At 38.8% G+C, this 72,089-nt stretch overlaps 2 protein-coding genes and 1 long non-coding RNA gene across 8 annotated transcripts; 1 reads left to right on the top strand and 2 right to left on the bottom strand.

The window, feature by feature from the left end:
- Positions 1-3,203: 3,203 nt before the first annotated feature.
- cetn3 (centrin 3) lies at positions 3,204-10,095 on the bottom strand. 2 transcript variants are annotated; one of them, XM_026943629.3, is made up of 5 exons: positions 9,440-10,095; positions 9,000-9,132; positions 6,601-6,715; positions 4,344-4,535; positions 3,204-3,576 (listed from the first exon to the last, which is right to left on the bottom strand). In XM_026943629.3, exons 1-5 carry the CDS (start codon positions 9,463-9,465, stop codon positions 3,533-3,535), a joined length of 510 nt encoding a protein of 169 aa, XP_026799430.1. In that variant the 5' UTR covers positions 9,466-10,095; the 3' UTR covers positions 3,204-3,532. The 2 variants fall into 2 exon arrangements, with proteins under 2 accessions (XP_026799430.1, XP_026799429.1); XM_026943628.3 differs by lacking the exon at positions 9,440-10,095 and having other exon boundaries at positions 9,000-9,432.
- A 26,434-nt stretch (positions 10,096-36,529) lies between these two features.
- Positions 36,530-55,257, bottom strand: scarb1 (scavenger receptor class B, member 1). 4 transcript variants are annotated; one of them, XM_026943772.3, is made up of 14 exons: positions 54,844-55,256; positions 54,300-54,460; positions 53,242-53,383; positions 51,397-51,600; positions 50,843-50,938; positions 50,585-50,700; positions 50,190-50,356; positions 49,790-49,908; positions 43,537-43,610; positions 43,374-43,425; positions 43,031-43,177; positions 42,660-42,704; positions 40,014-40,077; positions 36,530-38,817 (listed from the first exon to the last, which is right to left on the bottom strand). In XM_026943772.3, the coding sequence occupies exons 1-14, from the start codon at positions 54,961-54,963 to the stop codon at positions 38,807-38,809; spliced, it is 1,518 nt and encodes a 505-aa protein (XP_026799573.1). In that variant the 5' UTR covers positions 54,964-55,256; the 3' UTR covers positions 36,530-38,806. The 4 variants fall into 4 exon arrangements, 2 of the variants coding, with proteins under 2 accessions (XP_026799573.1, XP_053097174.1); XM_053241199.1 differs by lacking the exon at positions 36,530-38,817 and having other exon boundaries at positions 40,014-42,410; positions 54,844-55,257; XR_008304446.1 differs by lacking the exons at positions 36,530-38,817; positions 43,374-43,425 and having other exon boundaries at positions 40,014-42,410; positions 43,031-43,107; positions 54,844-55,257.
- Positions 55,258-56,764: 1,507 nt separating this feature from the next.
- LOC117599347 (uncharacterized) lies at positions 56,765-64,056 on the top strand. Of its 2 annotated transcripts, none has more exons than XR_004579811.2 (5): positions 56,765-56,977; positions 62,616-62,790; positions 63,063-63,121; positions 63,193-63,261; positions 63,344-64,056. It is a non-coding gene; the product is annotated as an uncharacterized LOC117599347 (long non-coding RNA). The 2 variants fall into 2 exon arrangements; XR_008304448.1 differs by lacking the exon at positions 56,765-56,977 and adding an exon at positions 57,235-58,875.
- Positions 64,057-72,089: the final 8,033 nt, after the last annotated feature.

Genomic DNA, 72,089 nt, shown 5'->3' with positions numbered 1-72,089 from the left:
ATGCGTTTTAATTTGGAGTGGGAGAGGCTACATGGTGTAAAAGGCAAATTTATGTGCTTTTAGCCACAGAATCGGCATAATGAAGATTTACGGTACTAATAGCACCTCCAGTGGCCAATTTGCTTCCTTAACAAGTGGGTCCTAACAGAAACCCACCTTCATGTTTCATGACAAGAGCTCAATGCTGACCCTGTCAAATTCCTGCAGAAATTTGGCTGAGTGGGTAGTGGGATGTTGGACATAATGACCAAATTTGGTGGCAATATCTGTCTTATAACAGTTTACAAAGTAAATTGGGCTTCGCCTCATTAGAACTGAATGACATGGTGGCCATATTGTTTAGAAATGTCCATATGTTTTTGATAATTATAATGGTTCACACTCTGCTGAGTAGTTTGACACCAAAATTGTGACGCTAGGACAAAAATCCTAGAAGTTCTCAAAAGTAGGTTTTGCATATTAAGCCAATTATCACAAATGTGAGTGGCACTAACAAGAAATTTCACTGTGGCTCTTATTTTACAAGAAATATGCTCATTTTTTTTTAACCAAATTAAGCGGTCAATTTGAGCAAGATTACACCAGATAGTAGTGGGTCTATACTCAAACCTACCATTCAAGTTTCCTAATGACAGCTCAATGTTAACCCTGTTAAATGCCTGGCAAAAACTGATTGGCTGATGGTGACCATGTTTTTTAAGCAATTAGGTCATCAAAATTCCAAACCTAGGACAAATTCGCAAAAGTAGGTTGGTTGATGTGAACATTACCTGAAGCTGCTAGCACATATCTACATGATTTTTTGCATTGCACTGCTGCCACACAATTGGCTGATTAGATAATTACATAAATGTGTACGTGTACAGGTGCTCCTAATAAAGTGCTCAATGAGTACATATGCATATACCTATGCATGCACACAGTCACATATGTACATACATTCACATTATTACACAGTTATTGCACTGGATCAGCATATTGCACATGTTAATTACTGCAATTGTAAACTATCAGTGAATGTTCATAAAATTGAACTAGTCCAGCCTGTAGCAGCTTATTAGACGGGGAGTTGTGTGGAGGTGGAAGAGACAGACTCTGGGGAATGAGATAGAGTCGGAGTTCAGGGTGCATTATGCAGTTGACTGTTGAGTTGACTGTGTTGATGGTTTTGGGGTAGAAACTGTTCAGTAATCTGGAAGTGTAGGTTCTGATGGCCTATAGTGCTTCCCAGATGGCAGCATAATAAAACAGATGGTGGCAGGGGTGTGAGGAATCCTTGATTATGCTAGAGGCTTTCCACAGCCAATGGGAACTGAAAATACCCTGCAGCTAATGCAGTTGGGTTTTGGTGATTCTCTGGGCTGTGCTGACTCTTTGCAAAGCCTTCTAGTCGCAGAGCAGTTGCCACACTACACTGAGATCCCATAGGTCAATACAGGGAGTTGGTGTTTATAGACCATGTGAGATCTTCAGAAATGTGAGTGCTGAGGAACTTGAAACTACTCGCCCTTTCCACTCTGTCTCCATTAATTTAGAGTGGAGTGATTTCTGTGTTACTGAAGTCTACGACCAGTTCCACTGTTTTTTGTTTTTTTTTTGGTTTTGAGTCCCAGATTGTTATCTGAGCATCGGTCCATTAGCTTGTGCACCTCGTCTCTGTAGGCTGAGTCATCATCCCCTGAGATTAGTCCCACCATGGTTGTGTTGTCCATGAATTTAATGACTGTGTTTGAGCTATGGACTGGGACACAATTGTATGTGTTACAGAGCGTAGAAAAGACGGCTCAACACACAGCCTTGTGGAGCCCCAGTGCCAGCTGACAGAGTTGGGGAAAGTCCTTAATCCACAGACAAGTGGTGGTTAATGCCCACATTGTGTTATCTGGCAACCATCCTGCTAGGCTCAGTTCAAGTTTATTTGTATAGCGCTTTTAACAATGGACATTGTCACAAAGCAGCTTTACAGGAATAAATACATTTAGGATATAAATTGTAAATATATGAATTTATCCCTAATGAGTAAGCCAGAGGAGACGGTGGCAAGGAAAAACTTCCTGAGACGATGTGAGGAAGAAACCTTGAGAGGAAGCAGACACAAAAGGGAACCCTTCAATAATATTACTATGAAAAAATTTAAGACAACCTTGATCAGATGCCCAATTCATATTTTATATATGCACACGCACACACACACCCCGATCAGCTCATTAAAACCATAACATTAAAACCACCTGTTATTGTGTAGGTCCCCCTTGTGGCACCAAAACAGTTCTGACTTGTATTAAATACAGAGCTACAGTCAATGAACAGCATCCTTGCATATGTCCCTCGTTGTTCAAGGTGGAGCAGTGTAATTTGGAGAGCAGAGACAATGGCATCTCTAGTAGACCTGTTGCCTCTGTAGGCATACCGGTGTTGGTCTAGTGTGGGTAGAGTAGACTTAATGTGCCTTAGGACCAGTCTCTCCAAGCACTTCTTAATTATAGATGTCAGTATGACTGGTCTGTAATCGCTGAAGCAGCTTACGGCTGCCTTCTTTGGGATTGGCACTATGGTGGAGGATTTCAGGACAACTCACTCGCACTGGGAGGTTGAAGACTGTCAAATACCTTTGACACAGTCTTCAACCTCCCAGTGCGAGTGTGTCAAATACCTTTGCAAACTTTCCTTGCACTGACACCATGGAGTGCACGTGTAACATCATCAGACTGCAGAGTGAGTTAGTGACTCTTGGAAGCTGTATAGTGAGTCACTGCACTTCAGACAATGTAGCACAGTGAAGCACATCACTACAAAATGTGCAAAAAAACAACTGAGCTCCTCAGCTGATGAGGTACTGCTGTTGGTGAGACGGATGTTACTGCCTTTGTAATTTGTGATGGTTTGGATGCCTTGCCATATATAAAGGGGGTCTGCATTGTTGAATTGATTTTCTATCCTATGTTTGTAGACTGCCTTAGCATCTTTGATATCTCTCTCCAGGTTTGACGTGACAGCAATGTGCATTTCTTTGTTGCCAGTCCTGAAGGCTGTATTGCAGTCCTTCAGCAGGATTTTGATATCCTTGGTCATCCTGTTTCATGCAATGATCTAATCAGCCAATCAAGTGGCAGCAGCGCAATGAATAAAATTATACAGATACAGGACAGGAGCTTCAGTTTCACATCAAATGTGCAAAAAACATAAAAACATCCAGACTGGACTCAACACCAAAACTGAGTTATTTAACTTCACTAGCAACATAACAAACTACAGAAATGATACCAGATTTAATCGCTCAGTTACTGTTCATCGGTGGTAGTCACATTATCCAATGCTTAAGAATATTCAGCATTTAGAACATTTACTGTTACATTACTAACATCTTGTGAAACAGAAATCTAGTACCTCTCTGTAGTAGTCAAATGAAGCTTTACAGGGTGTACACACTAGTGATTACATTTTTAAGCGTCTTTTCTGAACATGAAGCCATATCATGACTGAGGTCCACATGCTACAGTCTGTTTGGTAAGAGCTGATCACGCTGTAAAGCTCAGGAGTCTTCGGTCATAATAGAAAGGAACTCCTCTTGACTAACTGAAAGAAAAAACATTAGGAAGAAGAATCAATGTTAAAGTCCAATGTTAAAGATACCAAGTTCCAAAACCATGAAACAATAATTTTGTCATCCTTACTCCTTTACTGAGGGAAAAAAAAAACAAAAAAAAAAAAAACGGTGGCTTGGAATAATAATGCTATTTCTTGCATTACATCACCAGAAAATATTTAAGAGTAAAATAATTGATATTGTTTTAAACCTAGATCATTGTCTTAGGACTGCACAAGGGTTTGATTTATTTATTTATTTATTTTTAGTTTAGTTAGTTTACATCACAACTATTTTTAAACACATTAAATTGCTAGGTCAGGAATTTGGTGGTCTGTGCATTGATAGTTACTTCATATTGTTTCTCATAGAGGTAAGTTACTCACACAAGAGCTATATGTTAAAGAAAATATAGAACATAGCTGTAAACTACAGGTGAGGTATGGGTGAGGTATTCACATGTTAAAACAAATCTAACTAAAGGAAATGTTCAGTAGGTTCAAAAGGTAGGGGTGAAAGTGCCATAGGAAAGACACTGATACATACTGAACTGGTGCTACATTATTATTTTTTTATTAATCAAATAATTTTAGACCACGTATGATAGGCAACACATATTATAAATCTAGCCTGCCATGATACAGCTTGAAGAGAAACTAGAGCTCAAAATTCTTCACTAAAATGTAAGGGAAGCCTCAAAAGGGATCCCCCCCTAAAAAAGATAAAACAGTATCCTTCATCCATCTCATATACTTACTCTCACCATCTCCATCAGTGTCAAACTCATCAATCATAGCCCTCAGCTCTTCATCACTCATGTCTTCTCCTAGCTCTCTAGCCACACGCCGCAGGTTCTTCAGGCTGATCTTCCCAGAGTCATCATCATCAAACAGCTTAAATGCCTTCAGAACTTCTTCTTTTGGGTCCCGATCCAATATCCTGTCTGTCACTAAAAGAGAAAATAAACACATTCAAATTATCTCTGACAGTTCTTGGTTTGGTAAGTATGCCTAGTTCAGATGTTCTTGTCTAGACCACTTGTCTAATGTCCCTCATAGAAACCATGGCTGACATTTTTCATTGTTGAGCTGCTGCTCAAATTGCCTGTACATGTCTATGCTGACTGCTGCAGGAGGGCAAAGAAAAAAACAGCATTTTAATCAGTTTCTAATCAGCATTGCAACAAGATAGGATTTGCAAAGAAAAGAGATTTACTGTACTGTCCCTGTATATGTGACATTAAATGCTGTCTTCTTTTCAGGCTGTTGCTGCACAAAATCTACAACTAGGGCTTGAACAACTGGGAAAAAAAACCTATAAATTTCAATAATAAAAACAGTTAGCAACTAATTTCATTTCTGATTGGTTTATGAAGTGTGTCGTGGAATTTTCATTTAGACTTTGGCATTTAGAGAAAGAAAATGGTAAAATTTGTACAAACACTTTATGTTATATTTAACACTCTGCTGTTGGCCTTAATGAGCCTGTGTTGTAATATGAGGAATTATTTGACTTGTAAAGAATTATTTGTCTTTCTTAAAGTTAATAAGACAAACAAAAAAAAAAATTCAGCTTGTCATGTGTTACCAAGAAAGTGCAAAGTCCTCTGTCCTGAAGGCCAAAAAAATATTTTGCACCTTCAAAGTGGTAGGCATGTTGTGTAAATCAAATAGTACAAACCCCCCAAAAATCCATTTTAATTCCAGGTTGTAATGCAACAAAACAGGAAAAACACCAAAGGGAGTGAATACTTTTGCAAGGCACTGTACATATATTACACATAGACACACACACACACCCCATCCACTTTATTAGGAACACCTGTACATAATTTCAGAAACTGCTGATTTCCTGGGATTTTCCACACACAACAGTCTGTGAAGTTTACACAGAATGGTGTAAATAAACAAAAAAACATCCTGTGTGCGGAGGGTCTGCAGGTTGAAACACCTTGTTGATGAGAGAGCTCTGAGAAGAATGACCAGACTCATTTGAGCTGACAGGAAGTCTATGGTAACTCAAATAAGCATTCTTTACAACCGTGATGAACAGAAAAGCATCGCAGAAGGCATAACACATCTAACCTTGAGGTGGATGGGCTACAACAGTAGAAGGCCACATCAGGTTCCACTTCTGTCAGCCAAGAACACAGCCAGTAAATGTCAGTTGAAGACTGGAAAAAGACCAGGTGATTTTTTTTTCTAATCTTCACTGTCCAGTTTGGGTGAGCCTGTGCCTATGATAGCCTCAGATTCCTGTTCTTGGCTGACAGAAGTGGAACCCAGTGTGGTGGTCTGCTGTTGTAGCCCAACCACTTCATGGTTTGATGTTTTGTGCATGCTGAGATGCTTTTCTGCTCACCATGGTTGTCAAGAGTGATTATTAGAGTTATTATAGAGCACTGAGCTTGGAGTCAATTCTGCATGCCAAAAATGATTTGCATCTGCACACACACAGCATGCAAAATTAATTTAGCATTGGAGTGTTTCAGTCAGTTTCAGAGTGTTTGCACAAGATGAAATTTCATGAAATTAATGACTTCATACACCTTTCAATAGTGAATTGTGAAAGAGTTACAATAAATGCTTTGCAATTTTGGTCAGTAATGCAGAACACTTTGGAAATTAATATAAAAAAATATAACAAAAATTGGAAATAATATAATAATATAGAAATTAATATAAAAAATGATTTCAACAAGTTTTCAGAATTGCACTAATGGTCGAACAGCCACACCACATGATATACTGAGTCTATCACAGAAAAATCTGTGATATTACCCAGTAATATTGTTTGACTGAAACACTGGAAATAAATATTTTAAATGTTTCAGTGTTTAGTATATTTTTTTTACTTATCCATTTTAACTGGATTAATCAATACATTAATCAATGATCAAAATAATCATTAGTTGCAGCCCTATCTACAAAAAAAACACAAACATATGTTAAAAAAAAAAAAAAAGTGAAACAGGAAATATATTAAGTCCAGATTAATTTTTAAGAGTTACCTACCAACTTCTTTGAAAATTTCATAAGTTATTTTTCCAGTGCCTCCTTGGTCGAAGTCTTTTAAGATCGTCATAACATCAACTTTCTTCACCTCAAAACCAAGAGCTCTCATTGCCACCTACACAAACAATGTCAAACACATCAAGTCAGCCAGTGAGCAAGAGAGAGTGTCAGAGAGCAGGAGCATGAAGTGAGACATCATATTTCAAAAAGATCCAGATCTAAGGAAACAAAACACAAAACGTACAGAGACACCACAAACAATACCTGCAGGGTAGAATTAGGTCGATATCCATTAATTATTAAAAAAAAAAAAAAAAAAATTTAAAAAAGGCAATCAAATTTTGTAAACGCCTAAAAGACAGTGACCCGCTCTCATTACAAAGCTTGGCAATACCAAGAGTTGAACAGACACCCCAAATTATTTGCCCTACTTCTGGTTGGAGTTCTCAATACTTGGAAATCACTCGCTGCTGCTGAGGATGGCCTCACATGGATAGCCTAAAGATATGTGAGATTACTGTGGGTGGTACCACTTGAAAACTATGAAGATGGCTTTGGACTGCAATTGATATGAACAGTTTTGCTACGATGGCTTAGGACTACAAATGCTATGATAGCTTTAGGACTGCAATTGTCACGAAAGTCTCCATCAGTGAACTGTTGATAAATTCAACAAAACAGACTTCATGTGAAAACTATAATGCATTTCCTGGATACACAATTGCACTTTTGGACCATGTAGTAGAAAGTTATATAAGGGAATTATTTATAATCGCACTATCCGGTGTAACCCAGATGAGAATGGGTTCCCTTTTGAGTCTGGTTCCTCTCAAGTTTCTTCTTCATATTTAATAATTTAAATTTGTGTGTGCGTGCATACACCGATCAGCCATAACATTATGACCACCTGCCTAATATTGTGTTGGTCTCCCTTTTGCTGCCAAAACAGCCCCGACCCGTCGAGGAATGGACTCCACTAGATCCCTGAAGGTGTGCTGTGGTATCTGACACAAAGACGTTAACGGCAGATCCTTTAAGTCCTGTAAGTTGTGAGGTGGGGCCTCCATGGATCGGACTTGATGGCCAGCACACCCCACAGATGTTCGATTGGATTGAGATCTGGGGAATTTGGAGGCCAAGTCAACACCTTGAACTCTTTGTCATGTTCCTCGAACCATTCCTGAACAATTTTTAAAGTGTGGCAGGGCGCATTATCCTGCCGAAAGAGGTCAAGGGGTGTACCTGGTTTGCAACAATGTTTAGGTAGGTGGTATGTGTCAAAATAGTATCCACATGAATGCCAGGACCCAAAGCTTCCATAGTGCATCCTGGTGCCATCTCTTCCCCAGGTAAACGATGCGCACACACACCCGGCCTTCCAAGTGATGTAAAAGAAAATGTGATTTACTGGACCAGGCCACCTTCTTCCATTGCTCCGTGGTCCAGTTCTGATGCTCACCTGTCCATTGTAGGCACTTTTGGCAGTGGACAGAGGTCAGCATGGGCACTCTGACAGGTCTGTGGCTACACAGCCCCATACGCAGCAGGCTGCGATGCACTGTGTATTCTGACACCTTTCTATCAGAGCCAGCTTTAACTTTTCAGCAATTTGTGCTACAATAACTCTTCTGTGGGATCAGACCAGACGGACTAGCCTTCACTCCCCACGCGCATCAGTGAGCCTTGGGCACCCATGACCCTGTCGCTAGTTCACCAGTTGTTCTTCCTTGGACCACTTTTGGTAGGTACTAACCACTGCATACCAGGAACACCCCACAAGGCCTGCTGTTTTAAAGATGCTCTGACCCAGTCATCTAGCCATCACAATTTGGCTGTTGTCAAAGTCTCTCTAATCCTTACGCTTGCCCATTTTTCCTGTTTCCAACACATCAACTTCGAGAACCGACTGGTCACTTGCTGCCTAATATATCTCAACCCTTGACAGGTGCTATTGTAACGAGATAATCAATATTATTCATTTCACCCGTCAGTGGTCATAATGTTATGGCTGATCGGTGTATATAACATTTATAAATTTAAAATTTATATCCTGAATTTATATATTTCTGTAAAGCTGCTTTGTGACAATGTCCATTGTTAAAAACGCTATACAAATAAAATTGAATTCAACTGCCCATAGAGAAGAGACTGCACCAGCAGTTACATTTAAATAAAACAGAGACAGAACTACACTTTCACACTAAATGCACAAAATCCAAACTAAACACACAAATTTTAACCAATAATTTCAAAACCCAAAATTTGCCACCCACATGCACCTACCCCAATAATACGGTTTCTGTTTTTTCACAACTTAAACAATTCATTACTAGTGTTCAATCGATTTGATTATGCTTTTAATTAAAGCTTGAAATTATTAGAGAGCTTGAAAATATTACCTTTAGTTCATGATAGTCTATTTCTTTATCCTTATCGGTGTCAAAGAGTTCGAACGCTTCTTTAATCTCATCCTTCTGTTCATCAGTTAGTTCTCTCTTCTTTTGTTTATTCTTGTCAGCAGATAGATCGGCCCTAAAGGCAACGAGGAAACTTAATTTTTCACCAAGCAGTGTTTCAGTTGAAAGTTTGCTAGATAAGTTGTTTGACATGATAAGGCCTTGTTAGCATCTATGTTAGACTATTGCAGCCTAGCTAGTTAGTTAAACATTTGATTATAACCACAGAAATAGCTTTTATAAATCTATCCGGTTAAAAGCGAATTGACGCCAAACCTAACAAGAAGATTGGTCACTTCTATCTAACACTTTGCTATCTAGCTAAATGAATGAATGACAAGCTATAGCGACCGCTTCTTAGCCAGCTAGGAAACTACTATTACCTTAACGACAGACTCATTCTGCCCATTTGCAGCGAATCCAAAAAAATGAATCAAAACATCGACAAGCTTAGCCAGAGTTCGAGCCGTGTATTTTCAGTAAAAGATATCTTAGCGTATTTATATTGCTGCGTTCGAGGCGAAGTTGCAACTTGTAATTCCCCGCGTACAACTGGTAAAAGCCACAAAAGGCCGCGACAACTTGAAATTTCACCTCGCCAACTTGTGGTAGCCTCAACTACCACTGTTTACCCTGTTTACGGAGTGACGTCAAATCAACGTGACCGTGCACACTGTGAATTGTGTAAAATGCTCTTTCTCTACTTTTAAATTAATTTATAGCAGTATTGACTTTATATCCGTTAATATAGATACACAGTACTTGGTTAAACTGATCGACCATACTAATTTCTGTTTTGAGAAGGTAACCATCAACATTAGAGTTATCACTAACGTCACAGGCTAGCTTGTTGCTAAGCTACTCGCTATTGTCCCCTGGAAATGACGCCTTTTTCCACCTTGCACGCCGAACGTGCTGAGGTGGGAAATGATATTATTACAATTTGCAAATTACCGCTTACAATATTGCTGCGTTTGTGAGTAAAGCAAATTTGCAAATTGTAATGACATAATTTCCCAATTCGCCACGTTCGACAGTTGGAAGTGTAAAAAACGGACTCCTCCACGAAAGCGTAGCTTTTGTTTGTGTGGTTATCCAAACCGCGCCCCCATGAATACCAGTTCAGGATGCTGTCAGATACCTTGTTTTTTATTTATTTTTTTTTTAACGAAAAAACGCAAGTGAACGAGAGAAGCTGAATATTATTACCAAGTGTCAAAAATATGCAGTCTGACTCGAGACAGGACATAGTGATTATTAATACAGTGTTTAGGTGCAAACATGCAGGTATAACAATCAATTTCATATGGATTCCAGCACATATAGGAGTGGAAGTCAATGAACTAGCGGACAAATATGCAAAAAGTGCAATTAAGCATGAAGAAATAGAACTAACAGTAAAACATAGCAAATCTGAGGTTAAAAGTATAATCAAATCAGGAGTCAAAAGGAAATGGCAAGAGGAATGGGATGCACAAAGTAAGGTTCAAAACTACTATATCGTCCAAAGGAAAGCAGGTGAAACAAGAAATAGTTATAGAAATAGGAGGGAGGAAGAAATGATTTCTAGAATGAGGCTTGGTCATACAGGACTGAACAGTACACTGTAAATAATGAAGAAACATGCTAATGGCAAGTGTGACTACTGTGAAGCATCAGAAACTGTAGAGCATGAGTTTGTACATTGTCCCAAATATAGGGAGGACAGAAAGAGACTTAAGAATTGTATTAAACAAATAAAATGGTATTCGATATAAAAGAAATCCTAAGAAGGAGTTCTGGAGATGTAGTTTACAAAGCGATTTTCCAGTTTTTAGAAAGTACTGGAGTCTCTAGAAGGATTTAGCAGGAGTTAGTAGTAGATATATAGGTAATTCACCTATAAGTTTTTTGCCAACCGCCAATAAACAACAGAAGAAGAAGAAGAGGAGGAGGAGGAAGAGGAGGAGGAAGAGGAGGAGGAGGAGAACACTTCTCCTACACGTATGAACAAACAGAATTTTCTCCAAAATAATGCAACATGGACACATTCTCAAAAAAGGTGGGGGCAGATTCATCCACAGAATGAGCCCAGTAGATCTAAAAATCTGGGAAAATTATCAGGGAACATGTTTTGAAAGAGTTGTTGGAAGTGATGACATTGAAGTCATGCGACCGTGGTGTAGTTCGTTTATAGTCTAACTTCAGCTTTTTACTTCTGGCAATTGTATTTAGGCTTCAAAATTCATAAATGTTGTGTTCATTAGTGAAGATTATCGTGATGAACAAAACGCGTAAGAATCATAAAATTTTGTTCGTTATTTTCTGCAATAATCCAAAAGCCAATGGAAAAATCCTATTGGCTTTTTGTCGAGGGAAACCAGGGTTTTTTTGTTTGTTTGTTTGTTTTTTTTAATTGAACAAAATTCAAATACAAACATTTATGGCATAATTCAGCAATCATATATATGCTATATGACACAGCATTTAGGAAAACAAAACAAACAAACAAATAAATGAATGAATTAATTAATTAATACTTGCCTCTTCTTCACTGAAATCCTAAGCACTTAAATAATGCTTGGATAACACATTCCTGATAAACTTAATAAACGTCAAGAGCACCAAGTTTCTTGGTGTTCACCTGGCGGAGAACCTCACCTGGTCGCTCAACACCTGCTCCATAACAAAGAAAGCCCAGCAGCGCCTGTACTTTCTGAGGAAAGAACATCTTCCACCCTCCATCCTCACCATGTTCTACAGAGGGACTATCAAGAGCATCCTGAGCAGCTGCATCACTGCCTGGTTTGGGAATTGCACTGTTTCAGATCGCAAGACCCTGCAGCGGATAGTGAGGACAGCTGAGAAGATCATTGGGGTCTCTCTTCCCTCCATCACAGACATTTACACCTCTCACTGCATCCGCAAAGCCACCAGCATTGTGGATGATCCCACACACCCCTCACACACACTCTTCACACTCCTGCCGTCTGGTAAACGGTACCGAAGCATTCGGGCCCTCACAACCAGACTGTGCAACAGTTTCTTCCCTCATGCCATCAGACTCCTAAATACCTAGAACTGGACTGAAGGAACACACACACACACATATATACACACACACAACTGAACTGGTCCAAGGAACTCACGCATACATACATACATACATATATATATACACACAACAGAACATCCTCTATGCACATGCACTGCACATGTTTTGCACATGTTTTATTATTGCTGCTACTACTATGTTTACACTGTTTACACTACCTCAGCTGTAATATTTGCACTACTGTCACTTTATCACTTTCAACAGGACTGTGTACTGGTCGGCGTCGTAGTTATGTACTGTCTGTTCTGTCTTGTGCTGTCTGCACGTTTGCACTTGTGCACTTTACGTTTAATTTATGTAATTTATGTAGTCCCCGTAGTTCTGTGTTGTTCTGTGTTGTTCTGTGTTGTTTTATGTGGCACCTTGGTCCTTGAGAAACGTTGTTTCGTTTCACTGTGTACTTGTATATGGCTGAAATGACAATAAACTCCACTTGACTTGACTTGACTTATTTGTGAACCGTTTGCTATTTAAATTTATACCTTCAGTACAGAGTGGTCTCATTGCTAATCGAGTGTTAGAGTACACTACAAACTGTTGAATCATTGTTTTGAGGGGTGCTGGGATGGCCTTTATCACTCTGTGGTATTCTCTAATTGGGCACCAAAGATTAAATTTATCACAAAAATCTCTGTAATGCAATAAATTACAGAAGTTATCCATCAGATGTTTTATTGCCCATATTCCTTTTTCCATCCAAGTCCCTAAAAAGAAAGATTTTCGTATACTTAGTATATATCTGTTGTTTGACAGGGGTGTATTATGTGGTGTAAAATTGTGTTTAAATATTAAGTTCCCATACAGAAGAACCTGCTGAAGACAGTCAGATAATTTTACAAGTAGTTTGTGTAAATCATAGTCACAACACAATAGAAAATCAATTCCACCCATTTTTTAAAAAAAAATGCATTAAGGATGCTAAACCAAAAGGAGTCTTTATGACGAATAAAGGAGTTCAGCCACTTCAGTTTTAGTACACCATTCATCACCGACAAATCCACGATATTCATGCCACCCTCCTCAATACTCTTAATCCTGTCAGCTTTCCTGATGTAATAGCATTTATCTTATTTAATAATTTGATCACATTATCTGAAATTTCTAATGAAAAGGCCAGGTAAATAGCTCTTGATATACGCTCCATCTTGGATAGTAAAACCCTCCCGAAAATTGTTATATCCCTTTGTAGCCACAAATTCAATATTATTTTACATTTATCAGTATTTCTCTGAATGTTTTCTTTTTCCCTTATTTCTTTGTTTCAGGTGACCATAATGCCCAGATATTTGACTTCAGTTTTAACATCTATGTTATCAATTAAGCAAACTGGTTGATCATGCAAATCAAGAATTTCACATTTATTAATGTTCGGTGTAACACCTGATGCTTTCAAGAATTGACTGATTGAATCTAGCGCTGTGGAAATCTGCCTTTCATCTTTTAGAAACAAAGTCGTGTCATCCGCAAATTGACTTATTATGATGTGTTTTCCCATAATATTAATGTCATCAGAGCCATTATTCCTAATCATAATAGACAATAGTTCTATAATAGGAAATTATTTTTCATCCAGTTCTTGATGTCCTCTAAACAAGCCAGCAAGGAGGACACTGAATCAGAACCTGATTTTAGAGGGAAATAAAGCTGAGTATCATCTGCATAAATGTGGTATGAAACTTTATGTGACTAATATAAAACGAAGAGGGAGCAAATACAGGGAGAATAAAATTGGACCCAAAATAGAGCCCTGGGGTACCACACAAGTGATGGGAACTGAGCTTGATGAAAATTCACCAATTTCCACCGAAAAACTCCTATTTGTTTAATACGATGTAAACCAATCTAATGCGGTACCACAAACGCCAACCTCAAGATTTAATCTTTTTAACAGGATGCGGTGATCTGCTGTATCGAAAGCAGCACTCAGGTCCAATAATAAGAGAATAGCACAGTTACCAGAGTCTGCAGATAACAAGAGATCATTTACTACTCTTAAAAGAGCTGACTCAGTACTATGTTTTGCTCTAAAGCCAGACTGAAAAGGATCCAGAATATTATTAGAATTTAGGTAGAGGGAAATCTGATTTAATATAATCTTTTCCAAAACTTTGTGCAGAAATGGCAGTTTTGAAATATATATTTTATAATTATTTAATTCAGTGGGAGCAAGATTTGTTTTTTTGAGTAAAGGCTGGACCACAGCGTGTTTATGGCAAGAAGGGACAATGCCTGTCTGTACAGAACCATTAATAATAGAAAGTAAGCTAGGCAAAACAGAGGGCAAAACATCTTTCAGCAGCTTTGTAGGAACAACATCACAAGAACAAGTAGTTGATTTCATATTTAAAATAATGTCTGACAATTGAGAAAGTGAGATAGCTTGAAAGTTTGAAAACACAGAGGAGCTAGTATTTTCATAATGAAAATTCTGGGATAAATTACAAGAAATCTGCACCCTGATAAAAGCAATCTTGTTAATGAAGAAGTTACAAAACTTCTCACATAACTCCAAGCTAGGATCTGGACCAGTTGGTCTAGATGGGTTTAACACAGAATTTAACGTAGAAAACAAAATCAGAATTTAATTTCTTTTCTACTAAACAGTGATCTGTTAATGGGGCTTTGGAAATCAAGATGTCTGAGACAAATTCTCTAAGTGAATAATCAACAAGCCAGTAATCAATCCTGGATTTACAATTGTTATTAGGTTTATACAAGGAGTATTGTTTTACTCCTGGATTTAAACTTCTCCATATATTAATAAATTCCCCAGTTGTATGGTTAAAGTGGTGACTATCGAATTTAGTGGGCCATCTATCTTCCCATTCGTCGGATGCCATATTCCAGACGCCTCCCATTAGAATAAAGTCTGTTGGATAGAATGTTTTGAGCTCTGATTAAGTATTTGTATAATATCTTCAAACATTTGTTTATTTTGGGCATTAGTTCTATGACCATACACAGTAGTTTATATGAAAAAATAACTATCAACTTTTAAAACCACCATTAGCCAATGACCTTGCTTATCTGTCCTATATGTAATTATATCACCTGGAAACCTATTAAAACAAATTACAACACCAGCAGACTTACTGGTCCCATGACTAAATAATATTCGATCACCCCATTGGTTAGTCTAAAATTTAACAGCCACCTCGGAAGAATGAGTTTCTTGTAATAAAAGCCATTATGGTTTTCACCCTTTACAAAACAAAAATAGCACCTTTCTTTTGACCAAATCTTTTAGATTCCTCATGTTTATCAAACTGAGTGAAACTGAACAGTTGAACATTGCTGAAGATAATTGAGATAACTATATAATGAAGAAAAGGAAAGGGAATAAAAAAACAGTAAAGAACTTAGTTCAAATCTTATTTACGCTGTTTAGCAATAACAAAAATAGTCCCATTTCCTCTTAATACACTCCTTTTAGTGCAAGTAGATCGAAGCTTTCTTTAGTTTAACCAATTCGTCGACCCTCTATGTATTCTTGCAGTCCATGGTAGTAAGCACGCTTTCCAAAGGCTTTAAATTTACTGCAGTAAAACTAAGGATGTCTTCTGATGCATGTTTATGAAGATTTGTATATTTGTGGCATGTGGCCACCTTGTGGTGTTATATGATATTGCACATATTTATTACAAAAAATGAACAAACAAACAAACAACAAAAAAAGTTTATAAATGTCAAAATGATTTAGGAACTTCTTGAATCAAAGTCTCCACTGTGTATTTTACCACCATCTTTTTGATGAAAATTGGCAAAAACATGACTAATGCCCCCCCATTGGCCAAATTATGTAACATTTCTTTAGATTGTAGTGGGTTTCTATCCAAACCTACTGTTCAAGTTTTGTGATGATAATGGGAAGTCTGTAAAACACCTGCTAAACTGTGATTGGCTGATAGTGGCCATGTTTTGTTTTTTTTCAGTAATTAGGGATCATGAAATGTCCACTTGTTGGACTTGTATACTCCGCCCCAAAACCTATGCAGGTATCCTCAGAACCTTGCACTGAACATGTATTTCCAGTTTGGTTCAAATCCATATCACCAATCACGAATTACAGCTCTGCCTCCTTAGAATTTATTGGCATGTGGAGGCTATACAATTTATAAATATCAACATGTTTTTGATAACTATTGAGGTTCACACTCTCCTGAGTAGTTGGACATCAATTTTGTGACAATTTCAAATTTGAAAATTTGAATGGGTGTGGCTAAAAGGTCCAAAAGGCAATTTTCTTTTGTTTAAGCATTGGAATCAAGCTAAAAACGATTTCTTTCTACATTTTATTTTCCAAGAGATATGTTTGGTTTTTTTGTGCAAAAATATGAATAGCACCCTCTCAGTGGCCAGTTTGAGTGAGATAGCATCAGTAAAACTGTGCCAGATTTTGTATAGAAGTGAATGGTACTCTTTACTTTAGTGCCAAATGCTCATAACTTGAAAACTGTATTTCCAAACAATGAGATTTTCGAGGTTTTTGAAAGGGAGAGTAGCTCAACAAATTAAAGATTGAATGGCCTAAGTAGGTGAAAGTGTAAGGATTTTACATAAAAATATTTTGAAACAGTCAATTCAGACAATTTACTCTCAAATGACATCACCCACTTTAGCTTTCCCTCATACAAATGAATTGTGGATGGATAGAAAGAGAAGAGTGAGTATGATTTGTCTGCAATTTGGTTTGAAGGGTCCTGGTGCACACGGCTTTGACCATGTGAATTTGGTGGCTGTAGCTTGAGAATTGAACAAATTAGAGCAGTTAAAAAAAATTCCATTCAAGTGAATGAGAAAAAATGGGTGAAAAAAGAGAGTCAGATCACTTAGAAAAGCACAAGCACACCTCATGGATATAAGTTGAATAATATGCGAAAGTTTGGTGGATGTAGGTTAAAATCCCTAGGAAGAGGGAGAGTCCAAAATTTAGCTGGAATAATAATAATAATAATAATAATAATAATAATAATAATAATAATAATAATAAACAACTAGATAGTTCAGTTTCTGCAGAAAATATGTGATGCGACACACATCTTCAATGTTGGTCAATTGCTTTACATACACATATCATAATTCTTCACTTATATTTTTAATATTTTGGTTTGCTTATTTATATTTGGGTTTGAGGCTTTTCCAACTTATATGTGTTTTGTTTTAGCAATTAGAGTCACTGTTGTATTTATTTTTTGGTGTTAGGGCAAAATCTCAGGCAGGGGAATATTTATATATTAGTTTGGGACAATTAGAGGTCACATGGACAATATTTTCAGGTTCAGGGCAATTATAATTCACATGTGTATTTATTTTAGGCTTTTGGGGCAATTAGCAGTAAGGAAGGTATTTGGGTTTCGGGCCTTTACAGGTCACGGGGTATTTCTTTTGGTGTTGGGGAAATTCGCAATCAGAGGTTAGTTTAGAGGATATGGAGTCGGGGCATTTATTTTTTTTTAGTTTGGGTGAATTAGCATTCAGTGATATATTTATTTTGGTTTAGCAGTCTATTATAGTATTTATGCGTGTAGGGGCAATTGTTATACACACACATGTGATGCCATGTGACCCATATTGCAATTCTGCACATTGAGTCGAGGGTATTGTCATCCCCCATAATGCAATTCTCCTCATTGATCCGAGCATTTTGATATGTCACATATCTCTGTTGGAGTACTTTTGTGATTCGACTTATTTTAGGGGTTAATGTGCACATGACTTTACTAGAATACTCATAATGCAATTCTCTTCATTGAGCCAAGCATTTTGATATGTCAAATGTCTATGTAGAGGTAGTTTTGTTATTCCACTTATTTTGGGGTTAATGATATCACTAGAATACCCATAACCATTATGTTCCTTAGACCCTTCCCAATCAGTGTGCCAAATTTCACAACTTTTTACCAGATGGTTCTATGGGCTGCCATAGACACCCTAGCGAGAAGAAGAAGAAGAAGAAGAAGAAGAGGTAGAATAAGAGTATAGTGCCTATGCACCTTCAGTGCTAGGCCCCCTTATAATAATAAGAAAGCGGACGAAAACAATAGGTGCCTACACACCTGCGGTGCTTGGCCCCTAATAATAATAATTAGAAAACTAATGATTCAATAGGTGTCTATGTACCTTCGGTGCTTGGTCCCTAATAATATGTACACTGGTGATTATAATAGGTTTTACCAGACGGTTCTATGGGCTGCCATAGACACCCTAGCCAGAAGAAGAAGTAGAATAATAATAATAAAAAAAAGGTAGAATAACATTAGGGTGCCTATGCACCTTCAGTTCTTGGACTCCTAAAAAGGTCGAATAACAATAGAGTAACTATGCACCTGGGGTGCTTGGTCCCTAATAATAATAATAAGAACACTAATGGTTACAATAGGTGCCTACGCACCTCCGGTGCTTGGCCCCTAATAATAAGAACACTAATGGTTACAGTAGGTGCTTACGCACCTGCAGTGCTGGGCCCCTAATTACAGAGGTGTAAGAAGCAGTGTTTAGGACGTATTGATGCCAGCAAAAGCACAGTTATTTAAAAGAGTAGTTAGAACTGTTTAGTTACCTTTGTTTTTGTGTAACCCCCACACTGGGGGGTGACATGACTTACTGACATGAGAATGTATTGCATGTGTCTTCCACTGAAACCACTCGAAGCTGCTGAGGATGGCCCCACATGGAGAGCCAAAAGATACATGAGATTACTGTGGTTGGTACCACTTAGAAACCAAGATGGCTTTGCACTTCAATTGATACAAACAGTTTTGCTATGATGGCTTAGGACTACAAATGCTATGATAGCTTTAGGGCTGTAATTCACAGTTTTGCATCAGTGAACAGTTGATAACTTCAATTTTCCTGTTTACACAATTGCACTTTTTGACCATATAGTATACAGTTATAGAAGGGAATTATTTATAATTGCAGTATCTGTTGTCACCCACATGAGGATGGGCTCCCTTTTGAGTCTGGTTCCTCTCAAGGATTCTTCTGCATATCATCTCAGAGAGCTTTTTCTTGCCACCATCACCTCTGGCTTGATCATTAGGGATAGATATAACTGAAATTTATATTCTGGATTTATATACTTCTGTAAAGCTGCTTTGTGACAATGTCCATTTGGAAACGTACTATACAAATAAAAATTAATTGAATGTAAATTATGTACATAGACTCTAAATTTGGATTTTGAGAAATTATTTTGATTAATGTTACGCAATCAATTTTCATTCAAAGAAAACACAAAAGTAATATACAGCAAAGGTAAACCCAAGCAATAAAGGAGCTCTGTCTCAAGAGCGAGCACTGAAGAGTTGACCGTAGTCCATGAGCTTAAAAATCCCAAGGGCCTGACACATTTGCCCCCTCTAACTGGCTAATTCTAATTTGTCTTACTCATTCACTGTCTTAACCACCACTAGATGTCTCCCCATTCCTTTAGATCACCCATTTGTCTTTTATGTTTTCTATAGCACACAAGGCCGCTGAGACTGCTCAGGCTCAGGCTGACCTCCTTATCGACATTTGACGCACACACCTCCTATGTATACTGTGAATTCTGCTAATCTATCATAGTTTTTTTTACTTCTCCTCATCTTAAGCAGTCCTCTGCATAACTTGGTAAAAACTAAATATATTAAACAGACTTACTGGAGCCTGCCTGGGTGATGGAATGTGTTTGTTCCACTCTCTTTCTGATAATGAAGTGCACTTGTGCTCTAAATCCTAGGAATTAAGGCCATTTGATAACAATGAATTTTCCTGATAACAACGATAACAATAACATGACAAACAATGAACAATGACATGACAAACAATGATAACAATGAATTATCCTTGGATGGTTTTCGCCATCCAAGATGGTGGCATGGCAGTAGCATGCAGCGGCCGCTCCAGATCCAAAATGGTGCTATTTTTGTTTTTAGCCCGACTTTTTAATGGCACATGGACATCAGATCAACCTGTGTCCGTGTCTACCATCGCCAGACACTAATAAAGTACAGAAACCATGCAACAACCGATCTGCATGATGATCTGCTGGAGAAGCTACGTGATCTCGGCTTGCTGTGGGGAACAGGCCTCCAGCCCCTGGCGTCGCCTGATGCCAGTGGCCGGGGGAGGGGATGTCGTAAGCGGTGTGCGAGGAAGCAGAAAAGCGGCAAGAGGGCGGGAGTCTAAAAACAAACCCTAGCCTGCCAGCTCTCCCGTCCATCCTGCTCTCCGATGTATGCTCCCTGGACAATAAATTGGACTACATCTGACTCCAGCAATCTACTCGGCGTGAGTTTAGAGACTGTTGCGTCTTTGTTTACATGGAGACATGGCTCAGCGACAGAGTTCCGGACGCCGCCATTCAGCTAGATGGGTTAGCCTCTTTTCTTGCTGACAGAAATGTAGCTCTGTGCGATAATGCTCGCGGCGGTGGCTTGTTTGTTTACATCAACACGGAATGGTGCAAGAACTCAGTGCTGGTTTCTAGTTACTGCTTATCGCTGGTGGAATTTGTGACTGTTAGATGCAGACCATTTTATTTACCATGGGAATTCACCACTGTCCTTATAATTGGAGTATACATTCCCCCAGTGCTAATGCTAAGGAGGCCCTCTGTGAACCGTATGGGGCTATTAGTGAACTGCAGAACGCACACCCTGACGGACTGTTTATTGTCGCCAGAGATTTCAACCATGCAAATCTCATGTCAGTGCTCCCTAAATTCCATAAGCATGTGGACTTTGCAACGACAGGGGAGAACACACTGGATCTTGTTTACACAAACATGATCCCCACCCAGCCAAACTGCCCCGGGCCATCAGAGAGGCAAAGCACACACACGCACAGAGAATCCACAGCCACTTCAAGGCCATCAGAGACACACTGGACACACGTCTGGCAGGGCATCCAGAGCTGGCGGATGTTTTCACAGACATCATCAACACCTCCCTGTGCAGTGCCGTCGTTCCAACATGCTTCAAGGCCACCACCCTCGTCCCCCTGCCGAAGAAGTCTTCAGTGTCCTGCCTCAATGACTACCATCCCGTTGCACTCACACCCATCATCATGAAGTGCTTTGAGAGGCTCATTATCAGGCACATCAAGACCCTGCTGCCCCCCTCACTGGATCCCCTGCAATTTGCGTATCGTCCCAACTGCACAATGGATTACGTCATCACCACCACCCTCCATCTGGCCCTCACCCACCTGGACAAAAAGACACATATGTTCAAATGCTGTTCATAAACTTCAGTTCAGCATTCAGCACAATCATTCCTCAGCACATGATTGGAAAGCTGAACCTGCTGGACCTGAGCATGTCCCTCTGCAACTGGATCCTGGACTTCCTGACTGGGAGTCCTCAGTCAGTCCGGATCAGAAACAGCATCTCCAACACCACCACACTGAGCATTGGGGCCCCCCAGAGCTGTTTGCTCAGTCCATTGCTGTTCACTCTGCTGACTCACAACTGTGCAGCAACGCATAGCTCGAATCACATCATCAAATTCGCCAATGACACAACCGTGGTGGGTCTCATCAGCAAGAACGATGAGTCAGCATACAGAGAGGAGGTGCAGCAACTAACGGACTGGTGCAGAGCCAACAACCTGTTTCTGAATGTAGACAAAACTAAAGAGATGGTTGTTGACTTCAGGAGAGCAAGTAGTGACCAAGATCGGCGGCTCCTCTGTGGAGATCGTCAAGAGCACCTGGTCACTCAACACCAGCTCCATACTGTAACCAAGAAAGCCCAGCAGTGTCTGTACTTTGTGCAAAGGCTGAGGAAAGCCCATCTCCCACCCCTCATCCTCACCATGTTCTACAGAGGGACTATCAAGAGAATCCTGAGCAGCTGCATCACTGCCTGATTTGGAAATTGCACCATCTCGGATCACCCTTCAGCAGATAATGAGGACAGCTGAGAAGATCACTGGGGTCTCCCGTCCCTCCATCATAGACATTTACACCACATGCTGCATCCGCAAAGCCACCAGCATTGTGAATGACCCTACACACCTCTCGCACAATCTCTTCACCCTCCTGACGTCTGGCAAACGGTACCGAAGCATTCGGGCCCTCATGACCAGACTGTGCAACAGTTTCTTCCCCCAATCAGACTCCTCAATACTCAAAGACTGGACTGACAACACACACACACTCAAATGAACACCATCCCACTCTCTTTGCAATTTTTGCACATCTCTGTATTTACTACCTGCATTTTTGCTGCTATAGTATTTATATAATATTGTATAATATATAATTTTCTGTCACTACTTATACTCTCTACCTGGCTGCTACCCCAATAACAGCTATGTCCATATATAGTATAAGCTTATCTGCTGAATACTATGTCATAGTATGTTATGTTTACATTTATAGCAACTTATTATATTGTTATTCTTTTGCACTACTGTCATATCTGATTCACTTTCTTACTAGAATTGTGTACTAGTCAGTGCTGCACTGTATCTTACTGTGCCTATTGTCCTATTTTGGTAGTCATTGTACTGTTTGCACATGTTTGCATGTGCACTTTATATAAAAATGTGTAGTCTCTTATAGTTCTGTGTTGTTTTACGTAGCACCATGGTCCTGGAGGAACATTGTTTTGTTTCAGTGTGTACTAACTAGCTGTATGTGGTTAAAATGACAATAAAGCCACTTGACCTTGAACTTGTTTTTCTGATGTCAAGTTGCCCTAGGCAACAATCCAGTGTCACTTCTTGAGTCACATTAAGACCAACATTATAAAATGGATTATATGCAGTATAAAGTAGATAATATAAAAGTAGAAAATGTATTTTGTGATTATTTCCACAATCCCCCCTGATCAATTTACTGATCAAAATAATTTCCCTAATCAGTAATAATCGGAATGCTAATAAAGGGATGATTTGTACCAACATGATCCATAGTCATAAGATTAAATTAAACTGTTTGAAATTTCATGTCCACTCATTCTCCAGAGATGAGCAAAAAAAACCCTTTGTAACTCCAATCAAAGTGGGGAAAATTCCCACCTTACCTGCTTTGTGCACGATAGTGTTTTCACCACCTGGGTTCAACAGAAGACTATATCATTTAGATGTGTATACTTAATAAAATGTGGATCACATGATTAAAGATTTTTATATTTCACTAAAGGTTAACTACTTACTTCATGATTAGACAGCATAATTAGACAAAAACATATTTGTAGTCTTCTGGGAAAGTATCATTGTTAAGTATTATGTTTGTTTCAGTGGGCCTAATTAAGGGGTCCCCCTAGTTAGTCAAATCTCATCTCTGGTAATCCCATAACTGATGTTGGTTTGGGTGAATTACAATCTCCAGGACACAGGTAAGAATCTAGGAAATCTGTCTATTCCTGTACTCTCACCCTTAAGTTGGTCCCATCTTCCATTATCTCCAGTACCCAAACACAGAGTCACACATTAAGGATGATAGTGATAATTATTATTGCAATGTGATACCATCCCCCATGCCAGGATTCATGCCATCCTAGTGGGTTCCGAGGATGGCATGGTCCTTTACCAGCATCTCATGTACCTGTCTCATGTGAGCAATTACAACAGTGAGATTCCCTTCATCTGGAATATAAGTGCAACAGGTCTCCTTAAACATGACGCACATTTCATTTGCAAATAACTCAAATTCATAACTCAGTTTATCAATGTCACAGAGCCCCAATTACCCCTAAATTCGGTAGGAGCCCTAGTAACAACTTATCCCTGGTGTTTGGTCTCCTAAATTCATTCGGTACCTTTTTGAGGCTAATGACCAATTCATGTTTCCTCTTTAATGTATCTGATGGCCCAACCATAGGGCAAATAATGATACGCATGATTTTCACACAACCAATATTTACCTGTAAGGGAGTAACTTCATTCTATCCTGGGAAACATTTTTGAAAAGTTTCCGTTCCCATAAGATACCCCCTTTATTGTGGTCGATCTACTCCCTTTCCCTCATTCTCTATTTTTACACTCATTTACCCCCCCAAAAATATCAAATTTATCTTTCCATGAGGCCCTACAAAAACAATGATTAAAGGATTTTCCTTTAATCCTTTGAAGGATGAGGAGATTCTTGTCCTTCTTCTAGCAGTGAAATTCATAAACCTCCACCATTCATTCTCGAGATGTCCATGTTCTGATAACATAAGAGCTGCTGTGGTTGGGACCTGTGCAAGTGGGACCAGGGTTAGGCATTTCCAAAGGGCTAAAAAATACAGCACTGTGGATACCCCCATTATTACCCACAGTTTATTATTATTAAATGTTACAGCAGATTACCCTAAGACTTATTTTGTTTGTTAGGTAAAAAATACTGTTGCCCAGAAAATCACAAATGTAATTATTGCATGCCTCAGTGATGTTAATATACACTTCATATGATGTTTATTTTGTTTCACAGTTTTTTGTGGTGCATATGGGTGGGGTGCTGCTCCTAGTAAAGTTCTTGTCTCTTATCACGAAAATACCTTGTGGAAGCACGGGCATGGTTGAGCGCCGGTTTGTGAATGGAGGGCGGAGATGGAAGTGGTGTGTGGTAAGGGTTACACACCTGCTTTTGGCTAAAAAGTGTTCTGTGTTTCAGTGAGTGGTGGCTAGAATAAAGGGGGGGAGATGGGAGCCTTGCAAGAGAGAGCTTAGCAGCGCAGAGCCATGTGTATGCATGTGTGTGTCGTTGGGACCAAAATAAGTTTGCTGTAAAGTGAAAGTAAAAAGAAAGAGAATAAACAGTCCTTTTGGGTTGTCCCCAGTCTGCCTCCTGTCTCCTCATTCCCAACCCAGGAGAAGTGCTACGCTGGTGCCTAAATCCAGGAGTGAGGAAGATCCGCTGTAGTGGAGTCCTCGCCACTAACAGAGATTGTCAAGTCCACCAAACCCAACATCAGTCCCTTCTCGACCTGTGTACGGAGCAGGAGCAGTGCTTCCAGGCCCTGCTCCAAGCCCAGGCAGAGGATCAGCAGGGGTGGCCATGTCACACTGGCAAAGATAGGACAGCAGGACGACTTGGAAGCATTGGTGGAACTGTTCGAGTATGCCGCAGAAGCGTGGGGCTGGCCTGACTCTCGGTGGGTGGTCCCCCTGCCGCTGCTATTGTCAGGGGAAGCCCAGCTCATGGCCCAGCAGCTTCCAGTTGCAAACCTGCTGTACCCAGACCTGAAGCAGACGATATGGCAATGGGTCAGCCACACCCCTTGCTGATGCTCAGTGAGCTCAGCCACCTGTTCACCTTCGCCCAAAAGCTCCGAGACACATGCCGAAGTTGGCTGCTGGCAGAGAAGAAGTACTCAACTTTGTGGTGCTGGAGCAGTTCATTGCCCGACTACCAATGTGGCTAGACATGGCAGTCCACCTGGCAGTTCCCCAAACCCGTGCTTTCCCTTTTTCTCCCTCTCCCCCTGTCTATCTCACTTCTTCCCCGCAGGTTGGTGACTCCAGGGCCACAGGTGTGGGAGTAAGGGAGTAAGGCCTGGGCCGAAGTGCTGCCGTTGCGGGGACCAATGCCACGTGATGGAGTTGGGGGCACTGGTCTGGATCCCTGACGTGCCACAGGTCACCCCGATTGAGCTGGGATGTACAGGTGAGTGTGCAAGGGGGTATATACCATGCATTGGTGGATTATGGCTGTGACCAGACCTCAATCTACCAAAGCATGGTTCAAGGTGAGGCACTGGGAAATAGGTATTGGGGTGTTCATGAATATCCGCTGGTGCCAGTCATCATTAATTTCCAGGGTAAAAACATAAAGGGAAGTTGGCAGTTAGACTTTGCCTCACCCATCCACTACTTTTGGGGACAAATTGGCCAGGGTTTTGGGCATTAGTGAGAGAATATTTGTGGATGGGTCCTCCGGTAGCGAGGCATGGTGTGGAATGTGTGCAGCGTTGGCTGGGGAGGCAGTGCCAGGGTCGTCTACGTCAGCTCCAAGTCAGGGGAACAAGGGGTGTGGGGAAATGTCAGGAAATGTTATTCCAGGTGGCTCATCATAATCCGATGGCAGGGCACTTAGTGCCTTAAGAGTTGAAAGCACTCTTAGCAGGACACCACTACCTGTATAAGGTCATATAGATCCCTTTCAGGCCCAGGATACCGATGTCTATGTAAGGTCATATACAGTCAGGTCCATAAATATTGGGACATCGACACAATTCTAACATTTTTGGCTCTATACACCACCACAATGGATTTCAAATGAAACGAACAAGATGTGCTTTAACTGCAGACTGTCAGCTTTAATTTGAGGGTATTTACATCCAACTCAGGTGAACGGTGTAGGAATTACAACAGTTTGCATATGTGCCTCCCACTTGTTAAGCGACCAAAAGTAATGAGACAGAATAATAACCATAAATCAAACTTTCACTTTTTAATACTTGGTTGCAAATCCTTTGCAGTCAATTACAGCCCGAAGTCTGGAACACATAGACATAACCAGACGCTGGGTTTCATCCCTGGTGATGCTCTGCCAGGCCTCTACTGCAACTGTCTTCAGTTCCTGCTTGTTCTTGGGGCATTTTCCCTTCAGTTTTGTCTTCAGCAAGTGAAATGCATGCTCAATCGGATTCAGGTCAGGTGATTGACTTGGCCATTGCATAACAGTCCACTTCTTTCCCTTCAAAAACTCTTTGGTTGCTTTTGCAGTATGCTTTGGGTCATTGTCCATCTGCACTGTGAAGCGCTGTCCAATGAGTTCTGAAGCATTTGGCTGAATATGAGCAGATAATATTGCCCGAAACACTTCAGAATTCATCCTGCTGCTTTTGTCAGCAGTCACATCATCAATAAATACAAGAGAACCAGTTCCATTGGCAGCCATACATGCCCACGCCATGGCACTACTACCACCATGCTTCACTGATGAGGTGGTATGCTTAGGATCATGAGCAGTTCCGTTCCTTCTCCATACTCTTCTCTTCCCATCACTCTGGTACAAATTGATCTTGGTCTCATCTGTCCATAGGATGTTGTTCCAGAACTGTGAAGGCTTTTTTAGGAAACTTTAATCTGGCCTTCCTGTTTTTGAGGCTCACCAATGGTTTACATCTTGTGGTGAACCCTCTGTATTCACTCTGGTGAAGTCTTCTCTTGATTGTTGACTTTGACACACATACACCTACCTCCTGGAGAGTGTTCTTGATCTGGCCAACTGTTGTGAAGGGTGTTTTCTTCACCAGGGAAAGAAGTCTTCGGTCATCCACCACAGTTGTTTTCCGTGGTCTTCTGGGTCTTTTGGTGTTGCTGAGCTCACCGGTGCGTTCCTTCTTCGTTCCGTGATAGTGACAGCTCTTTGGATCTCATCTTCAGAGTTGACAGCAACAGATTCCAAATGCAAATAGCACACTTGAAATGAACTCTGGACCTTTTATCTGCTCATTGTAATTGGGATAATGAGGGAATAACACACACCTGGCCATGCAACAGCTGAGAAGCCAATTGTTCCATTACTTTTGGTCCCTTAACAAGTGGGAGGCACATATGCAAACTGTTGTAATTCCTACACCGTTCACCTGATTTGGATGTAAATACCCTCAAATTAAAGCTGACAATCTGCAGTTAAAGCACATCTTGTTCGTTTCATTTGAAATCCATTGTGGTGGTGTATAGAGCCAAAAATGTTAGAATTGTGTCGATGTCCCAATATTTATGGACCTGACTGTAGATCCCTTTCAGGACTCCGTGTCACCTTGTGCACTATACCGGTTCCATACATCTACAACATTGAGGATTAAATATTATCAGATATGAGTACACATTTTGGGGATAATATTTTATGGCTACAATATTTCTATAATGGAAAAAAGGGTTTAAATAGTTCTTAAATGCACTGTGTATCCATTAAAAAAAAAAAAAAAAGAACCAATATAAAGCTTTCTGACATCAGACTATAAGATTTTTACTATTCTATAATTTTTGCAAAGTACCTCCTTGGTTATCCCAAGCTACATGGATGGCACAACATCCACAGTGCTGTATCAAATAAATTTAACCACTGTGTAGCAGTGCGACAACTTCTGAAAGATAAACAATTAGTTAAATGTGAAATATAAATTGCTTTAACTGGCTGTGTAGAGGATTACTCTGGTGGTCTTAATAAATAAATAAATAAATAAACAAAAAAAAAAATAGTATCTGTGCAGCATGGGTAGATTGAGAAAATTTAACATGCAGTACTGTGAGGACAACTTGTCCATCATCCTGTGCCTCAATTAATACTGTCTGTATTAAGTGTCTTTCCAACCTTGGCTATTGCTCTCTGTTTGATTTTGAAACATTTTTGTTAATCAAACATTTTGGAAAACAGCTTCAAAAAGATTTTTGGTAACTTGGATAATCTTCCAAGCCAATAATTTTTGCAGTTATAACTGTTAAGCTACAGTATAATTCTGTTAACCTATAGATGTACCGGGGGCGTTTCCTCCGAGGAGGCAAGGGAGGCAGTGTCTCCTCAAAAAATTGGATGAGAAAATAATCGATATTGCAAAAATAAAACGACGCAAATATTACTAAAAATGTTAAAAATATAAAAGTTAAAAATATAAAAGTCACTCGTTTTTATAAAGTAACACTGTCCAACAGCGACACCCGCAGGTAAAGTTACAGCGGAGGCTTGCCTCCCCTCAGCCCATTGACGTATAACAGAGACCCCATAACGTGCCGTGGGTTTAGTGGGGGGTAATTGAGAATGAATGGGGGAAAGTCACGCAACGCCTCCATCGCGCTATAATTGGATATGATAGGTTCGTTCGATAAATCCCGCCTCTTGTTTTGGTGCGAGCTCTCGGCCTGAATGGACAAAACGATGGCGTTACTGACTAATTATAAAGTAAGTAAACAACTCACCCGCTTAGATATCACTGCTTTGTGTCACGTCAAAAATGAAAACTTGAAATGGCCTGAAAACGTGATGACTGTTACTTTTTAGTGAGCATTCAGCTTGATGAAATGAAAATATATCTTCGTGTCTGTGTTTGTGTTTACAGAGCTTTTATGACGATGACCCGGAAATAAGTTGACTGTTAAAAAGAACAGCTGAACATCAGTTCACAAATGAAAAAATATTAATAACACTTTACAATAATGTCATTTGTTAACGTGTTAACTAACATGAACAAATGAAAATTTTTTAACGTTAGTTAATAAAAATACAGTTGTTCATTGTTAGTTCATGTTAGTTCACAGTGCATTAACTAATGTTAACAAACACGTTTGATTTTAATAATGCATTAGTAAATGTTGAAAAATAATATTAAATAAGATTAATAAATACTGTAGAATTATTGTTCATTCTTAGTTCATGTTAACTAAAGTAGTTAACTAATGTTAACTAATGAAACCTTACTTATTGTAAAGTGTTTCCAAAATATTGTTACTGCAATAATTGTTACTTTAGTTCTTATTTTGGAATAAATGTAAAAATGCATAAAAACACTATGAAATGTATAATTAGTATTAAAAATATTAAATAAAATAAAAAATAAAAATAAAATACAAAATAGAATTAATGTACCTAATGTTAGCTTAAAAATTTTAGCAAGGATATGTTCTGAAAGCCATGTTTTGAAAGCCATGGGTAGATTACACAGTGGTATCAGGTGGAAGGACTTGGAAAATTGATCGATTATGACCATGATTCACGGTCTAGATCCCAGATGAGGGTGCCTATCAAGCATGATTCAGGGAGGATGGGTTCCTCCTGTTGTTGCCTAGGGGTCACTGTGTGAATACGGGAGAGAGCATCAGCATTGCCATTCTTAGAACCAAGTCAAAATGATATGCCGAAGTGAAACCTCGTGAAGAACAGAGCTCATTGTGCTTGACGAGAGTTTAGGCATTTGGTCGATCTCAATTATTCCAGGAGTTTGTGATGAGTGAAGCTAGTGAAGGGGTGAATCGTGGCCTCAAGCAAGTGTCTCCATTCCTCTAATGCTAGTTTCACTGCCAGGAGTTCATGTTTTCCCACATCATAGATGTGTTCGCCAGGCATGAGCCTTCTCTTTAGAGAAGAAAGCCACTGGATGGAGTTTGGGCTTTTCTCAGAATCTCTGGGAAAACACCACGCTGATGCCTGTGCAAGATGCATCCACTTCCATAATGAATGGTTTGGCACAGTCTGAATGCTTGAGGATAGGGGTGGTGGTAAATGCTGTTTTCAGGTGTTGTAGAGCTTGGTCAGCCTCTGAGATCCATTTTAACCTCTTGGAGCCCTTCTTGAACAGATTGGTGAGTAAGCTGGTGATGGAACTAAATCCTCAAATAAAACGGTGATAGAAGTTGGCAAGCCTAGAAATCGTTGGAGCTCTTTGACTGTGGTAGGGATTCACTAAACTTTGACAGTCAATTTACTTTGGTCCATTGTCTCCCTTAAGTGCTGGTGATACAGCCCAGGAATGAGATTTTCTGGACATGGAGCTCACACTTTTCTCCCATCACATAGAGGTGGTTTTCCAGCAATTTTTCTGAGCAATTGTTTCACATGAGCCACATGAGTCTCTTGCGATGGGGAATAGATTAGAATGTCATCAATGTAAGCAATGACATATCTTGAAGCACATTGTTAATGAGACACTGGAACACTGAGGGGGAGCAAGAGAGCCCATGTGGCATCACGCAGTACTCATAGTGACCAGAGGCGCTGCGCAGGTCCAGCTTGTTAAATATCTTGGCCTCCCTGAGTTGCTCTAGGGCAGCAGGGACTAATAGTAATGGATAGCCGGTATTTGACAGAAATTTGATTTAGCCTTCTGTAATTGATGCACGGTCTTAGGCCTTCTCCCTTCTTTTATAAATAAGAAGCAAACGGATGCCAGAGAAGTGGTCTGATGTAGCCTTGGTCCAGAGCTTCAGAGATGAACTCCTGCATAGCTTGGTTTTCTGTAGCAGAAAGTTTATAAATCTGATCTCTAGGATGTGTGGTTCCTGGCAGGAGGTTGATAGCACAGTCATAAGGTCTGTGAGGCAGGAAGCCACTGGCTTTTGCTTTGCTAAAGACTTCCTTGAGCTCATGATATTCCGATGGGATGGTCAATATGTACAATGACTCAGGGCTTTATATGGATATAGAGCCTGTCACCACCATGGGCTTTTAAAGACATGACTTGAAACATTGGGAAGACCATCTAATGATTTCTCTCTCCAACCATGAAATGTGAGGGTCGTGTTTCTGCATCCAGAGAATCCGAGGACTATTGTGTACTTGGAGGTGATGGTGATTAACAGGGAAATGGTCTTGAGGTGCAGAGTGCTGACTTGCAATTGCAAGGGTTTGGTACTGTGCATTATGGACCTTCCTCCTATGAGAGATCTGTCAAGGGCTTGGATGTGATGGGGATGTTACAATGCTAGGAAATGCTAGGAGTGTCTTATCTGAACAGGAATCAAGAAAGCAGGTGGAGATAAGTACTTAGAGTGACTCACCAGAGGTGGGTGGCATTGTTATGGCTCCTAATCAATCGTGGGTTGGACGAACTGGGCACTTGGAAACTTGGTGTTGGTCTCTGCCACAGTAAAGGCATAATCCATCCCTTCTCCGTCTTTCTCTTTCGAGACTGGTGAGCTTTGCATGACTGATTTGCATGCTTTCCACTTGATTCGAATCTGAAGACAATTTCTCTGTGAACTGATGAGGTGGATGATTCCGTAACAGGTGGTCTACATAGATGAGCATGTTGAGGGATTTCCGCTCTTCATGACATGCCAGTTCAGTGAGTATGGCACGGTTCAGTCCTTTGCGGTAAGCAGCATCATTCCAGCCACTGCCGGCAGCGAGCGTCCGGAACTCCAGGGCGTATTCGTCTGAGCCACGTTTTCCCTGGGTTACGGATATCCTCCCCTCTGGAGCATGATCAAATATATGGTGAAACAATTATATGAAGCAGTTGTCCAAGGAAGTGTGCTCTCCTCCCTGGTTCCCTACAGCTGTAGCCCAGGTGAGAGCTTTCTCGGAAAGGAGGTTGATGAACTATGCCACCTTCTGTTTGGAGATTCCGACTTGCTCTGTAAAGTACAGGGAGCATTGGAGCAAAAATCCTTCACATTAAGCAGGGTCTCCTGAGGATTTTTCCAGGCTTGCGATAGGAGAGGGAGCAAAGGCATATGTTGCCACCATAGTAGAGCCCGGTGTAACCAGCGTGGTAGTAAGTTGCTTGAGCTTGGCATTGAGCATGGCTATTTGCTGTTGTTGCTCCCCTACTAGATGTCCTTGTGCCACGATCACTTGTTGCCAGTCAAGCACTTCTGCTTCCATGTGACAGGTGAAGTACTTTGTCAGAGATGGTGACAAGTGCAGAGTGTGTGTATATTTAAAACAACTGGCAATAGCACACAAATCCAAAACATTAGGCAAAATTCAAATACCATGAACAGGCAGCGGGTCAGGTGATATGCTAACAGAGTATCCAAGATCAAGGCAAACTCCAGAAACAAGAAAACACGCTAGGGTCAAGAAATAACAAACATGAATATAAGGCTTGGTATGTCAGGTGAAAAGTCAGATATGAATGAATACTTCACAGTGTGACTGACTGTGCAGCGTGCTTAAGTAGTGTGGTGGTGATTGTCCAGGTGTGTACAATCAGTAATCGGGGGACTGTGAACGTGACAATGAAGGTGACGTGTGGGTGTTAGTAGTCCAAGATGTCCATGTGGAGGTGCATTGTGGGATTGTGAGATTTTTCAGGTGTTCTATTGGATTCAGATCTGGTGACCGGGAAGGCCACTGAAGAATATTGAACTCATTGTCATGCTTATGAAACCAGTTTGAGATTACTTTTGCTTTGTGACATAGTGCTAGAAGATAAAAGAGTAAGGGAAAATTGTGGCCATGAAGGGATGCACATGGTCAGTAACAATACTCAAATAGGCTGTGGCATTCAAGTGATGATTGATTAGTATTAACTTGCCAAAGTCTGCCAAAAAAAAAACATTCCCCACATTACACCTCCTCCACCAGCCAGTGCTGTTGACACAAGGCCGGTTCCATGGATTCATGCTGTTGGCACCAAATTCTACCATCCCTACCATCTGTGTGCCTCAGCAGATTCATCAGATCAGGCTACATTTTTCCAGTCTTCAGCTGTCCAGTTTTGGTGAGTTTGTGCCAACTTCAGCCTCAGCTTTCTGTTTTTGGCTGACAGTCAAACCTGATGTGGTCTTCTGCTGTTGTAGCCTATCCACCTCAAGGTTCGATGTGTTGTACATTCTGAAATGCTTTTCTGCTCACAATTGTACAGAATGGTTATCTGAGTTACTGCAGGGTTTTTGTCAGCTCTAACCAGTCTGGCCATTCTCCATTGACCTGTGTCATCAACAAGGCTTTTCCGTCCGCAGAACTGCTGCTCACTGGATGTTTTTTCTTTATTGCACCACTCTGAGTAAACTCTTGAGACTATTGTGTGTGAAAATCACAGGAGATCAGCAGTTTTAGAAATACTCAAATCAGCCTGTCTAGCACGAACAATCATGCCACGGTCAAAATCACTGAGATCACATTTTTTCCCCACTCTGGTTGACATTAACATTACCCAAAGCTGCTGGCCCATAAATGTATTATTTTATGCATTGCCCTGCTGCCACATGATTTGCTGGTAAGACAATTGTATGAATGACTAGGTGTACAGTTGTCCCTAATAAAGTGCTCAGTGAGTGTATATATTGTATATGAGTATAAGAATGCTTTTGAAAAAGATGTTAAAACATATAACATTGCAAAGAATGTTTTTTACTAACATTGTGAGAACACTAGTGAAGACAGTTTAACATCATTAGAATGCTCCCTTAATGTTTCTATAATAATGTTTTCCCATAACATTGAGAGAACTTTAACCTAACATTAGCTAAAGTTCTGGGAACGTTCCCTGTTAGCTGGGTCAATTACAAAACAACTCAGTGGTGATTACAAACCTCCAGAATGCACCCAATGTAGAGACAGTGTGGATTTGACAAGTGTTGAAAAGTTGATGGGACAGAAAGACAGGGGAGATGGGAGACCAAAGATGTATATGTTCTTAGCAGAGATAGTCCTGTGTGAGTTCCTCATAAATATCTTTCTTATCATTATATATTATAAATGTTTGGAAGACAGGTCTGTTAAAAAAAACCCTTAGTATATAAAATGTTATCACCTATAGTGCATGCAGCTGAATAGTTACTTTTAGCCCTTGTTTTTCCTAAAAATATAGTCCTATATCCTACTTTCATAGCCATGCTGATGTGGCCCCAGGCAGAATTTGAGTTGGACACCCCTGATTTAATGTTTTATATTGTGTTACTGATTCCCTGTAAGCTCCCTGCCATCTTCTCTTGCAGGTACTTGGCCATCATTCATCCATTACAGCAACTCTTGTCCTCCACTGAGACAAAACTAGTAGTGGGAGTGATATGGGTACTTGCTTTGCTTCTGGCCTACCCGCAGTACTACTCATGCACAATGCAGCTCCCCAGACGTGTTGTCTGCTTTATTAACTGGCTTGACTATGGTGACTGGGATTTCAAAAAGTTCATGTTGTTTCTTCATAGATAGTTTTGGTTAAACTAAAATGTCTTCAGCAAATCTAAAGCAGGTACATATAACCCTTAAATGTGTGGGTGTTTGATCTGGCAGTTCTATCCATCACAAAATGACCAAACCATCAGGTCATCATTGTAAATGAGAACTGGTTCTCAATTGACTTACCTGGTTAAATAAAGGTTATTATTATTATTATTATTATTATTATTATTATTATTATTATCAGGATAGTGCGAATCTGTCAAAATCTGTTTATTTGATATTTATTTATTTATGAGTGATGATACAGCAAAATCATTTTATATATATATATATATATATATATATATATATATATATATATATATATATATAATTACACACACAGTCAAATCCATAAGTATTTGGACAGTGACACAATTTTCATAATTTTGCCTCTGTGCACCACCACAATGGATTTGAAATGAAGCAATCAAAATGTGATTGAAGTGTAGACTTTCAACTTTAATTCAAGGGGTTTAACAAAAATGCACTAACCTTTTGGAATTACAGCCATTTTTACAGAGTTCCTCCATTTTCTTAGGCTCAAAAGTAATTGGACAAAAATAACAACCATATATATATATAAGTATTATTTTGAATACTTGGATGCAAATCCTTTGTAGTCAGTGACTGCCTGAAGTCTGGAGCCCATGGACATCACCAAAATGCTGAGTTTCCTCCCTGGAGATGCTTTGTCAGGCCTTTACTGCCTTCAGTTACTGCTTGTTTGTGGGTCTTTCTGTCTTCAGTTTTGTCTTCAGTAAGTGAAAAGTATGCTCAATTGGGTTGAGGTAATTGTGATTGACTCAGCCATTTAAAAAAATTCAGTTCTTCTAACACTTCCTCGACATGTTTGACAGATGATGTTGTATCCTTCCTTTCCTTCTCTATACTCTTCTCTTCCTATCATTCTGGTACAAGTTAATTTTGCATCAGAACTGGGCAGCCTTTTTTTAGAGGCTTTTTAGCAAAGTCTAATCTGGCATTTCTGTTCTTGAGTGCTACCGGTGGTTTGCATCTTGAGGTAAACCCTCTGTACTTACATTCATGAAGGCATTGTAGACTTTGACAATGATACACCTACCTCCTCGAGAGTGTTCCTGAATTGGTTAGATGTTGCAAATGGGTTTTTCTTCACCAAGGAAAGAATTCTGTGATCATCCACTTTAGTTGTCTTCCTTGGCCTTCCAAGCCTTTTGGTGTTGCTAACCTTGTCAGTGCATTCCTTCTTTTTAAAAATGTACCAAATTATTGATTTGGCCACTCCTAACGTTTCTGCTATCTCTCTGATTGGTCTCTTTTTTTCCAGCTTAATGATGGTCCCCTTCACCTGCATCGACACTTCTCTGGAGCCCATATTGAGTTTCCATGAACTGCTACCAAATGCAAATTCAACACTTGGAATCAACTCCAGACCTTTTACCTCCTTAATTTGTCATGAAATAACAAGGAAACAGGTCACACCTGTCCATGAAACTGCTTATCAGCCAACTGTCCAATTACTTTTGAGCCTGTGAAAATGGAGAGACTATGTAAAAAAAAATGGCTGTATTTCCTAAATGGGTAATGCAATATATTTATTAAACCCTTTGAATTAAAGCTAAATTAAATCTACACTTCAATCACATTTTGATTGGTTCATTTCAAATCCATTGTGGTGGTGTACAGAGGCAAAATTATGAAAATTGTCCAAATACTTATGGACCTGACTGTAAGTCCAGTAGCCTTACCTTAAGCACGAATTTAAGCACTTCAAATGACCTTTGTTTGTTTGCTATGACATTAGACAAATTTTAGCATGTTAGTGTTGCGGTATGGTGTACATGCATACAAATGGTCAGGCAACAAAATATCAGGTGGTTTGACTGAGTTTCAGTTGTATTTTCTTTTTCATTTCAAGGTTAAATATACAATACAAACATAAAATGACAAAGTGGTCAATAATTGGCATGGCTGTCAAATTGTATTAATTTTGTTGGTTTTATTAATTAATTAATTAAATCTCAATTTCAGTGGCTGCACACACAGCTGGAAGAACATTTTTCAATAAGAATCTGGACAATTGTTAAATGCTGAAACACTTTCATTGAACAAAGTGGAGATTATGTTTTAATTAGGTTTTATTTTGAATATTAATAATAATAATAATAATAATAATAATAATAATTTGTTTATATAGTGACAATAAAACTCAAGGTGGTTTTACAAAATCCATTTTATTGGATTTTAACTGTGTAGGAGTTTATTTAACGTGAGTTTACTGTAGGATGAATTGAGCCACAATATTGAGCCAGCTGTGTCTGCTGCATATGCTGAAGTGGCCCAGATCAGTATGATCAGTATCTTTTTTTCACATTTCAACCATCTGATCTCCACCTCCTGTTACTGCATCTCGAAGTCTCTAACTGGAGCCCTAAGTTGTCTCCCTTTGCTATCTCAGTCAGTCTGGACAGCATAGGTGTCAAGTGCTCATAGAGAGGGAGGTTATTTTCCTAAGCAGCTGAGCCAACTCAGTGCAATCAGTTTTGCTTTGGGCATAGCCTGTCACTTCAGCAGTAAACATGTCACATCATGAGATTAGCATGTCTGGCTATATCTGCTGTGATAACTACAGGAAGACCTTGGTTGCTCTGTATGCTGCCTAATACTGTATATTTCTTCTAAAATTAAGCTAATTTAGGAGGATACATAGATCTAGAATGGCTCTGCCATTAGAGATAAAGCTATTTAATAATAGACCTGCAGTCTTTTGTTTAGTAGTTATATAGTTTTATCTATAAAATGTATGTCATCCTGGAAAAGTCCACTCTCATCAGCATAGAAATATTTCATCATAAGATAAGGTGTTTAGTCAGAACTTTGAATTGATTTACAGTGACCCTTCTCTCTAAGGACCAGTCACAGGTTTGTCCTGTCACCCATCTGTGGCTAGTAAATGAAAAAATGGAGCTTATTGGAATTTTAGTTTGACTTCAGGCACAGTGATAACTGCAGAAACTGTATATAGACTATGTTATATTCAGATGACTATTAACATTTATGTTGTAATAAATTTTGAGATGTTACTCTGTGTATCTGTATCTACTCTGTGTGCTCTGTGTATCTGAGATAGATGATCAATTGTGATAATCATGACCCTAACTATTCCCTTAATTTTATATCCAATTTACCTATGACACATGGAAATCAGAAAAAAATCCACCACGGTCTTACAATTTGTAACTTCAAACATATGCAACAAGATTTGTTTGTGAATTGAGCAGAGTTTAGGCACCATAATTTGAAGATCATTATTTTCAAATTAACCAGTGTTAGAATTAGGTAAAATGAGATAAGGCTTTACTCTATTTTTTCTGGCAGGGAAGCTATGGATTTTGGAAGTATTTGAATAAGAATTTTGACATTTGAATTATATACCCGTGATGAACTGGTGTCCCATCCAAACTGTATTCATGGTGCATATAATTTCATCCTTTGGTTGTTTTGGCATATGAGAACTCCAATATTAGTACAAACCACTATCCAAGAAGCACAAAATATTTCAAGACAATTAACAAAACATTACAGTTTCATGGCAAATAAGATTTCTAGTTCCTCCTTATTGTTTAAGAAACATTCTAATAAACATATTTTAATATAGGAAGCTCATTTGTGCATTTAGTAATATGAACAGAGCTCTTTTGTAAATCTACTTCAAACTGAAATGCTAAGCGAAAAATACTTTTTGAAGAATCTAAAAAATGTATTTAAAAAAAAACTGCAACAATTTGCAGATATGGCTTAGTTGCATTCTACCCTGTTTAAATCTCAGAATAAATAAGACTGCCTCCCACCAAATGAACAGCTCTTAAACATCCAAACACAGATGTAGCCTACCATGGAAACTGAAAAAACACACAAAGTTAGAAACAAAGTAAGAATTTTATAAGTCCATGGTTAAGATGCTCTTTTACCAGGTCACCCAAATACAAACACCACCATCAGTTTCCTGTGATTCTTAGAATTAGGATTGAAGAAAGTCAGCACTATGAAAGCAGAGAAAGCACTGTAATACTCGATGTTATATACCAACAGAGTTTTTCCATTGTCCAAAGATCTTGGGTTCTCATCTGCACAGGCCTGGAAAATGCTAATTTTTTTCTGTGAACATAGAAATAATGGGATGAGACTAAAGTACACTTTACAATGCAATGCTAAAACTTGTACTCATTATGTTTCCCTAATTAATGGCATGTTTCATGGTTTACAGTTTGGTGAGTTTGCTGATTTTTCATGGACAGAACATAATCAAAATGCTCATCATTACTAAACAGTTGTTCATGAAAGATCCACAATTGCACAAGCTAACTGACAACCATTACATTTAGTTAACTACTGGCTATAACTGCAGTTCCTAAAATGGTGCTTCACAAATGTAGACTAGTTATTGTACCTCTTTAAGTACAGGTATAATACAGGCATCAACCTCAGGGGCTGTGGGCCAAACACAGGTTGCTGCCTTGTTTCTTTCTGCTCATGTAAACACAGGCTCACCCAGACTGGACAGTTGAAGATTTAAAAAAAAAAAAATTTTAAATCACATGGTCTTTTTCCAGTCTTCAACTATCCAGCTTTTGGTGAGTCTGTGCTCATGATAGCCTAAGATTCTTGTTCTTGGCTGACAGAAGCAGAACCTGATGTCTTCTGCTGTTGTAGCCCACCCATTTCATGGTTTTTGTTGTGCATTCTGAGATGCTTTTCTGCTCACCACGGTTGTAAAGAGTGCTTATTTGAGTCACTATAGACTTCCTATCAACTCAGAGTAGTCAGGTCATTCCCCACTGGTTTCTCTAATCAACAACGTGTTTCAGCCTGCAGACCTTCCACTCACAGAATGTTTTAGTTCTTCCCACCATTTTGTGAAAATCCCAGATGATCAGCAGTTTCTGAAATACTCAAGCCAGCCCATCTGGCAATTACTTTTGGTCCCTGGGTGACCACGTATAAAAATGCTGTAATTCCTACACCATTCACCCAATTTGGATGTAAATAACCTTAAAATAAAGTTGAAAGCCTACACTTTGAGTACATATGAATTATATAATTTTAACTCCAATATACTGTGGTAGACAGCTGGAAAGTTATCCTGGCAATGTCCAGACTTGGACGGTCCTGATATTTCATCAAAATTGTCAACTTCTGTGAGTCGTATAAGTATGTGAGATGAGAAAGAATGAAGGGGTATAAAAGTTAAACAGGTTTAAAAAAAATGAAAGCATGGATGTTTTCTTTGTCATGTACTCTTAGGGCTTTTCAACAGCCAGAGAAGAAGAGTGTTTAAAGAGGAGAAAACCCACCTGTATCTTTTACGATATACTTTTCATTGTGAGTTGGATCATGATTTGTGTCTTTATTGCTTCCCTAAAAGAATAAGCAGACTTCATTTAACATTCCTGTTAAACCAGAGTTGGAGTATTGATCTCACAGCCTTGAGACTTTAAAAAAAAAAAACAATAATTTTTTTTTTTTTTAAATCAGCTTCCTGTATAATAACCACTGGTCCATTTGGGCATTGTTTATTTGCAATCATCATGTGTTTCTTGCCTTAATTAAAACCATACCTAGGATCAGTATTTAAATCATACATATAAACAGTACAGAAAATTCAAGACCTTATCTTGCTTATAACTTTTTTTTTGTACATACGCTTGCAATGTTGATTGAAAAGAATTGACCAGTTCATGCTATACTGTAAGACCACCACCATTATTACCTGCCCACCAGCAGTACTAAATAATATGCAATAGCATTAGCAGCAATAGCAAAAAGCAAATGCACTATATGCATGTAATTAACATGTTTAATAGCACCAGCTTTTAGCGGTGTACAATCGTTAATGATCCATGAATATTTCCAGGATGGTAAGTGACTAGCCAGCCATGTTACACCTATTTTGCTTTTGAGATTACAATGTAGATAATGTTGTTTTTAGCTAGCATTATTGCTTAAAACTGAATGTTCTGTTTCACCCCTTCTAACCACCAGGGAGAATCACCTGGATACCATTGTATGACTTGTACACGCATGGCAAGACCTTTTACAAAGTGGCATAGGATGCTGTATTTGCAATAAATAACACTGTCATAAAGCCATTTTCCTTTTTCTTCTTCTCACCTCATATACAGTACTGTGCAAAAGTCTAAGGCACATTTAACGAAATGCTGTAAAGCAAAGATGAATTCAAAAATAATTAAATAAAATGTTTTCTACAAAAGAATTTCTATAAAGAGCAGTAAACAGCACTAAAGCACAATCTAAATATTGGGTTTTAAAAATACATCATTAGTCTCTGGTACACTTCATACAATTTTATGAGAACACTAGCTAGTAAGTTTTTCTAAACTTCTTGGAGAACCTGCCACAGTTCTTCTGGAGACCTTGACTGTGAAACTTGCTTCTGTTTTTGCAGGTAATCCCTGAGAGCCAGCACGGATCGATTATTTAATATATCACCTTCTTTACTAACATACAGAAATTTTTCTGTAGCATTTAATTTTGTTTGGAAATCTATTTCTTTAATTGATGCAGCAATGAAGAAGTCATAAAATAAACATCTATGTCTGACAAACTGTTCACTATGAAGAGCTAACTGCTCCAAGGCTGGGAATAGCATCCTCTCACCTGTTATTCAATAAGTGTATTTTTTCACATTACTAGTGCCTTTTTTCATATAATACTATGGAACTCCATGGCTTCTTGCACTGTGTAGAGCTTAGAATTTAGCATTTACTGCTCATTCATCCCACTGGCTATTTTCCCCCGTCTATTATTCCACATCTCCTACGATCTAGTGAGCCTGTGGCTTAATGCTGATAGCCTGGTTGAGTGGTTTTTCCCTTTTTCACAGCTGTTCACTGCTTTTTTGTGTTTGCCTATTGAGCTAGATTTCCACTAATACACAGCTCTGAAACTGGGGTTTTCTCTCAATACAGTGGACCCCACATTTGTTTCACTTTCGGTCAGATTTTCCTCATTTCATGTTCTTCAATTTAAAGGCTTAAAGACCCATACTGCAAGACTCACACTTGTGCAGCTATGTGCTCAATGCCTCTGCATTTATCATTTAAAAGACAGAGAGTGAGACCACACAACTCTCAGAGCCCAATGACTGGAACAGAGCCCAATGACTGGTCTTCCGCTACATCCACAATGTTTCCCTAAGAACCCAGCACGGATCTCCCCCTTGTGCTGGGGATATACCTCTTGTGCTGGAGTCCCTTGAACTGATTGAAATTAGTGCCTCTTTTCAGTAGTGATCACTTCAGCAAAAAGTGCTGAATAACTATATGCTCTGGTGAACAGTTTGCCATGCATGCATTGGTGGCTAGGTGACTCTGGTGACCTTGTGGTTCCTTGTCCAAGTCCAACCTGGCAACTTGGCAAGCTGGGTCCAGACAAAAGTGGCTGTATGCCAGCAGTAATTATTGCAAATACATCACTTTGTGACTTTGCTGACAGGTCATGGCAAATGTGCATATCTGCAAATGAGTAGGTGACCAGATGATTCCCACCACTCCTGTTGGTTATCTGGGGTTCATAGAACCATAGTTACAGTTACTAGAACCACACTGGTGGATGTAAATGTTTCCTATCTATTTCAAAGTTTAAAAAATTTTGGCATTTGGCCGGGGTCTTGGTTATATGTGGTCTTGGTCGGGGTCTATGTTTTGGGGGCTCTGATCTTGACTTCAACTCTGTAAGAAACAATGTTTGATTACAGATATAGTATATTACACTCTTGTTAAGCTGTTTGTTGGATTAGATGTTAATTCAGGAGTTGCAAGATTCTTACACAAAGATTATGTATGCATGGAACAGAAGAATGGCATATGATTAGGCACTGCACAAACATGATAGTTGGTTGATCTGGTCATTAATTTGCACATTATTGGACTAGAAGAAACAATCAATCACAAACAATTTTCAGTGACAAAATAGCTTACCCCCTTGTCTTCTGTGACTCCAAATGTCCCTTGTTTCTTGTCTATCTGCAAAACACATTATGCAGCAAAGTTTCTTCCTTCAAAATTAGTGAAATTTGTATCTGCACCTGCAAAATAATGACACTTCCAGAGCTGTCCATCCAAGTTATGAAAGATTGGGTGTAACATAAAAGATAAGTTAAGAGGACAGCAATGCAAACAAGCATTCATGGCATTCCAGTGTTAATGTCCAAAGGCCAAGACTAAAACAAGGTTGCTGACTTACAGACCCTACCTGAAACATTCATATTTTTGAGATGCAAATACAGTCTCACAGTATGAAGTTGTCAAATAACATCTAACTGTGACTGTGTGTACTTAGTAAGATATACCTTCTTACTAAGTTGCAGCGCCATTGCTCCTATGATACAGCCCAGTCCAAGTCCAATGAAGGTGTACTGCATATACTCTATCACCAGAGGTAAAATTACAAGGTTCATTCGGAACACACTGAGTACAGGCCCATCAATGTAGCCACTCTGGAGAAGATAGCAGATTAGGTCTTCATTTAAACATTCTTTCCAGAGAAATTTCATTATTAAAAATATAAAAAATAGTAAATAAAATAAGTGAAAACTCAGTGGGTTTGATTTTCTTTATATATACTCAGCTTAATGTAATGACATTCAAAACATCTAAATTCATGATCTTTATAATCAAAACCATAGCACTTACCTCACCAAACCAAAGCAAAGGCATCACTACTTCAGCTATTTTACCAGTTTGTCTAAAAATAAGGGCAAAAGGACGGTTCAGCTCAGAAAAAAATACATTTAGAGTTAATCCATACAACGTAAGACAAGTACATACAGAAAAACAACACTAATACTATACTTACGTTATTCCTAATACCTGTTTCATTAACAGGTTAAGTTGCAGCTTGACAGACACATTCATAGGTATTCCAGTGTCCTGTAAAGCACAGTTGGCACAGTTACTTGGAACATATAGACCCATTCCTAATTGTTATACTGGCTATGCCCAGTGCAATGGCTCTGATCTTTTTCCCCTCTTTTTTCAGCCTCAAAATGGCTTGCTTTTCTCCCATAGACAGCTCTCTGGTCTTCATGTTGGTTTAACCTTCTGAACAACAAATGCTGTCTTCACAGGCAAAACCCAGGGCTCAAACCAAGAGTAGACATTCAGAGCTACTAATTGAATAAACCAGAGGTCTTCACTCTTATCCACAAAGGGCCGGTGTGGCTGCAGGTTTTCATTCCAACTAAGGTCTGGACATATTTGGACAATGACAGAGTTTTTTGTGATTTTGCCTTTATACACCACAATGGATTTGAAATAAAACAATCAAGATGTGATCGAAGTGTAGACTTCCAGCTTTATTTTAAGAGGTTCCACAAAAATATGGCATTTACCATTTAGGATTTACAGACATCTTCAACAAAGTACCTCCACTTTCAGGGGCTCAAAGGTATTTGGACAAAGTGACATAAATATAACTGTAAATATAACCATAATTTTAATACTTGGATGAAAATCCTTTGTAGTCAATGACTGCCTGAAGTCTGGAGCCCATGTTCTCAAAACTCAAATTCTGAGTTTCCTCCCTGGAGATGCTTTGCCAGGCCTTCACTGCAGCCACCTTCAGTTGCTGGTTGTTTGTGGGCTTCTCTTCAGTAAGTGAAAAGCATGCTCTATTGGTTTGAGATCAGGCGACTGACTTGGCCATTGAAGAATATTCCATTTCTTTGCCTTCAAAAAGTCTTGAGTTGCTTTTGCAGTATGTTTAGGGTCATTATCCACCTGCACTCTGAGGCGGCATCCTATCAGTTTTGTAGCATTTGGCTGAATGTGAGCAGAGAGTAAAGCCCTATACACCTCAGAATTCATCTTGCTACTTCTGTCATCAGTCACATCATCAATAAACACCAGTGAGCCCGTTCCATTGGCAGCCGTACATGCCCATGCCATAACACTGCCTCCACCATGTTTGACACATGATGTGGTATACTTTGGATCATGAGCTGTTCCTTTCTTTCACCATACTTTTCTCTTCCCATCATTCTAGTACAAGTTAATCTTGGTTTCATCAGTCCAAACAATCTTATTCTAGAACATGGGAGGCTTTTTTAGATGTTTTCTGGCAAAGTCTAATCTGGCTTTCCTGTTCTTGAATGTTACCAGTGGTTTGCACCTTGCTGTAAACCCTCTGTATTTACATTCATGAAGGCATCTCTTGATTGTAGATTTTGACAATGATACGCCTACCTTCTCCAGAGTATTCTTGATTTCTGTTGATGTTGTGAAGGGGTTTTTCTTCACCAAGGAAAGGATTCTGTGATCATCCACTTTAGTTGTCTTCCAGGCCTTTCGATGTTGTTGAGCTCACCAGTGCTTTCTTTCCTTTTAAGAATGTACCCAACTGTTGATTTGGCCACACCTAAGGTTTTTGCTGTCTCTCTTATGGATTTATGTTGTTTTTTCAGCCTAGTGATTGAGATCTCTTTGGACTTCATATTAGTAGCTCCAGTCGAACAGCTGCCAAATGCCAACTCAATACCTGATATCAACTCCAGACCTTTTATCTGCTTCATTTGTCTTGAAGTAATGAGGGAATGGATCGCACCTGGTCAATTAACTTCTTGTCAGTCAATTGTCCAAATACCATTGAGCATTTATTCATTTAGCAGAAGCTTTTATCCAAAATGACTTACAAATGAGGAAATACCAGCAAAGTTGCTGAAAAAGATAAAGCTGGCTATGGTAGAAAGGTGTCAGAACACACAGTTCATCACAGCTTGTCAGAGTGCCCATGCTGACCCCTGTCCACTGCAGAAAGTGCCTACAATGGGCACGTGAGCATCAGAACTGGACCATGGAGCAATGGAAGAAGGTGGCCTAGTCTGATGAATCATGTTTCCTTTTACATCATTTAGACGGCCGGGCATGTGTGCGTCGCTTAGCTTGGGAAGAAATGCACCAGCATTCCCTATGGGAAGAAGGCAAGCCAGCAGAGGCAGTGTGATGCTCTGGGCAATGTTCTGCTGGGAAACCTTGGGTCCTGGCATTCATGTACCATGACATGTACCACCTACCTAAACATTGTTGCAGACCAAGTACACCCCTTCAAGGCAACAGTATTCCCTAATGGCAGTGGCCTCTTTCAGCAGGATAATGCGCTCTGCCACACTGAAAAAATTGTTCAGGAATGGTTTGAGGAACATGACAAAGAGTTCAAGGTGTTGACCTGGCCTCCAAATTCCCCAGATCTCAATCTGATCAAGCATCTGTGGGATGTGCTGGACAAATAAGTCCAATCCATGGAGGCCCCACCTCGTAACTTCCAGGACTTAAAGGATCTGCTGTTAAAGTCTTGGTCCCAGATACCACAGCACACCTTCAGAGGTCTTGTGGAGTCCATCTCAACGGGTCAGAGCTGTTTTGGCGGCACAAGGGAACCTACTCAATATTAGGCAGTTGGTTTTAATGTTATGGTTGATCGGTGTGTGTATGTATGTGAGCCTTATTACTACGCACTGGGAACACTGGAAAACAGTGAAAAACAGGGCTGCTGGAAAAAATTGGTCATTTTTCATTCACAAGCTATAAGAATTTTTTTTTATTATTATTTGTTTGTGAATGTGAATTAATGTGAATTAGTAAACAGTTAACTATGTATAAAAACAATGTCTTATCCCAAATCAGGAGACTGTTATTTACAGTTACCAACAATAGCCATCTGAAAATATCAGACTATTTTAAGTTTTAGGTTTGTTACATTCCAGAAAGTTCAGAAAAGTTCCCTGGACATGCTATTAGAATCTTCTATAGAGCTGGGTGAATTGGGAGTGCATCTGGGCTCCTTTAAGCAGCATTACATAGTAATGACCGTGATTGATTTTCCAAGAGAATTTTCTTTTAATAATGATGGCGTATGATGATTTAAGGATAACGAAAAACAGGAGAACCCAGCAGAGATGCAGCTATGAAGCCCTGTGCACAGCATGCAGTCCTCTTGGGCTATATGGAGTAGCAGCTCTATCTAAATAAAGCATTTCTCTTGTTTGTACAGAAGTATAGTTTTTCATAAAAATGAATAGTGCATCTCCAATTTGTTTAATGACATTCACTTCATAAGTAGGGTTGCCAGCTTTCATGTAGAGTGGATATAAAAAAGTCTATACACCATTGTTAAAATGGCAGGTTTTTATGATGTAAAAAAAATTAAACTAAGATAAATCATGTCAGAACTTGTTCCACCCTCAATGTGAAATTACAATGTATAAAAATTAAGTGAAAAACAATCAGAAACCTTTTCAGAGAAAAAAGGAAAAAATAAACTTACAATAACCTAGTTGCATAAGTGTGTACACTCCTAAACTAATATTTTGTTGAAGCACCTTTTGATTTTATTACACCACTCAGTTTTTGGGAAAAAGTCTATCAGCATGGCACATATTAACTTGGCAATATTTTCCCACTCTTTCTTGCAAAAACATTCAAATTGTGAGGGCGTCTGATGTGCTCAGCCAAGTTCAGGTCACCTCAGATATTTAGTTGGATTCAGGTCTTGGCTCTGGCTAGGCCATTCAAAAACATTGATCTTCTTTTGGTTAAGTCATTCCTTTGTTGATTTGGATGTGTGCTTTGGGTCATTCTTGTACTGAAAGGTGAAATTCCTTTTCATCTTCAGCTTACTAGCAGACACCTGAATGTTTTGCACTAAAATAGACTGGTATTTGTAGCTATTCATGACTCCCTCCACCTTGATAAAATCCGTAATTCTGGCTGAAGAAAAAGCAGCCCTAAAGCATGATGCTGCCACCACCACGCTTCACTGTGGGTATGGTGTTCTTTTTGTTGATGTGCTTTTTTGCACCAAACATAGCTTTTGGAATTATGGAATTATTATACTATTTGGAATTGGTCTTATCAGACCATAACACATTTTGCCACATGGTTTGGAGTGATTTAGTTGGGCTTGGATGTTTTGTGAGAAAGGGCTTCCATTTAGCCACCCTACCCCTTAGCCCAGACATATGAAGAATACGAGAGATTGTTTTCACATGCAGAGAGTAATCAGTTCTTGTCAGATAGTCCTGCAGCTCCTTTAATGTTGCCAGAGGTCTCTTGAAAGCCTCCCTGGTAAGTTTTTGTCTTGTCCTTTTATAAATTTTGGAGGGACATCCTGTGCTTGGTGATGTCACTGTGATGCTCCATTTTCTCTATTTGATGATGATGGCCTTGAAGGTGTTCCAAGATACGTCTAATGATGTTTTGGAGATTCTTTTATACCCCTCTCCTTATACTTTTCAACAAGTTTGATACTATGCATGCTCTGTAAGCTTTTTGTGGACCATGACTTCAGCAGTCAGATGAAACCAAGGAGAAAATCCTACAGCTGAACTTTATTTGGGGTTAATCAGAATAATTTCATTGATGACAGCTATATGATAATTACTTTTGAACATGAGATTGAATGTGATTGGTTCATTCTGAACACAGACACATCCTTAATTATAAAAGTGTGTGCACACTTATGCAACCAGGTTATTGTAACTTTTTTACTTTTCCTATTTTTCCCTAAAATGTTTCTGATTGTTTTTCACTTAATTTTTATATGTTGCAATTTCACAGAGTGGAAAAAGTTCTGACATGATTTATCTTGGTTTCATTTTTTCATCACAAAAACCTGCCATTTTAACAGGGGCGCGTAGACGTTTTTTCTTTATCCACAGTATAATGTTCACATATTGCAGACAGATACTGCAATTCAGAAATGAGCACCACTGTTAACTTGTTTCCCGCACTTGATATCAGTGCCTGACCTCATTAATGCTCTTGTGGCTGAATGAGCACCACAACCACATCCTCACAACCACTCTCCAAAACCTAGTGGAAATCCTTCCCTGAAGATTGGAGGCTATTATAGCAGCAAAATGGGCACCAACTCTGTGTTAATGCCCATGGTTTTGGAATGGGCACATTCAAGGGTATGATTGTTAGGTGTCCACATACTATTGGCCATATAGAGTTTGTGTGTGTGTTTTACAGTACACAGCAAATGCAACTGTTACAGCATAGCATTTGAAGATTATCAGGATTTTCTTTAAATAAATCCATTTTATTACTTTTTATTATCCTTTATATAAATCCTTTTAAAACCCAGTGTATGTAAAGAAAGTTTAAAAAAAAAAAACACTGATCTACATATTTTTTAAAACATGATGCATATTATAAATGTGGATGAAAGCTGTCCAAGATCTGAGTCATTATTGTGCAAGTGACTAGGATCTAATTTGGCCATGGGGAGCCTTATCCTACTCTGTTAATCATAACTCATAAATTGGATCCTATCTTATCATTATTATCTGTGTGGCAAAAGGCCCACTGTGACAAACATACAGTATTATGCTTCCTACTACAAGCCAGTTTTTGAATGATATGTGCAAATATATGTGCAAATGCATCAAAATAGATATAAAATATAAACACATCTTATTGTATACAGTCTTACTACATTTGCAGAAAATGACTATAATCAATTAAAGCTTTAGTTAGTTATCTACAACTTTAACAGACGAGAGGTAAGAAATCCTCTTAGTCATTTCAACAGACTGGATCCATAACCTAAGATCAAAGTTTACAAAATTACACAATAAAATCAAGGTAACATTCATTTGTTTATAACAGGACAATTACTTTTAGAATAACAAAAAACACAATATAATCATGATAAAGGCTGTCTTATCATGATACTGATACCAATTTCCAATTACCTTATCAGATTATTTAAGGAGATTGCGAATAACCTTTACATAGAGCCAATGTCTATATAACTAGAGCACTGGACATTCTACCAAGAAAATATATGCAGTCTCCACTGATTCTTACAAGCCACAAAATCTTTTATATAGTGATTATAAAAATGGGAACTGTATCAAAAAAGTACAGTTATTGTTTTCTCCCAGTTTAGATGCAGTGTCTCTCCTCAATGGACCTTCTAAAAAATGACCCCCTCTAAAGCTTTGTTGCCACAATGCATTGATTAATTCCCCTTAGCTTTAAAGAAAATCTTTCTGTGACCCTATGCTTGCCTGAGTACATTTTTATGTGAGAACACTTTTTCTTACTGGATGTATGTCAATGAAGAGCCCATGGTCATCCTCGTTGGGGCTAAGTCCATTGACAGTCTGCAAAAGGGCAGGATCAGCATTGTAGAAATGTGGATGGGAAATGAATGTAGGGGAGTCTAGGAGGAACAAAGCATGAACAAAACATGACCTTAATATATTGCCTGGCTTCACAGGTGTTATCAGTACAAACTACATACTACATGTGAACAATTTACATATTTCAATGCTGGGCACAGAAATCCAAATCAATCATTTAATGCCCAGGTACACAGCAAAATATTTTTTGGAATGATACAATACAGTGCATTTAAATTTAGCTTCTGAGGTTCTGAATATTTGCATGACTAGAAACACATGTGTCTATGTATGAGTTTTCTGTCATTACAAGGACACTCACTATGCCTGCAAGTGCTAACATCAAGAAGACCTGACTGTCTGCATGGACAGAAGCCTTCATTTGGAGGATAATCTGAGCCATTGGCAAAGAGTGTTTTTGGAGCCACAAAATGATACACAGGGATTCCTTGCGTAGTTCCTGGTCTCTTATACACCAGCTCCATTGACCTTTAAAACATCCATAACATTTATGCAAGAAAACAATCTTTCCAATCGACTGACATGAGCTTAAAGAATATGAAAGGTGATGACAAACTTGTGTCCAGCTTTGACAATACATATGCAGATACACATTTAATATACCCTGCCTTAACACTTGGATTAGGAAACTATAAACTAGATGTGATAGAGACAGTATGGTTTGCTGAATGAAGTGTTTTACTGTGAAGACAGTACCTGCAGGCATCTGGACTGTAAAATGGCAGAGTGGATTCTGTAGTCATGAATGGTGGCCACATCTGCCCTGCTGTACCATTGATCATGTTACACTGGTCTGATTTCCAGTAGTTTACCTGATCCATTTAAAAGACAATTGAAAGGGACAATGTGGAATTAAATCAGTACAAATAATAAATCTCAGTTGAGAAATACTGTAATTTTGCAACTCAAATTGTTGCTGTTAACAGTATTATCTTACTGACTTTAATAACTCACTTTCTTCAAACCATTCCAGGAATCCACTTTGTGAACTACCCTGATGTCATCCTGACCCGTGAAGACAGTAAACAACCCAGTGTTGGAGTTGTTAAACTAAAATCATACAAAAAAATTCAGAGTAAATGAGGATACTTGACACAACAAACAAAATCTCATTAATTCATCTTCATTGGCTGCTTTATCCTGGTCACAACAGATCAGATGCCTATCCTGAGAACACTGGGTGTGAGGTAGGAACACCAGGATTGCTGGGGGATTCAAATTCATGCACACACATTCACACTTATGGCCAATCCGCCTACTGGCGTGTGTTTTTTGGGAGGTGGGAGGAAACTGGAGGAACTGGAAGAAACCCACATGGATGCAGCAAGAACATGCACAGAAACTCCACACAAATCCCATGTCCCAGGAGATATGAGGTGGAAACTCTACCTGCAGTGCTACCGTGCACCACAAATTAAGTGTCTTGCCAGCTAAATGCTTACTCCAGATTTTGTCGTTACTACTTTGGTTATAATACTGAATATACAGCAATCCACAGGATCACATACCTCAACAAATAGTCCAAAGTTCCCTTTAAATGGCATCATGCCAGGGAGTAAGTTGTTCAGAAAGTCCAGCAACTTGCTTTCGTAGCCCCACATAAGCTCGCCTACAGTTTTTGTCACAAAGGGGCCCTCCTTAAAAGTTTTGAAGGTGATACTTATCATTTTCCGCAGTGGAAGGGGCAAATTCTCCATCATCACTGATGCTCCCTAAAACACAGCAAATCAAGTGGGGGTGATAAAAAAAATATTTGTCAAGGATTTTATATATATATATATATATATATATATATATATATATATATATATATATATATATATATATATACACACACACACACACACATATATACAACATATACATACACACACTATATGGCTAAAAGTTTGTGGACACCTGACCATAACTACCATATCTGGGTCCTCTCCAAACTGTTGCCACAAAGTTGGAAGCACACAATTATATAGGATGTCTCTGTATGCTGTAGCATTACACTTTTACCTTCACTGGAACTAAAAAGCTCAAACATGTTCCAGCATGACAACGCCCCTGGGCACAAACCAAGCTCCATGAAGACATGGTTTGCCAAGTGCGGTGTAGAGGAAATAGAGTGGCCTTCACAGAGCCCTTAACTCAACCCTACTGAACACCTTTGGGATGAATTGGAATGCTGACTGTGCCCCAGACCTTCTCACCTGACATCAGTGCCTGACCTCACTAATGCTCTTGTGGCTGAATGGGCAAATCCCCACAGCCATGCCCGAAAATCTAGTGGAAAGCCTTCCTAGGAGAGAGGAGGTTATTATAACAGCAAAAGGGGGGACTAAATCTGAAATGGGTTGTTCAAAAAGCAAATATGAATGTGATGGTCAGGTGTCTGCAAACTTTTGGCCACACACACACACACACACACACCGATCAGCCATAACATTAAAACCACAAACATAACATTGCATAACATTGATTATCTCATTACAGTGGCACCTGTCAAGGGGTGGCATATTTTAGGCAGCAAGTTGTGTTGTGTTGGAAGCAGGAAAAATGGGCAAGCATAAGGATCCGAGTGACTTTGACAAGCGACTTTGAAAGTGGTCCAAGGAAGAAGATCTACTGTAGCACAAATTGCTGAAAAAGTTAATGCTGGCTATGATAGAAAGGTGTCAGAGCACACAGTGCATTGCAACTTACTGCATATGGGGCTGTGTAGCTGCAGATCAGAGTGCCAATGCTGAGCCTTGTCCACCACCAAAAGCGCCTACAATGGGCACTCAAGCATCAGAACTGGACCACGGAGCAATGGCAGAAGCTGGTCTAGTCTGATGAATCATGTTTTCTTTTACATCATGTGGATGGCAGGGTGAGTGTGCATCCTGGTGAAGAGATGGCACCAGGATGCTCTATGGGAAGAAGCCACCCAGCAGAGGCAGTGTGATGCTCTGGGCAATGTTCTGCTGGGAAACCTTGGGTCCTGGCATTCATGTGGATGTTACTTTGACATGTACCACCTACCTAAACATTGTTGGGTAGGCAACAGTATTCAGCAGTATTCTCTAATGGCAGTGGCCTCTTTCAGCAAGATAAAGCACCCTGCTACACTGAAAAAATTGTTCAGGAATGGTTTGAGGAACATGACAAAGAGTTCAAGGTGTTGACCTGGCCTCCAAATTCCCCAGATCTCAATCTGATCAAGCATCTGTGGGATGTGCTGGACAAACATGATACCACAGATACCAAATACCACAGCACACCTTCAGAGGTGTTTTTTATGTTATGGCTGATCGTGTGTGTATATAACACACACCCACCAAGTGAGTATGTTTTTCTCTTAAACATTTGACAAAGTGTCTTACCAGCACTAGCATGTTTGGGATGGTGACCATATCAGATTCATTGCCTACAGACATGCTCTCCTCAAAGAAATACTGCCGATATTCACGGTAAGACACTGTTTTGTTGTCATGGAAAGTGATATTGTCTTTCCAACGCTTCTCCCTAAAAGTAGAAAGATTTGGTGAGTTGAATGATGAAATTGTCTTTGTATTCAAACCACCCATCTCCTGAGTGAAGGTGCTTCAAATGCCAGGTCAGGAAAGGTTCAAATGCCTTTTTGTAGGACAATAACAAATTTGTTAGCAATATAGTTAGCAATACAAAAAGTTACATTTTTTAGACTACTAAATCCACAACTTAGAGAGTGAGAGTAAAAAGACAATGGAAGAAAGGAATAGAAAGATAAAGAAAAATAAATAAACTAATAAAAAGAGGGAAAAATTATTATGCACATGTGCATGGTGGGTCACATGTTTTCAATTCCTTGACACTGCAAAAAGTTACACAAATGATTTGAGGGTTATATTCAGTAAAAAGTGCTTCTTTAAGCATAGGTCACATGTCTCTTGCAAAACAGGAAACCACTGTCAAGTCACAGAAAACTGGTCTCAAATTATGAAAGTGTTAATGATGCATAGTTATGCTGAGACATGTTTAATAACTAAAGTAGGATTTTTTTCTGTCAAGTTCAGACCTGAACAGACTTAAATTATAGAACTATATGAGCACTGAATAACTTACAGTTCAAGTGAATTGACCAACTGAAATGTTAAATTAATTTAACTACTTAAAACAGCAGAAATGCTTCATCATGTGTGATAATTGTTTCCATTTCAGCTTTGTGGGTACAGATCATATCCAACATGTAAAATCTGTATACATTTACTTATAGTTATATTAGGTGTGCATTACCATTAATAGCTATAGCAATTTGTAATTGTGCAATAAATTAACTGATAAATAGGCCTAAACAAGCAAACACACAAATCCAAAAAATAGCCCACCACAGGTCTTAGGAGAGCTTATGATTGATAATATCAGATTCATGCCAGAATCCTTGATAAACCATACCACGCACCTGTACACGTATGGACCTCTTTGCTCAACTGTGGGCTTCTCTCCTGCCAATATCTCTTCAGGGTTGAGAACATTGAAAAAATATATGGACATGAAAAATGGTACAGGAATGTCTTTCCACATAGTGTAGGAGAGGTTATTTTGGGGGTTGATTTCTACATTCTGTGAAACACAAGACAGAGCAATACAGGTGCTAAATCAAAAAGAAGACAAACATGTAAAGCATAAATTACTGTTTTGCAAATTGTTCTCAAGATTATTGTTACTTTTACTTAATGTTATAACAGTGACATGTTCAAACAGCCTGGGGTGATTAAATTGCTCTTGCAAAATCAAATCAGTTGTACATAGAAGTTTTGTACATGAGAATAGCCTTTTACCAGGCAAAATGGGGATGGTTATTATTAAAATAAAGCCCGTTGTGTTTTGGGGAGAAAAAAAAGCAGCATATCATCCAAATGAATTGCTCCCTTTAGATTCATTGATATTCACTGACAGCAGGCTGTACAGTCATATTCGAACACAACTGTGTAAAACCAGTTTACCTTTATTATTTGATCGTCGATAACAACTGGTCCCACAAACACAAGAACAGTCCCAAAAACAACTGCTAAAAGTCCGACCACTGAAAGTCCTATTGCTCTTTTAGACTTTGACGTGGCCATGGAGAATGGACGTAACCGCTTTAAATATTGAAGCTGATTCTCTAAATGTTGCACGTGAAGTTAATGGCCTTGTAATCTCCCTGGTCAGTTTTTTAAGCCACTGAATTGTCAAGAAAGAAGTTACAACTGGCTTGCAAGAGTCACACGGCTTCTTCTGTGTACTCTCGAATGAGTTCAGAGAAACGCAGCAGGATACGAAGTTCCAGATTTCACCCCCGCTCATATTTACAACACCTTATAAATACTGTGGTTAAGCCAGCCGCTCTTCCTGGAACCACGGTTAATGTAGCCGCTCGCGCACATGAGGGGCGCGGCTTTTAGACACTTTGCGGTAGTAACACCGAAAGCGGAAAGTGAGCGCCCGCGAGCTCCTACACAACCAAAGCAACTTAACTTTTATACAAACTGAAATTTAAATAAATAACAAAAATAACACACAACAGGTCACAGTATGTATCAGTATCCAGGGTAAATGTTATTATTATTATTATATATATAATATTATTATTATAAATCTAATCATGAATAAAATATTAAAAATATAGATGGATCATTTCACAGAGGACGTTTCTGACACCACAAATATTAATATTTCTCTTATTATATTATTAAATATTAATATTTCCTTACGTACTGCTGAAATAAAATGGACATTTCAAATCTCAAACCCACTCAAATCCGTATACAGTGACCTACTCTATGCTTACAATAGAAAGGAATTAATTTAGTAGAATTTTACTGTAGAATTTTAAATTTATTGCTCTTCAAAATCAGTGAATCTTTCAATGTAATTGAACCAGGAGGCTATTTTGATTCATTATTAAAAGGACATTTCAAATTGGTAGATGACAAAACCAACTGATATCAGTTCACAGTGAACTTCTCTATGCTCACAATAAAGATGAATTAATTCTACTGTAGAATTTTTAAGTAATTGCTCTTCAAACCCATAAGATCTTTCAATATAACTGAACAAGGAGGCTATTTTGATTCATTATTAAAGGGACATTTCAAATTGATAGATGACAAAACCAACTGATATCAGTTCAAAGTGAGCTCCTCTATGCTCACAATAAAGATCAATTAATTCTACTGTATAGAATATAAGAGTATCATGAATCAAAATAGCCTCCTGGTTCAGTTATATTGACGGATCTTGTGCTGAACAGTTAACGGACCCACTTCTCTAATTTGATGAGAATCAAAATTTGATAAGAAAATTCCAATTTGATGAGAATCAAATTAGAGAAATGTGTGGATTTTGCTTCCCAAATATGAAGTTAGTTAAAGAGATAACACCTGGCTAATGAACAACTACTTATGTTTGGTGACAGCTTTAAAACCAGCTTTAAAATGACTTAATCAGTGGAGTTGCTGGCCGCTTTATGTCCCAGGGGGCCCTCATGCCTGTGTTACCTTCTGGCTCTCCTTTTTAGTTACGATGTCATAGCTAGTCTTGCCGGAGCCCCTGCTTGCGCTGTATATCCTCTTAACGCACTACAAGATAAGAGCATACCTAATACTCTTTCCTCCATTTGTATATTATCTGCCTAACAGTGGATTGGTGGAGGCTAAACTCTTTAGAAATGATTTTGTAACCTTTTCCATCCTGGTGAACATTGATAATTCTTTTTGAGGTCCTCGGGAATCTCCTTCGATCGAGACATGACACTTCCAACACTTGTTGTAACACGCACGCGCCTTATAGCGTCGCGAGCGTTTAAGCTTTTCAATGGATAGTCGCATGCGGGCGGCTGGGAACATCGACTGGAGGTGGGAGGGCAGTTGGCAACACTGGGATGTGACTGGAGCAGAGATGGGAGGTAGTGATGTAGATTCCGGAAGTGATCAGGAGTTGGATGATGGACTGTTTGGCGGGGAGTCTGAAGGTGGAAGAAGTAGCAATTGCACTTTAGTGGAAAGTCGGAAAAGGAAAAAAGGTACGGGACAGGTTTCGGGAACGGACAGTGAAAGCGAAAATCGACAGGTTAGGAGAAGAAAAGAAGAATATAAGGTAATGATAAAATTCCTGTCAGAATCCACGAACACGTTAAATCCAATAAGAATAACTAAAGCATTTAAGTAAGCTGTAGGTAAGATTGAAAATGCTAAAATAATGGGAGATTGTTGATATTTTGTAAGGATAGCAAACAGCAAAAGGCAGCGCTAGGATTAAAATCCTTAATGGGAGTAAAAGTGTCCAATACTTTATTGGGGAAAAAAAGAAATGGGTAAGAGGATTAATAACAGTTATCCCCTGTGGCCGAAGAGGTGGTCAAAAAGAATTTGTCAGGGGCTGAGGTGACCAAGGGAAAGGAAAGGACAGGTAGTCTTTTAGTTATGATACATTTCGATGAGGAAAGAATGCCCAATAGGGTATTTCTTGGTGGAAATGCCTTTGGCGTTAAGACGAATACAATACAAGAGGCTCAGCTTATGGGTATTACTGATGTTGATGTTAGTCCAACAGTGGCTATTGCCAATTTTACCGCCTTGGTTATTTCCATTGCCTTCAGTCGGGCTTGTGTAACACGTGGACTTCCAGAGACGGTGGGGCGTGTGCTTTTACAGTGTATTGGATATAATAGTGAAAGAGCCCGGCTTGCGAAACAAGTTAAGTCCTCAGGCTTAAGTCCCTTAACACTACAAAACTTCTTAAGGAATACTTCAGTAGTTTCTAAGGCTCTGTTAGACTATTTAAAAGGAACAAATCTGACTAAACGGATTTAGTATATTAGCATTTGTTTGTTCGTTTCTTCCACCCAACATCGATGCTCCCCACTCCATCACAGTAGGTGGGGGAAATGCACCAGAAGTTTGTTTGCCAACCGCCATAAAACCCGAGGAAGATGAACGTTTAATCACGCATGCGCAAATGTGTTTCGAGAGGAAAGTGGCAGAAAATAAGGCATTCACTAAATTCCAGGGGTTTCATTACCACGACGTAAAATGGGCGTTTCTGGAGGTGTTGGGAAAACGCCCCCTTTCCGAAAAAAATAAATAAATAAGAGGTCACCGATCATGCGCAGAATACTGTTTTTTTGTGCGGGTATTTCCATATGTACATGTTATTTATGTTTTATAATCTTACATTTTAACGATTTTCGAAAACAAACAACCAGAAATGTGCAGTAACCGTCAACAGCGTAATTACGTCTTTCTGTAAGTTGTAGCCAGTCTCCTTACGAAAATTAATCATGGTTTTTCAACAACAACAAACCTCCATGGTAACTAACCATAGTTTAGCCGTGTTATTTGTAGTAAAACTGGTTATACAAGTGGTAATCAATCCGGTTAAAAAAAAAAACAGACATGGTTACCACACTTTTACTATAATAAACCATGGTTAATTTTAGTACTGACCCAATCTTAATTAATTAATTAATTGGTATGTGTGTTTGTGTGTGTGTGTGTATATATGTATATATTCATTCTAATAAATATCTTTCCACAATTATACAGAGTGAATATGAAGAATAAAAAGATCATGTGGACGAAAGTATGAACCTCTTCAAATTAATATACTTTGTTTCTATCAGACTGGCTCCCATCAAATTTCAAAATATGTACATCACAATATAAAAGGTATTTGACACGAAACACCTACGATCAGGACAGGTATCTGAAGTTATAACAGTATGAATGTAATCTGACATAAAACCCCTACGATCAGGACAGGTATCTGAAGTTACTGTGTATGTAAAAGGTATTTGACACGAAACCCCTGCGATCAGAAGGGGTATTTGAAGTAAATGGCTTTTCCCAAACTGCGCATGATCGGTGACCTATGCCGATTCTCAAATAGGCCACGCCTGCCTGATGACGTAGTTTCGATTACGCTATTCTGAAACCCCTGGAAAAAAGTCAATCCCGAAAAATGATGGATTGATCGACGGCACAGACAGTATGTCGGTAAGTAATTCGCCTGGTTGTGAAAACTTGTTTTATCCTCTTTATTAAAATCTTTATTTTGCCTTTTATATTTTTATACTGCGATTTAGTGTGATATAGCCGAAGCGATATAAACGTGCTTGTTACTGGTAATGCAGCTTATTAGTTGTCATATATTCATTGTTGATAAATTAATAAATTGTTCAGGCCTAGATAAATTTTGACTTTGTAAAGTTCGGGACTTTTATAATGTACACCTCGATTCTCGTTGTAATCATATACTTTGGTAAATAATAATAATGAGTTGTACTGAAACTGCAGGGCTCCTGTAAAATGTGACAGTGAGTATTTAACTTTTTATTAAAAATAAATCTAGTTTAAAATTGTATATTTTACTATGTATTTGGCATACAAAAGGAGAAAAGAATGTACAAAATAATGCACTATACAATACAGTTTATAAATACTGGACTGTGAAGGCAAGTGATTTATCTAGAAAATATCATTTTGTGTTGATAAGGAGCAGTGTTGTTTAAGTTTTAAAACTCCAAAAGTTGTCACTTAGTTAAAATGTAAATGCTTGCATTTTTTTTATTCAAAAGCTTTTTAATAGTTAGTATTTTTTTTCTAAAAATATGTGTTGTCAACTGGAGTGCCTTCTCCAGTGAATACAAGGAAAAATATCGAGTGACATACACTGCCCAGCCAAAAAAAAGTCACCATTTGGATTTAAATCAGCAAATACTTAAGAGCTATTGATTGGATAATTACTATAGTGATTAATGTGTTTCAGCTGATAACAGTTCTTTTAACCCTAACTGATGCAGTTAGTAGCTTCTCATTTCTTTAATAACCTTGTTGGAAGACGTATCCCATGCTCATGGAAAAGATGTTACTGTGTTTCAGAAGGGTCAAATTAGTGGCCTGCATCAAGCAAAGAAAACAACTAAGGAGATTGCTGAAATAACTGGAATTGGGTTAAGAACTATCCGATGCATTATTAACACCTGGAAGGATAGTGGTGAACCACCAACTTCATGGAAAAAATTTGGTTGGAAAAAGATCCTGACTGACCATGATCAGAGATCACTTAAATGCTTGGTGAAGTCAAATCGTAAAAAATAGACAGTACAACTCACGGCTAAGTTTAATAGTGAAATTAAGAGCATTTCCACACTCACAGGATTGGTACTAAACAGTGGGTGGCCATAAAAAACCACTTGTTAGTGAGACTAATCAGGAGAAAAGGCTTCAATTTGCTAGGGAGCATAAAGATTGGACACTGGAGCAATGGAAAAAGGTCATGTGGTTTGATAGGTCCAGATTTACCCTCTTCCTTAGTGATGGGTGTGTCAGGGTAAGAAGGGAAGCACATGAAGCGATGCATCTATCATGCATAGTGGCCACTGTACAAGCCTCTGGAGGCAGTGTTATGATCTGGGGTTGCTTCAGTTGGACAGGTCTAGGCTCAGCAACGTTATGGGGCAATAAAATGAAGTCAGCTGACTACCTAAATGTACTGAATGACAAGGTTCAAAATCAATTCTTCCCTGATGGCATGGGTATAAAATCAGGGCTCAGATTGTGAAAGAATAGTTCAGGAAGCATGAGGAATCATTTCACACATGAATTGGCCACCACAGAGTCCTGACCTTAACCCCATTTGGGATGTGCTGTCTTTGGGATGTGCTGGAAAAGACTTTATGGAGTGGTTCGACTCTCCCATCGTCAGTACAAGATCTTGGCAAAAAATTAATGCAACTCTGAATGGAAATAAATGTTGTGACGTTGTATGAAGTTTTTGAAAGAGTGGCATAGTGAATGTGCACCATAATCAAAGCTAAAGGTGATTTAATGATGTATTAATGTGTGCAACTTTTTTTTTTGGCCGGGCAGTGTATATTGACACATTGCCTGAGTTGTGGCCACTTATTCAAAGACTGCCCACCAGGCTATGTTGGAGACAGCAGGAAAGGAGTCATTTGTGGGTTTTACTCGGTGAAAGAGTTCAAAGATTACTGCTCAGCAGAATGCTTTAATAGTGATTGAGGGCAGTATAGTCCTAAGGATGAGTAGTTTCACTACTGTTATTTGTAAATAGTTTTATGGCATTTTTCTTTCATCCTTTGAACTTCAAAGTGTTGGTACTTATTTTCTTCTATAATTTAAGTTGTGTTTAAAGACCTTATTTCATTGTACCTTTTATATCATTTGAATTGCGTTAAGATCTTGTTTCAGTGAGTGGCATGTAGACTTTTAGGATTATTTAACAAAAAATATATATTTTTATGTAAAAAAATATTTAAAACACAATTAGTTGACTCATTTTTGCCTCCAATCAGTACTTAAGTAAATTAATATGACCCAAATCAAATCAACAAATATGGCTTTATTTTAAAACTTGTTCACATTGAATGCATCTAAAATGGTAATATGCTTTAGCTTATTGTTAAAAGATGATTGTTTCTTACTGGCTATGCCACATGTAAAATGTATTATTTTTAACACATATTAAATCTATTAACTGTTTATGAATTACAATTTTACCAAACAAGGACAACATGAGTATTGAAACATATAAACTAACAGAAAAACAATTACGAGTTCATCAGTGCCATTAGCGCATGTGTGTTCACACGCTCATGACGTCACCAAACCCCACTATGATGTCACCAAAACCTACTACGGAGCATGCTTGTTGCAACATCCATCACATGCATGTTAAAGCATCCAGTGCATTTATGTTACAACATCCAGTACGTAGTGGATCTAATCCGATACATCATCCACGCTACAGGCTGCAGTGAGGACATACTCCAACTAACCTTGATTCCATGTCCTATACTATGTGGCTGACTCTTTTGCTTATTGGCCTAAGCAATATTCTCTTGTGTGAAATTTGTTACCTAGATTTCTTGAGAGCAGAGTTTGATAGTAATGTAATGTCTTGCTACCTTCCTTTAGGGAAATTAGATTTTGTTATAGAGCTAGTGGTGGGTTTTGTTTGTTGTTTTGGTTTTTGCTTACCCCTGGGAGTATTCCAGAGAGCAAGGTTAATTTACCGTCACATAAACCCTGAACTCTAGGTTGATTAACCCAGGAATTGCTTACTCTGAATACTACTTATTCCTTTTGCAGAACACCTGTGAGGAGTTAGTTCAATCAACTTCCTGTAGGTAACTCAGAGTTAATGCGCGCACAGTGAGTACATAGACATTTGACAATGGATCGCCGATTTCAGGAGTCACCATGGAAACCCAGGGTGAGAAAAAGCGAGCTGCATACTTCAGCGAAGCAGAGTTAAGAGGTTTTAATGCATGCTTATGAGGAATATAAGCAATTATAACGAAAAAGTAATACTGCTGCATCGGCGATGGACAGAAAGTTGGCTTGGCAAAAAAGAAATTAACGGATCGAGTAAATGCATTAGCATATAAGTTCATAAATATATGAAAAGGTCTCTTTCATTATGATGCAAAATTGAACATTGATCCTATTTGACCTGTGCCATAACATTTAATAGATAAGCCTTTACTTTTTGCCCTTCATCAATTTCTTAGCCAATGTACTATGTACAATGTTAATAATATATAGGCTTCATATTTTATCAGGTGTAATCCTTCTGGAACTTGGAGCCAAGTCAAAATGAAACACAAAAACATTCTCCAAAAAGGAAATATTTCATAAACTTACTAAACCATACCCTAACTAATTGGCCCAACCTTCTATAATAACTTTTCTCTCTGTTTCTCTCTATATAGCCAACAGAAAGAAGGCTGAGGCCCGTAAAACGGGTGGGGGACCGCCACCACTTTCACTCACTCCGGCTGAGGAGCTGAAACTGTCCCTTAATCAAGGGCGACACATGGTCGATGGGATTCCAGGGGACAGTTCGTCAGAGTCAGCTACCTCCCATGATAAGTGGCTTAGTAAAATGTAGGTGTAGCACATTAGTACTTACATTTCCAGTGATTTATCCTTAAACATTCAAGATGACCATAAACTGCCACCGTTTGAAAAAGGCATTTTGAAATAACAATCTACTGTCAATGTTTCACTTGTGTATTATGCATGCTTATTATATTTTACTGCACATGGTGTGTAGTGTAATCTTAATTGTAGTACCCCTACTAGATGTTCCTTTTTGTAAATTAATTGTATTTGTTTGAGAATGTACACTGAGCATCTCTGGTTTCATTTTCTTACAGTTCCTGATGGACACATTGTTTTAACTGACCCTCCTGCAACAGCACAGCCTGCCACAGTTGTAAGTGAATATTGTCTTCAGGTATTGTTTCTGTGTGCTACACCAAACATCATTAGTAATTTGCACTGCAGGATGAAGATGAAGAGGTTACTTCTGCTGTGACAGAGGTGGAAAATGAATAAGCTGGGAGGCCCACAGAGGTATAACACACATAATGCATTCTCTTTTTTTAAACATCAGATGTTGTGTGATATTAAAATTTTGTCATTGTCCCCTTTATAGATTATGGCTGGGGATTCCTATTCAGAGGAGGGTCCATCTAACTCCACGCAGAATCTTGGCAGTGTTAGAAATTGTTTACAGTTGTCCTGATTATAAATAAGTGGTCTGTGTATGTATTTCAGACATTTATGATATCAATCATACTGAATTATAATTCTTCCAGGTTGCCTGCAAAGGAGTTGTATAAGGTCCATCTTCAAAGGCAAATTAGAAAAAGTGACATGGAGATGGACCTTATACAACTTAAAATAGAGGGGGGAAAAAAGCTAGTCTTGAAATTGAACTGCTGGAGTACTGGCTAAACTGTACTGTACTGGGCACTGTATTTGCCTAGTTATGGCACAACGACGACTCCCAAAATATCCTGGCATCATATACAGACCCTGGCCATTTTGCTTCCACGTTGGTGATGAGGTGGGATGCATCACGTATTACCTAGTTAGTGGATACCATTAATGTGGCATTTAATTCCTTAAACCTTGATTTAGCACCCAATATTCTACTGTTACCTGCACATTGATGCTATGGAATGCCTTCCTATTAACATAGTCTCCTTCATTGACTGAAGGAGCTTTAATAGGACTGTAGGTAACATCAATGCATCCAATAACATTTGGGAACCCTGATATTGAAAGTTAGATGATTAGATATGTTATGTATGCATAGATAGATGAAGTAGTGCTATATGTCTCTCATAAATATCATAGAATGGATGAACCTGCTACTCTGTAGAACTCTTCTTTAATGAGTCTCATAGGTGTATGGCCAGGTAACTGCACAAAAGTGTGTAGGAACTGTTTGAGTGCAAGGCATATTGTACGAATGGCCCTACACACAGTTGCCTTTCCCACATGCTCTGCATCGCCGACGTCAGTGTTATGTGCTGATCCACAATGTGTCACACTGGAGATGGAAGGTTTCAAAATGTTTGTTAAATAAATTAACGATTCTTGTGAAAAACAGTAATGCTCCTGCAAATATTCATCCGGATATGATAACACATCTATACATGGTCTTATCACCTTCTAATGGCAAAAATGATTATGTATAATCTGTGCCTTCATGTCCACTGGACATTCTTCAAAAGGGCACACCATGCTCCGTCAGCTCTCTGAAACAAACTAATCCTAGAACATAACCTGCTCCGGAGCAGGTTGAGTTCTGAGAGTAAGTTGTTATGGCTACTTAGATTTCAGGGAGATACCCTGAAAGTTATCCCCATTTTTGGAACTGAAAGTTGAGGTTATCCATTTACTCTGAGTAAACTTACCTAGGTAAGTTGCATAACCTGATGGTCTGTTTGTTTTATTTGTTGTTTATTGTCTATTGTCATGTGGTGACTATACTATTTATTACATATTTCTTTTAATATACTTGTTATTTGAGGGAAATCTGTTTTGGGGGTTGATTCATTTTCTCTAGTCTCCTCACTCACCCAGTGACCTTCATACTCTAGACTGACACCTAACAATGTTCTTGAAACATCTGAAACACCTGACTTCAATTACCCCTTTAAATTAACTTATATTCCTAGAGGCTCACATACTTTTTTCCAACAAAGACACTTAATGTTTGATAATTTTGCTCAATAAATAAATGTAAAAACTATAATGTTTTGGGTTCTCTTTTGCTAGTTTTAGCAAAGTGAAGACTGATCACATTTTAGGTCATTTTTATTTTCATTGCAAAAAATAGAGAAAAAAGGTTCACAAACTTTCTGGCAGCATATTGTGGATGGTACAACACAGATACCCTAAAGATAATTGTGAATGTTCTCACTTGGACAGGCTAATGATTGCACTTGCTAAAAACTATGCTCAAGTCTCATTCATTTTAATAACGTCACCTTGATATTATAGACTTAAAGCTAAAACTCTACTACTAAGAGGACAGGTTCTCTTTTGAGCCAGGTTTCTCTCAAGGTTTCTTCATGTCATCTCAGGGAGTTTTTTTTTTTTTTTTTTTAAATCTGTACTTATCTGTAAAGCTGACCATTGTTAAAAGTGCTATATAAATAAATAATTGACTTGGAGAAAATTCCAGAAGCTGGGAGAAATTGAGGAATAAAAGTTATCTGTGTATATACATATTTTAAGATCTTAGTAAATGGTCATTCAGTTTTACATTTTATACTTTTATTTGTATTTTATTGTTTCGGGAAATGAGGAGCAAAACTACAAGCAAAAAAACAGCTGACCATGCAGATTCACCTGTTTCTTTCTTTCTTTTTTTCTTTCTTTCTTTAAATCAGTAAAAGCCTTAAATTACTCTCCTTTTGCAAGAGATATCAAGGCTATAAAGGGGGAATAGGCTGGCTGGAGCTACCTGGCCAGAGTCTGTCCGAGGTGGAATAGGCAGGCCAAAGTCCATCAAGGTGGAATAGGCAGGCCACCTCCTGCTTTCCAGGTCTCCCACAGAGATACAGAGGCCTCCAACAAAGGTACCAGAGTTTGTGACACTATTGCTTATTGCTCTGACTTTTCCATATTCAGTGTGTACAAGCTTTTGAAGTGGTGTATTGGGGTGGAAATCTGGCAGGAGTGTTGTATTGTAGAATAGGCTGCCTTGTGCCACCTTGCCCTGGGCCAGTTTTCTAGATGGTATTCAGACTTCAGCTGTAACTCTGCAATTAAGTGCTATTCAGACATTGTGCTTACTTACTAGTTACTGGCAGCAGAAAGAGCAACAGTGCACATCAATTTTAATCTGTTTATACAACTCCAGCCATCAAGTCAGTTGAGTAGGTAAATTTATTTATTTATTTTTTTTAAATTCAATGCATAAATTATTTCTGAAGAAATGACATAGTCACAGCAGAAGACCGCATCAGGTTCCACTCCTGTCAGCCAAGAACAGGAATCTGAGGCTATCATGGGCACAGTTTCACACACACTGGACAGTTGGAGATTAGGGGAAAAAACCACCTGATCTTTTTCCAGTCTACAGCTGTCCAGTTTTGGTGAGTCTGTGCCCATGACAGCCTCAGATTCTTGTTTTTGGCTGACAGGAGTGGAACCTGATGTGGTCTTCTACTGTTGTAGACAAATAGACTAATAGTGTACAAGTGACTAGCTAACTTTTCATATAATATGTAGATTCAAGTCTGTCATGTGCACAGTGAGGAAACCAAGTTTCCCTGTACAATGAAATTCTTTCTTTGCTGTCCACATTGAATGCCAAGATAAACACAACTTATGTAGAAAATAAAAACAGAAATACACATACATAAAAACAAACATAATAAAGTGTAGCTATGTTGCAGAAGTAGAAATATAGATTATGTATATAGAAATATAGACTATGTACATCTGTATGTGTGAGTGTGCAATGTTGACTTGTGCAAAACAATAGTACAGTAACATGTACAATATTGAGTTGTGCAAAACAATATTACAGTACATGTAGTAACAGTAATGTGATCACATGTAGCAGTAACATGAAGTGTATCTCTATGTGCAATATTGACTTATGTACAAAACAATAACAATACAAGTACAAAAACAATAGTACAGTAGCCTGTAGCAAATTGAGGGGAAGAAGGAGTTCCTTAGTCTGGAAGTCCTGCATTTCACACTCCTGTACCTCCGTCCTGAGGGCAGGAGTGTGAACAGTCAGTATTGTGGGTGGGTTGGGTCCTTAAGGATGGAGGCAGCTCTCCTGTGGACTCTGCGGTGGTAAATAGTCTGCAGAGAGGGCAGTGGAGTCCTGATGATCTTCTCAGCAGTCCTCACCACTCTCTGCAGACGTTTGCGGTCCCTCACTGTTGTGCTGCCATACCACACAGTAGCTACGTTTACATGGACACTAATAATCCGATCGTAATTGGACTAGAAGCACAATCAGATCTAAAAAGTCACATGTAAACACATCAATCGGAATGAATTGGCCAAAACCGATTAAAATTTTATTCGGATCGTAAGGGGTGGTTTAAACCTTTTCTAATCCGATGGAGAGGACATGTAAACACTTCATCGGGTTGAAAATTAAATCAGATAGTTCTGCGCATGTGCAATGACGTACAAACACGTAATGACGTATGACGCACGGCTGTCAGCGGTATTGGGGCTCTGACCGTAGCCTCACCAGGTGCCATGTTCCCCTCCACCATTGAGCATAGTGTCATAAATGACTGTCGTGTCATCCTAAAATTCTCCTTCCACTCCTCGTCTGTGAAGTGGTGCAAGACGACGTTGTCCCACCAGTCCTTGCTTTGGACCCTCATCCACAGACGCCTTGTTCTGGGCTCGGGAAGGGGCATTTTAATTGCTTGATAAATACACGCAGTACCGCACAACACATCACAAGCTCGTCGTCTTCTAATTAGCAGCTGAAATAGGCAAGTGTTAAGTCCGCTTTTTAAAACGAAAAAAAGAAGCAATGGCAAGAGAGTGGCTGCTAGTATCTGCATGTTGGAACGGCTGGAAACGTGTAATCGTGCACTGTGCGGATGTCAGAAGATTCTGTCATGTAAACGCGCGTATCAACCCGATTACTTTATTCAGCGCTCTTGTAAACACTGCGATCGGATTAATCGATCTGATTGATTTCATTCCGATTGAAACAAAAAGTGTCCATGTAAATGTAGCTAGTGATGCAGCTGGTCAAGACGCTCTCAACAACACAACTGTAGAAGTTGTTGAGGATCTTAGGTGACATTCCAAACTTCCTCAGCCTCCTTAGGAAGTACAGCCGCTGTTGTGCTTTCTTAACCAGTTGGGTGGTGTTGAGTGTCCAGGTGAGGTCCTCGCTGTTTATCCATGTACGTGGATAAACAACAAAAGGTTGATGCCAGTTCATGTTTATACCCCTTAGTGATACCTGAAAACATAGCAGCAAAGAAAGTGGCACTGGACATCATTTTCAAAAGACTACTTGTGATTCACACTCTCATTTTGATTTCATTTTTTTCTATTTGTGGATTTTATGCCAAAAGTCAGAAGCACAAAAAAATTGTAGAAGCAGAAGTGATTCGAGAAGCAAAAAATACTGCAGAAAAATCTGTAGATATAAAAAATAAAAGCAAAATGAGTGTGAATCAGAAGTAATCTTTTTGAAAAATAATTTTGATTTGATTTTCATTACAAAAATATTTTTTTACTATTTGATAATTAACATTTTGCTTGTGGATTTGTCATTTTTATTTGAAACTTTTGGCACAAAATTAAATCCACAGACAGAGCCTGGTAGAGAGGAGCACTGAGGGTTTGTGTTCATTAGGTTCATTTATTTGTCTGCAAATACTATAACAAAAATAATTTGATTCCAGCATGTGTTATTTTAAAAGCTTTACAACCAAGAGCATTATGTGCCTGAAGAAATGTAGAAATTCTTACTGAGAATGTATCTCCTTTTGCCTGTTATGTCACAATGGCAGGGCCAGACATACCCTGTCTTGATGGAGCGGTGCAGTGAAATTGTCTGGGTGGGCATCTTTTACAATCATGCTTGCCAATAATCAATTAATCTACCTACAGTGGCCCCAAAAAGTATTTGAACACTTAAGCTACGCTTATAAATGTATGAATTTCACTGCATTAGAAAACATGTCAAATCAAGTGGCATATAGTTTTAAAGAAGGATACCACAAGCACACTTTTTAAGCAAACCATTTCCCAAAAAATAGATTATGTATTTAGATTAAAAAATCTAAAAATAATAGCTATACTGTTCAAAATTAGAAAAACAATTATTTGGACATTCAGTGCTGGCTTTATTAAAGATCATAGTCACCATGTTTTAGTATTTATTTTGCCATCCGTTGTTTCACAGAACTTCTCCAGAAGCTGCTGTCTTTCTTTGCATGTTCTTTTGCAAATTTCAGACAATTTCAAGCTTTCTTATTCTTGAAACTGATGACTGGTTTCCACTGCCTTACTGTCCCCTGTAACTATGCTGTATTACAGTTATGCCTGTATGTTTTCTGCTTTTACCTTTGAACTTGTTTACAATGTATCCAACTTTGGAGGAAGATTTAGGGTTTGTTTTTGGCTGATCTGATAGAGTGGCCTTCACTATGTCACTTGTCATGTGCATCATGGACAATTCCGACCCAGAACACCAGAGGGCACTATCACTCTTTTTTTGTTGTTGTTGTTTTGTTATTAAAGAAATTCTGCAAATTGCATCAGACTCCCTGGATTCCATGACATCTTGGCTTGAAATGTTTCTGTTGAGTTTTCTGATTTGTAAATGTGGCTAAAGTGTCCAAATACTATTTGGGGTATCCAAATACTATTTGGCTGTTAATTTTGTGAAAGTTACTTAACACATTGTAACACCAATACCCTAGGCTCTGAAATTAGAATAGGAGGTTTCTATAGGAAAAAGAAGAGCAGAAACTATTTATGTATATGCACTATTAGGTGATAAGTTATTATACTGATTAAGATTTTTTCCAGACATTTTATTGGCTGCCAGCTACCATGGTGAGAAATAGGATTAACCAATTGGGATCGTGCATTTTCCTTTTTCTGTTTGAAAGCTACTAGCTTGGCTGAGATAGCACCACTATAAGCATAGAGATATCGAGGTGAAAGCTGATGAAGTAGCCTGCAGGAGGTTTACTGCAGTAAGAAGAAAAGAAAAGTAGAAAAGAATTTGTAAGATGTAAGGTGTAGTTTTGCCCTGTTACTAACATCCTATTTGAATCATTTTCATTGGAACTGTTATAAAACTATTTTATACCAATGTGATTAATATGGCAAGATTGAGAGTAGATTGTGCCTTGTTGTGGAGAAACAATCATTGGTTTATGTTTTGCCTCATCACACCGAAAGTATTTCCATACCTTACGTATTACTGAATTGTTTTTAGATGCGAGTATGATTTGCATTAAACGCAGCACACAGGCATTGATTTTAATCAGAATGTCAGCAGTGTGAGATGTGAGCTCATCAGGGTGGATTTAATGATTTGGGGGCCCAAGGCAAGGACAGGTATGGGGCTCTTTTCAACACCCACCCTTATCACATTATTGATGTGCATTTATTTATCTTGATTTTCCTGCAGGGTTTCCATCAACTTGTAAGAGAATATTGGTTAACAATGGAAACACAAGAACTAAACTACAAAATCATAATACTGGATGCTGTGCTCAGTGTTTACTGAACATTTGTGACAATGTTGAACTTTGTTTAGTTAATTTATGGATTTTTATATTTTTAATTCCACTGCACAATTTTAAATGTATAGACAATCTACCTTATGCTGCATATCTGTCTTGAATGCATTTTGCTGTCCCCACATTTGTTGATCCTCTCTCTACATCCTTTCTCTCTCAACTTGAACTGGATAAACGAAACAGGCCCTAATGGCTCTCTGAACAGTGGTTGATCAAGCAGATTCTTTGTAGTTGCTGCTACCTCTCTCGAGGGCACTTTCTGTCTTGTATTGATTGAGTCTCTGCTCTACCTCTTTTCTCAGTCAAGCTGAACTTTTAAATAAAATTAGTGGTAGAAGTTTTAGCAGATACTTGGTGGTTGCCACCTTCTCTTGTAAATACAATTGCTGTCTTTATAAATTTAAAAATAACTATTTACAGTGTACCTATCTGAATGGCATATTTTTTGTGGTTGCTTCCCATGTGCATGAGATGAACATGAGATGATAGATCAGAATATTTTCCACCCATTTTTCAAGTGATCAAAAAAAAAATTAGAACATGTGACTGACAGGTGTTTCTTGTTGCCCAGGCATGTCCTGTTAGATTGATTGTTTAAACATTTAATAGCTCCGAATGTCTACTCTTGATTTGAGACCTGGTTTTCACTTGTGAATACTGTATTTGCTGTTAAAAAAGATAAACCAACATGAAGATCAGAGAGCTGCCTATGGGAGAAGAGCAAGCCATTTTGAAGCTGAGAAAAGAGGCAAAATAGATCAGAGCCATTGCACAAGCATTGGGTAGACCCAATCAACAATTTGTCCTGAAAAAGAGAGAAACCACTGGTGTATTAACAACCATACATGGAACAGGTCGGTCAAGGAAAACAACTGCAGTTAATGACAGAAACAGTGTGAGAGCTGTGAAGACAAAAATCCAAAAACAACATTCATTGACATCACCAACAACCTCCACAGGGCAGGGGTAAAGGTATCACAATTTACTGTTCAAAGAAGACTTTGAGAGCAGAAATATAGAGACCATACCACATGATGCAAACCACTCATCAGCAGTAAGAATTGGAAGGCCAGATTGGAATTCGCAAAGAAATATAGAGATGATCCAGAAAAGTTCTGGAACCAAGATTAATCTCTACCAAAGTGATAGAAAGGCCAACGTGTGGAGAAAGAAAGAATCTGCTCATGATCCAAAATATACAAGCTCATCGGTGGAGGTAGTGTTATGGCTTGGGCTTGCATGCATGAATTTAGAAGTCTACAGAAACATTCTGTCTGCCATGTTACAGCGAAATGCATCCAATCTACAGGGTGTCCCAAAAGTCTCCATACATAGGGGACTATGTATGCCACATTGGTTGTGCCTTTATCAGTGGATATTCATAGACGTCCACTTCTCGGGTGGTCCACAACACCTCCAGTCTTTTTAAATTTGTTAAGTTTGGCAACAGTGTTGTGTGATGTGCTTGCCATGTTTCCTGTTCAATTCAATTTTATTTGTATGGCACTTTTAACAATGGACATCGTTACAAATCAAAATAAATTGTAAATGTGTGAAATTATCCCTAATGAGAAAGCCAGAGGTGACGGTGGCAAGGAAAAACTACCTGAGACGATATGAGTAAGA

Source organism: Pangasianodon hypophthalmus, chromosome 17 (genome assembly GCF_027358585.1).
Source record: "Pangasianodon hypophthalmus isolate fPanHyp1 chromosome 17, fPanHyp1.pri, whole genome shotgun sequence".
NCBI classification, from domain to species: Eukaryota; Metazoa; Chordata; class Actinopteri; order Siluriformes; family Pangasiidae; genus Pangasianodon; species Pangasianodon hypophthalmus.
This window is presented reverse-complemented; position numbering and strand designations above follow the sequence as displayed.

What these genes read in the sequence shown, in the direction of transcription:
- cetn3 (XM_026943628.3), bottom strand. Translation starts at nt 9,209, where the DNA reads ATGTCAAACAACTTATCTAGCAAACTTTCAACTGAAACACTGCTTGGT. An exon ending in TAGACTATCATGAACTAAAG is followed by an intron (nt 6,716 to 8,999) that starts GTAATATTTTCA and finishes TTGTTTGTGTAG; the next exon opens with GTGGCAATGAGAGCTCTTGG. An exon ending in TGAAATTTTCAAAGAAGTTG is followed by an intron (nt 4,536 to 6,600) that starts GTAGGTAACTCT and finishes TTTCTCTTTTAG; the next exon opens with TGACAGACAGGATATTGGAT.
- scarb1 (XM_026943772.3), bottom strand. Translation starts at nt 54,963, where the DNA reads ATGGCCACGTCAAAGTCTAAAAGAGCAATAGGACTTTCAGTGGTCGGA. An exon ending in TCGACGATCAAATAATAAAG is followed by an intron (nt 54,461 to 54,843) that starts GTAAACTGGTTT and finishes TGTGTTTCACAG; the next exon opens with AATGTAGAAATCAACCCCCA. An exon ending in TCTTCATTGACATACATCCA is followed by an intron (nt 43,611 to 49,789) that starts GTAAGAAAAAGT and finishes TGTGCTTTACAG; the next exon opens with GACACTGGAATACCTATGAA.